The sequence below is a fragment of the Coregonus clupeaformis genome, unplaced genomic scaffold (genome assembly GCF_020615455.1).
Source record: "Coregonus clupeaformis isolate EN_2021a unplaced genomic scaffold, ASM2061545v1 scaf2633, whole genome shotgun sequence".
Classification (NCBI taxonomy): domain Eukaryota; kingdom Metazoa; phylum Chordata; class Actinopteri; order Salmoniformes; family Salmonidae; genus Coregonus; species Coregonus clupeaformis.
Genome location: NW_025536087.1, coordinates 1 through 69,570, shown reverse-complemented (window position 1 = coordinate 69,570; position 69,570 = coordinate 1). Strand labels below are relative to the sequence as shown.

The 69,570-nt window shown below is 44.8% G+C and overlaps 3 protein-coding genes and 5 pseudogenes across 3 annotated transcripts; 2 read left to right on the top strand and 6 right to left on the bottom strand.

The window, feature by feature from the left end:
• Window positions 1–10,028: 10,028 nt before the first annotated feature.
• Window positions 10,029–16,645, top strand: LOC123480967 (annotated as a pseudogene).
• A 3-nt stretch (window positions 16,646–16,648) lies between these two features.
• On the bottom strand, window positions 16,649–20,912 carry LOC123488973 (annotated as a pseudogene).
• A 38-nt stretch (window positions 20,913–20,950) lies between these two features.
• Window positions 20,951–29,163, bottom strand: LOC123488972 (annotated as a pseudogene).
• A 282-nt stretch (window positions 29,164–29,445) lies between these two features.
• On the bottom strand, window positions 29,446–32,612 carry LOC123488971 (annotated as a pseudogene).
• A 3,953-nt stretch (window positions 32,613–36,565) lies between these two features.
• Window positions 36,566–43,924, top strand: LOC123488970 (PCI domain-containing protein 2-like). Its single transcript, XM_045219699.1, has 9 exons — window positions 36,566–36,670; window positions 36,769–36,823; window positions 38,755–38,858; window positions 42,149–42,224; window positions 42,310–42,552; window positions 42,683–42,756; window positions 42,875–43,000; window positions 43,486–43,609; window positions 43,742–43,924. Exons 2-9 carry the CDS (start codon window positions 36,782–36,784, stop codon window positions 43,829–43,831), a joined length of 879 nt encoding a protein of 292 aa, XP_045075634.1. The 5' UTR covers window positions 36,566–36,670; window positions 36,769–36,781; the 3' UTR covers window positions 43,832–43,924.
• Window positions 43,925–43,954: 30 nt separating this feature from the next.
• LOC123488969 lies at window positions 43,955–48,057 on the bottom strand (annotated as a pseudogene).
• Window positions 48,058–48,154: 97 nt separating this feature from the next.
• On the bottom strand, window positions 48,155–55,815 carry LOC123488968 (coagulation factor X-like). The gene is made up of 10 exons (XM_045219698.1): window positions 55,721–55,815; window positions 55,405–55,556; window positions 54,678–54,838; window positions 54,411–54,435; window positions 52,560–52,673; window positions 52,246–52,377; window positions 51,069–51,340; window positions 50,610–50,727; window positions 48,805–48,992; window positions 48,155–48,638 (listed from the first exon to the last, which is right to left on the bottom strand). Exons 2-10 carry the CDS (start codon window positions 55,463–55,465, stop codon window positions 48,228–48,230), a joined length of 1,482 nt encoding a protein of 493 aa, XP_045075633.1. The 5' UTR covers window positions 55,466–55,556; window positions 55,721–55,815; the 3' UTR covers window positions 48,155–48,227.
• A 306-nt stretch (window positions 55,816–56,121) lies between these two features.
• On the bottom strand, window positions 56,122–65,463 carry LOC121547790 (coagulation factor IX). The gene is given in 8 exon segments (XM_045219697.1): window positions 56,122–57,277; window positions 57,280–57,486; window positions 57,489–57,671; window positions 57,674–57,715; window positions 63,213–63,333; window positions 63,751–63,789; window positions 65,153–65,262; window positions 65,396–65,463. Coding segments are annotated over 8 exon segments (930 nt in total). The 5' UTR covers window positions 65,454–65,463; the 3' UTR covers window positions 56,122–57,107.
• Between the last annotated feature and the right edge of the window lie 4,107 nt (window positions 65,464–69,570).

Genomic DNA, 69,570 nt, shown 5'->3' with positions numbered 1-69,570 from the left:
ATCGTGAAAAGGGCCTATTGGAATGAATGGCAGTAGAGGCATAGGTGATGCATTTCCTGCTTTTACTTATGCAGGAAAATAAAAGTAAGGCATGTGATATATCAGAAATTGTGTAATAGAATTATAGTCAACCTAAAATATAGTCATATAATTATAAATGTAGTTTATATGGGTTTTATTTATTTTTTAAATCGGTATAAATAGCCTCTAAAATATATGTAAACAGACCATAATTGTATCAGATGTAATGTTCTTGGAAAGCTGTGAGTGCTATTATAATTATATTAATAATAATTAGGTGGGTGCTTACATTTGTCATATTTCACACATGTACAAGTGTGTATTGTACACATGTGAATTGGAAATTAGGTTTTTGCATATCCCACTCCCCCTGAGACACCATCGGAGAGCATAGAGACATTATCTCACATTTCTTTTAAACTAACATTTCGTTTTCAACAGCGGAGATTTGTATAAACCTTGCTGTTTGTCTCTCCGACATTTTCAACATTGTTTTAATATTCAAATTCGATCTCCAGCTGTCCCATAGTAATGAACGTGTCGGGAGTCGGGACGAGACAGACAGGCAGGCGTTTCTCTGCCAGCTGAAATCAGCTGGCATCATTTTTATGGATATATACAAAGAAATGTAAATTTAAAAAAGGTCAAACGTGCAGCTAGTTTGCAGTCTTTACAGCTTCAGTTTGAAGTGATTATGTTAGCTGTGTTGTTGGCTAGCTCCTCTGAACAACAGTGTCCTGACGAGTGAGCACATTTTCTATGCCAGCGAAATCCGCCTCACTAGCTCATTGTTATGGATGTATCCAAATAAATGTCACTAGAAAACAGCTTAAACAAATGTAAATGCAGCTACTTTGCTGTTATTCTGGCTGCACTTTTTGACGTGACTGTAAGTTAGCCTTAGTTGGCTAGCTAGCAAGCAAGGGATAAGAACGTTGCCAGCCAGTATGGCAATGGAACATTTAGAACAAAACGACTGGGTCGCGTCCATAGATACAGAACAAAAAGACTGAACGACTGGGTCGCGTCTCTCAGCAATCAAAACCAATAGAACGAACGAGCAGCCGGCGGTAGCAACCCTAGATTTGTGTCGGGACTATATCTTGTGGAAGGATTAAATAGTATGAATACATTCATTAAAATAACGTATTTAATGAAAATATGTCAATCATTATTTGAATATATTGATAACCCGTTGTATAAAAGTGATAATTGTCACGACTTCCTCGAAGCTGCCTCTCTCCTTGTTTTGGCAGGCTTCGGCGTTAGTCGTCACCGGCCTTCTAGCCACTGCCGCTCCTCATCTCATCATTCCATTTGTTTTGTCTTGTTTATTACACACACCTGGTTCATATCCCCTCATCAGTACCTGTATAAGTGTTCCCTCTGCCCCCCTTGTCTTTGTGTGTGATTGTTTATTGTGGAGGTTATTATAGCTCGGTGGAGCTATTATATTTGTATCACCGGGGATATTCACCCGTGTGCCTTGTTTTTCTCCAGTGCTATTTACCGCAATGGAGTTTTTTCCGATCCAAATCACCCCCGCCACAATAATGCCCTCGAGTTGGTGTTTGGAGGATATGTTGCTATCGTTTGCTGGCCCTCAACCCCCGTCTCAGGCCTAACAACACCTGTGCTAATATATCCCTCAAACACCGGCTTCTCGGGCATTACCACTAATTAATTAGAAAATGTATGGAATCACTCTTCTAAAATTGGCTGGCTAGCTAGCTAACAAACATACAGTGCAGATAAATTCTTCACATTCATTGTTTTACACAATATCTTATCACAGCACTGGCAAATCGTGGTTGACCAACTCCCCTGACCAAAATGGCTGACCTTTAATGTCCCATTCTAGTATTCTAATTTGTAATTCTATGATATTTCTTACTGGCTGCCACTTTTTCGGGTGGCTTTGTTAACCCAATAACCACAGAATGTGCAATGCAAAGCAGCATTGTCCCCTGTGAGAGCAAATTTCTTTAATACCTGTTCTCATATATTCTATGACATTTATCTGACTATTTTTTGCTTATTGGCATCCTGGGATTTTTTTATTCTAATTTACCTCATTAAAAGAGGTAGGAAAAGTAGGAATAGCAAAACTAACTAGTCGCTAAAGCTGGCGTTACAGGGCAATAACTAAGGTCAACGCTAATTTGACTCGAAGGAGGTTTTCTGATTAGTGTAGCCCAGGCTGCAGCATTACGGTGCATCTGTCAGAAGGATGCCAGCAGAAAAAGCGTTGATTTATGTCAATTCACAAAAATAAGTATTTCATCTACTTGTCTATCGATTTAATTCACAAGTCATGTGACAGGAAGGTCAGACCGAGGTCAACATAAGGTTCCTCTGCCCTTATCGGCTGGACTGAAGAGCCAGGCCTGGGCCTATTATAAATATATGTGTCATCATCACACAAACTAATCTGACAGCCGACCTCATAAGTGTAGTTTATAACGCAGTTTCGGAGGAGAGCTTTAAGCTTCAGACAACACAGCTAATCCACAGCAGGAACTTCCATATATGGGCATTGTCTTCCATTGAAATTCAGCCTTGGAGCTGGAACTCCATATATGGGCACAGACTGTCATATTGGAATGTGGCCCCGAGCAGGAAATCCATATATGGGCCCAGACACCCATATTGGAATGAGGCCTATCAAGAAACTCCGAATATGGACACAGAGCTGTGACCATGCCAATGCTCACCTGCATCCAGTCTTTATAAACACCCTGCTGGGAGGCCAGCTACCAACCTCGGTCCACGACCAGGGGCGGCCTCCCCATCAACCTCACCCCTCCAGGCGCCCTGTGCAATGGTGGCCAGCTCAACCCCCGGTCGTGACCAGAGGCTGGCCCCCTGTCATCAGGGGCTAGCACAACCTTGGCTACGGCCATGGATTGGCCCTGCCAGCAGGGGGCAGCTCAACATCGGGCCACGACCGGGGCTGGCCTCCCCAACCACAATCCATGCCAAAACCTTCATACAAAACTCTATGAACTACTACCCCTTCCGACATGTTTGTCAGATGGCGAGAAGACAAACTTGTGAAAGCAGACATGGTTTGAATCAGTATTACATCAGTATAGTACAGCTAACAGTAACAGGGCTTGGGGATTGGCTGTGCTATGCTTCACTACCATTCACACCACTGACTGATATGCTGCACACAATAGTGATGGGGCGCTGTCAAGACTTCTACTATCTATGCCGAAGCCAAGGACAAAGCTTCAACACTAAAGAAGGCACAGATAGTATAACCTTTGAGCAGGCAAAACTTCCCTTTATGAAGAGCACTCAGATTCTATTAAGCACCACTTAAAGAACGATTCCACCACTTTTCAACCTTATAATTATTAATTATCTCAGCACGTACCAGTGTATACATATTTGAAAACTAACCATTTATTTTTGTTTTGTAGAAATAAATAAAGTTAAAAAGTTCTACCCGATGACATCTTCATAAGTAAAAATATGTTGAAAACACTGATTTTCAAACACTGAGATTACGGTGACATGGGAGCAAGAAAATACCTTCCCTCTGGCTAGAAACTCACTGCAGGTTTTGAAAATCACTGTTTTCTTCATTTTAATCCAACCCTGTGATGTCACAGAGAAGCATTTTTTTTAGTACCTTTCTACTTATCTTTTTAACCAGTGGCGGCTGGTGAAAAATATTCTCGGTGGGGGCTGTGCCATACTTTTTTTTCCTGTAACCATCGCGATATATTTAACACAAACTGCAGGACAGCAGTGCTCAGTGAAACATTCAGTAATTATTTAATGCCAATATTAAAAAAGTTGAGGCATTCTTACACAAAAAACATATTACACAAACCCAAGCCTTTCATTTGCATTTAAGTGAACTTTTTACCATTGGTAGTAAACAGGCAACGCAACAGGCATGCTGTCAGAACAGAGTGGAAAGTGGACAATAACATGAAATTATTATAAAGTTTATAGGAAATCTTACACTGTATAAAAGGATGTATAATATAGAAATGGATATCAAGTGGATGAACTCAAACCTTTGACTGGAAGAATAGCATACAGTATTTTATGATCATACTAAATGTGACTAATTGTTAATGTGCTCCAGAACTGCAACAATTAATTGATACAAAAACAACATATATACAGTAATATTAGCAAAAGACACTATTAAGACTTTCTAGAGTACCATATATAACTGGATTTTTATGCTAAGGTCAACTATATACAAAGAAACATGCGGCCAGAGCTGCTCTGTGTGTGTGTGTCTGTCATCTTATTTGTACAGGAATTTTGCCCGTCTGTCCTTCTGAGTGGCAAACCTCTCAATGACCCTTTGATTAAAGTCAGGAATGTCCCCGACAAGTTTCTTCTCCATGGAGAGCATGGCCAGAGCGTTCAGGCGATCCTGTGTCATGCTGTTTCTCAGGAAGGTCTTGATCCTTTTCAGTGTAGAGAAGCACCTTTCTGACTCAGCAGTTGTCATGGGTGTGGTGATGAGGATCTTGAGGAGGCTGGCAGTCTCTGTGAAAGTGCTTTCCGAAGGTTGTTCTCCATGAAGAACTGGTACAGGGGCACTGCACCACTACAAGCCTTGAACTCACTGTTCTCATAGATGAGGGACAGTTCGGTTTTTGAGCTTGGCCTTGTTCAACATGGGGGTACGCCTCCACGGTTGTTTCCCAAGCGCTGTATCGGGAACTTCACACTGTGTTGTGGGAACAACTCTCCGTGCAATAGTGTTGCGCTGATGAGGTGCTGGGTGAAGGAGAACTCTCTTTGGCATGACTCAGGATGGTATCACATACCTGTAAAAGATACATCATCAGCTTTAATTTGCAATTAAGCTATTTTGATGCAAGTGATCCTGACTGACACATGCCTATGTCCAACTCAAGTATATGATTACCAAGGTGCTGATTGTTCAGGGTTTTGGCTACATACTACCAGGCCTGAAAAAAAAGTTCTATGGGGAAACACTGACAATTACATCACAACTTACCTCTATAGCCAACCTCTGTTGTTCTCCTGGTCCCAGCATCCTCCGTCGCTTGATGGGCTGTTGCTGCTCGTCAGATGCGCTGTCCCCACACAAAGAGGGAATTGAGGCCCTGGGTCCAAAAAATAAAGTTTAATTTGATAACTTGCAATCAGACTTCTTAGCTCACTGTAATTCCCCCTCAACACACAACCAGTGACTTATATATATATATATATATATATATATAGACAGACAGACAGACAGACAGACAGATAGTGTGTATATACACACAAACTATGTCTAGTAACTGCTTTTAACCTGTGATGTACATAATTAACTGATGTTATTACGTTTTAAAGCCTTTTTCTATTACATTTGTGAGAGGGATGCAACATAATTTTGTTCTGCTGTGCACTTAGCAATAAAGTTAATCTTCAATAACAACTCAGGCCTCTTCTAGAAATTGACCTGGTGGACACCTGAATAATTATTACAAACTGTGTAGTACTTTCCTGCATTATTATCAACGTCTGATTGTGTCTTTTTGGACAAACACTTGTTCTCGTGGTCGAGTAACAACAACTGCGCTCCTTGAGTGACGGGGTGGTACTTGGTGAGAGAGGGAGAGACGACCCAAATTGCGGAGTAAACTAGAAAAACGGACGTTACACATGGCGGAGTGGCATTACCACATTTAACAAACCAAACATTGAAATACCGTTATAGAAGGTAAAGTAAAAACCCAAACTGGTCTGTGCATCAATACCGGTATATAGTAATATATAGGCAACATACCGTAAATCTGTATCAATTATGTATCAGTTTTACATGTGACCCATATCAAATTTGCGCATTCACACTGAAGGAGCACACAAATGCAATGCTCATTTGGCGTGATTGTCGTGGTAACACAGGTGAAAAAAAATCCTGAATGGTATCCTAATGGCAGCCATTTTGGTTAGGGAGAAATACAAACAACTCTACTGCCATACATTCCAATTAGACTGAAGGCATACAGTTGTGTCCAAATATATTGGCACCCTTGGGCTTTTCTTAAATAATTCCCTATTTCTTCTAAAATCAGTTGAAATTTGAGAGGAAAAAAATGGGTCTCCACACCTTTAATTATATTTCTGTAAACTTAAGTTTACAATTGTAATTTAGAAAATATAGACAAATGTCATGGACTAAATTATTGGCACCCTGGAGCTAGTACTTGGTTGCACAGCTTTTGGCCAAGATAGCTGCCAACATATGCTTATTGTAGACATCAATGAGCTTGCTGCACCTTTTCTGCTGGCAATTTGGCCCATTCTTCAGCAGCAAACTGCTGTAATTCTTCAATGTTTGAGGGTTGCACTCCACCAACTTCTTTTTTCAGATCTTGCCAAAACTAATGTGGTCCCGTGTAGCTCAGTTGGTAGAGCATGGCGCTTGCAACGCCAGGGTTGTGGGTTCGTTTCCCACGGGGCCAGTATGAAAAAATGTATGCACTCTTAACTGTAAGTCGCTCTGGATAAGAGCGTCTGCTAAATGACTAAAATGTAATGTAAATGTCTTCTCTTTCCTTTTAAAATACTAAAACAAATATAATTGTGACGGCTCTATGATAATCACTCACTTTGATGACCAGACACATTTAGGGCTTTTAAACTGTTGTAAGTGAACTATTCATCTTTCTAACAGCATCTTTATCAGCCAATAGTAAATATAGTTATTTACCTGATTGTTAGCATGCTTTCTGTGAACCTCTGGACAAGTGCTTTAATGAAGACAGGGTCGATGTTCCTCTTCTGCAGCTGGCTGAAAAGCATGTCCACATTTGGCATGATCTTGTGGAACAGTGCCAGGAAAAACAGAAAGCCTCGTCTTCGAGCATCCTCACAAAGCCCCCGCCTCTCTGACAGTCGGGGCATCAAAGTTCCCAGAGTCTCTGATGGTCTGGAAACACGTTAGGAGGTCATCCCTGTACTCGTACACAGTGTTTACAGCGCGACTGTGGAAGTTCCACCGTGTTGTAGAGGCTCTGGGAGTCTCCTCGTGCCCACGCAAGGCCAACTCAAAAGCCCCACAGAACTTCACACAATCGATAATTTTGGATAGAATGTGCCTGTTTTTATCCACCTCCTCATTGTGTTTCCTCACCGCAATCCTGTGGCCGTCATCCAGCTGCGTAGCAATGTTCACCCTTCCTAATACAGCTAGCTTTACAGAGTTGTCCATGTGTGCCCTGGTGTTCTCATGTTTCTTACCTTCTCTGACAGGTGCTTCATATCCCCTCACTCCCGGTACCTGTCCATGCTGAATCTGACCCCGTTGGTTTTAAAAAAGCAAGCACGGAAAGCAAAATAAAGCATTAGCATCAGTGCACCCAGCTAGCCAAGCCTTCCTGGTGTACCAGCTACGGGAGAAGCCGCGATATACTGCTTCCTTTCTCGCTAGCCTGCTGTCTGATTGAGAGGTCAGGTTGATCTGGGCCCAGCTCTTTCACCCCGAACTTTCTCTGACAAAGTTCTCCTCTCAAACGGATCTTGGAGGAGAGATTTCACCGAAGTTAGGGTTGGGTCTTGGAGGAGTAACGTTGGCTGTCGCCATTGTCGTCTAGTAAAAATGGCGCCACTGGAGCCCGGTCCTTATTTTATCAGGGGCGAGCTTGGAGCGATAAAATAATCGCCCTCCTTGGATTCGAATTAAAATCGCTGATTAGCTACATTTTATGTCATACATTCATATCTTAAATTAGCAATTGGCTTAACTGCTACGTAGACCCGCCTCCTCGGGGCACTTTCTGTATCGCCCAGAGCTGACGAGGCGTTTGACAGGCAGAGGAAAGGTTGCGAATATGATTTTCTATCATATCTTACACATATTACTGTGTGCATTCCATATTTCAAACACACAAATATTGACATACTGATGTTTTTATAATTATTATTATTATTTTTATTTTTTTATTTTTTTTTTTAAAAATAATTTTATTTAAGGGGGCGGCGCCCTAGCGCCCTCTATCGGCCAGCCGCCACTGTTTTTAACCACAGATCATAGAAACGTGCCGTTTTCACATACAGTATGTAGACACTGGTATGATGCTGGAGATAATGGGGTTGAAAAGTGGCAGAATTGCCCTTTAAAAAGAGAAGGTAATTTTGGAAGGTTATTCAAACTGAGTGGATTAGAATTTCACACGAGGGTCAACTTTAGTGTCAGCTACTACATGAAAACGCCCATCAGCCGAGGTCTAGGCAATGACACTCATGCCAGCACAGCAAGATAAAATCAAATCAAGCTTTATTCATACAGCACATTGCAGACATGGAATGCAACGCAATGCTTTACAGGAAAAAAACTAGATGTAGAGAAAGATCAAATAGAGGTATTATTTACAGCTACACAGACTGTATGCCTCCCCTGTAAATACAAAGCTATATTAAGAGTTTTTCGGGCTCCTTATATGTTGCTATGCCAAACAGGTTTACAGTACAGAGTACAGTGTCCTAACGTTTGGCTCTGTGTAGCAGCGTTCACTGTGACACTTTACCCTGTCTTTCCCATCAGAGGTATGCAAAAAAAAGATGCTCTCGAGGTATTGTGGGGACAAAAAGAGAGTTTCTCATACAGCTCCCCGGAACATGGATTGAGACAGTAATTTGAGTCCTAGTAAGGAGAGTCATTTGCAGTCAGTGTACGTACATTGGTGGCATTTATGTTGCGTCTGCACAAAGACACAGACTGGGGACGGTTGAAGGAGTGGTGAAGAGCTGTGGTGTGCGAAATTGAAGATCTTCAAACACCATGTCACAATTCTGCCCAGCAGCTACCCCCAAATAGACGCCTGGCTATTACTGATGTGACTCGGGAGTTTGCCATCATAAAAACAGGGGGCAGCCAGGTTGCTAGGCAACAGAGGGGACAGCTGTGAAATCTACAGTAAGCAGATGTTCGATGTAATGGCAGATCGGTTGTTTTATGAGGGCAAAGAGATTTAAAATGGATGATTTTGACAGGTCTTTCAGAGAACTGAAGTTACTGCAGTGTAACCTATAGTGTCGGCAGGTAGCTTAGTGGGTAAGAGTGTTGTGCCAGTAACCATAAGGTCGCTGGTTCTAATCCCAGCCGACTAGGTGAAAAATCTGTTGATGTGCCCACCTTAAGCAAGGCACTTAACCCTAATTGCTCATGTAAGTCGCTCTGGATAAGAGCGTCTGCTAAATGACTAAAATGTAAATGTAGTGTCCTTGCTGTGCTGTGTCGGCATCTCTGGATGTTGCAAGGCTCCCTCTCTGACACACACACAGGGTTTCATGGCCTATACCAAAGTCACTTTAGAGGGCATGCCGGCAATCCATTCCCCGGCTGGGATCCAATATGTTGCTGTGATACCTAGCAACCTGAGAAGAGGAGCTGTTAGAGGGAGTGGAGCGGGACTGGGCCACGTGCTGAGCTGAGGAAGGTAGAATCACTGTGATAACATTGTGAACCGGTTTGCAGGACACACAGACTAGCGCGAGGCTATTGGCACTCTGCACAATCTATTTTAAGAGCCCATTCTCACTCCCTCCATTAATCACACAGTGCAGCGTGAAACACTCCCTCCCACAGGCGCACATCCAGACACATCATAGATCACGGAGGCGCAGTGTGTGTTTGTGTGTGTGTGCTTGAGAGAGCTTGATTGCGAGAGCAAAGATTTCATTGTGCATAGCTTCTAATAACCACAGGGAGGCGACAAAGTTATATCTAGACTATTGTAGTACATGGGGGACTTTTATTTTGAAGGCTGAAGGAATAAATTGACCCGGAAGTGATTCGTGAAGCTACAGTTCAACAACATGAATACATTTTAAATAGAGCACTTCGAGATAAAGAAGTTTAACTACAACAGGTAGCTATAGACGGATACATTGGAATTATGCCATTAGCTTAGTACAGTGGTTCCCAACCAGGGGTACTAGGAGCCCTGGCTACTTTGCCTATCCACAGGGGGTACTTGAGTAGACTCATGAGACCATAGGCTTTTACTGGTAAAATGCACATATGGGTGGGGGTAACATATGGGGGTACTTCAGGAGTACACTACTCTGGGCAGAGCAACATTTTGTTGGTGGTACAATAACCGAAAAAGGTTGGGAACCACTGGTTTAGTAAACTTGCTAGCTAGTTACACGTTGATGTATCTTATCAGCCACAATCTAGCAAGCTAGCAGTCCTTGACAGTCAATGAATTAATGCATGATAGCTTAGCAATGCTAGGTTAATCTGCTATTAAACAATTTTAGCTATCTAGCTAGCGTTAGTTAAAGTGATATAAAACGTTATGTTATATTATCCACAATTTAATCATCACACTCGTGATGCTGAATTGGATTCTTAGCTAATCTACTAGTAGCTAGCTAAATGAATTGCCAATAGCAATAAACAGCTCTTGCTGCTTAGCGGGTTTGCTTGAATATCTGTTTTATTATTTAAACTTTTTCGAAGGTTCACATCCCGGGCCGCAATGGCGCACATAACAATCAACCAGTATCTCCAACAGGTAGTCATTTTTCTATTTTATCTTACTGGTTATCAAGTGAACCCTTCAGTCTGCTTCCTTCGCATAAACTTTCATTTAGCTATTCTTTGTGTTCACAATGTTCAGCACTAGTCGCGCATGCTCAGTTCACACCATGTTACCCTACCTCTTCCCAGGTGTGTGAGGCCATTGATAATCATGAGGGGAGCTTTTGTGCAGAACTGCTGTCATTCAAACACCCACATGTGGCTAACCCACGTCTCCAGGTAAGGCTATACAGGCTGCCAGAACCTTCCATGCCTTCAAGTCCTGCTGACCTGTTACACTTGTATCTCTTCAGATTACACCCTCTGTGTTTTGCTCTAACAACATGACTGTATGTACGTGCCTGCAGCTCGCCAGTCCAGAGGAGAAGTGCCAACAGGTGCTGGAGGTCCCATACGATGAGATGGTTGCAGCACACTTGAGGTGCACCTATGCAGTGTCCAACCACGACTTTGTTGAGGCGTACAAATGTCAGACATTGGTGGTTCAATATCCTTTTGGCATTTCTGGAGATTACTTTGGATACATTTTCTCATCACTCCCCGTCCCTGCCTGACAAATATATACAGTGAGGGAAAAAATAATTTGATCCCCTGCTGATTTTGTATGTTTGCCCACTGACAAAGACATGACCAGTCTATAATTTTAATGGTAGGTTTATTTGAACAGTGAGAGACAGAATAACAACAACAAAATCCAGAAAAACGCATGTCAAAAATTTGACTTAGTACTTGGTGGCAAAACCCTTGTTGGCAATCACAGAGGTCAGACGTTTCTTGTAGTTGGCCACCAGGTTTGCACACATCTCAGGGGAGATTCTGTCCCACTCCTCTTTTGCAGATCTTCTCCAAGTCATTAAGGTTTCGAGGCTGACGTTTGGCAACTCGAACCTTCAGCTCCCTCCACAGACTTTCTATGGGATTAAGGTCTGGAGACTGGCTAGGCCACTCCAGGACCTTAATGTGCTTCTTCTTGAGCCACTCCTTTGTTGCCTTGGTCGTGTGTTTTGGGTCATTGTCATGCTGGAATACCCATCCATGACCCATTTTCAATGCCCTGGCTGAGGGAAGGAGGTTCTCACCCAAGATTTGACGGTACAAATAAAGCCCGCAAAGCATAATGTTTCCACCTCCATGTTTGACGGTGGGGATGGTGTTCTTGGGGTCATAGGTAGCATTCCTCCTCCTCCAAACACGACGGGTTGAGTTGATGCCAAAGAGCTCGATTTTGGTCTTATCTGACCACAACACTTTCACCCAGTTCTCCTCTGAATCATTCAGATGTTCATTGGCAAACTTCAGACCTGCCTGTATATGTGCTTTCTTGAGCAGGGGACCTTGCGGGCGCTGCAGGATTTCAGTCTTTCACGGCGTGGTGTGTTACCAATTGTTTTCTTGGTGACTATGGTCCCAGCTGCCTTGAGATCATTGACAAGATCCTCCCCGTGTAGTTCTGGGCTGATTCCTCACCGTTCTCATGATCATTGCAACTCCACGAGGTGAGATTGACAGTTATTTTGTGTTTCTTCCATTTGCGAATAATCGCACCAACTCTTGTCACCTTCTCACCAAGCTGCTTGGCGATGGTCTTGTAGCCCATTCCAGCCTTGTGTAGGTCTACAATCTTGTCCCTGACATCCTTAGAGAGCTCTTTGGTCTTGGCCATGGTGGAGAGTTTGGAATCTGATTGATTGCTTCTGTGGACAGGTGTCTTTTATACAGGTAACAAGCTGAATTAGGAGCGCTCCCTTTAAGAGTGTGCTCCTAATCTCAGCTCGATACCTATATAAAAGACACCTGGGAGCCAGGAATCTTTCTGATTGAGAGGGGGTCAAATACCTATTTCCCTCATTAAAATGCAAATCAATTTATATCATTTTGACATGCGTTTTTCTGGATTTCTTTGTTGTTATTCTGTCTCTCACTGTTCAAATAAACCTACCATTAAAATTATAGACTGATCATTTCTTTGTCAGTGGGCAAACGTACAAAATCAGCAGGGGATCAAATACTTTTTCCTCACTGTACATGTACATGGGCTTATTAGGGTTGCAAAAATTCCAGAAATTTTCAATAAATTTCCTGGTTTTCCAGAAATCCTGGTTGGAGGATACCGGATTTCATACTTATTCCCTCCTGATTCCAGGGAACCTCCAACCGGGATTTTGGCAAAACCAGGGAATTTATTTAAAGTTCGCAGAATTGTACAACCCTACATAGGCTACGTACTCAAGCACATACTGTAGACTAGTACATTTCCAAACTGTTCTGTCATGGTTTCTCTGCGGTTCCTCCTTGACTTTCTACGTCATTCTTGAGGGCCTTCCAATCTCACAAAGAGGAGAACTGGTAAGGATAAGCATGCCAAAAATATCAATTTGGCCTTAATGTTTTTCTATTCTACATATACACGTCTGTGGGATAACTGCTCTATATGTGCTGTTTAGGGCCTTGCCAGTGATGTTCGCTGTTACGCTGGACTTACGGATATTTGCCAATAATGTAAGTGAACATAAACAGTTGTGCTCTAGAATGCCTCTGATCCAGTGATGGATAAGTCATGTCCTATAGGAGGGGTTTGATGATTGTAGTGTTATTGTCCAGGCGGAGCAGCAGCTCCTGAGGAAGGGAAAAGGCAAGCTGGGAGACATGCTGGAGAAAGCTGCTGAACAACTGATGGGCTGTTTCAGAGTGTGTGCCAGCGACAAGTGAGTCTCACAGGACATGGACACTATTGACAGCATATTAAACTATATATCTCACAGCATTGGACACTATTGACAGCATATTAAACTATATATCTCACAGCATTGGACACTATTGACAGCATGTTAAACTACATATCTTATAGCATTGGACACTATTGACAGCATGTTAAACTATATATCTTACAGCATTGGACACTATTGACAGCATGTTAAACTATATATCTCACAGCATTGGACACTATTGACAGCATATTAAACTATATATCTCACAGCATTGGACACTATTGACAGCATATTAAACTATATATCTTACAGCATTGAACACTATTGACAGCATATTAAACTATATATCTCACAGCATTGGACACTATTGACAGCATATTGAACTATATATCTCACAGCATTGAACACTATTGACAGCATATTAAACTATATATCTCACAGCATTGGACACTATTGACAGCATATTAAACTATATATCTCACAGCATTGGACACTATTGACAGCATATTAAACTATATATCTTATAGCATTGGACACTATTGACAGCATATTAAACTATATATCTCACAGCATTGGACACTATTGACAGCATATTAAACTATATATCTCACAGCATTGGACACTATTGACAGCATATTAAACTATATATCTCACAGCATTGGACACTATTGACAGCATATTGAACTATATATCTCACAGCATTGGACAATATTGACAGCATATTAAACTATATATCTCACAGCATTGAACACTATTGACAGCATATTAAACTATATATCTCACAGCATTGGACACTATTGACAGCATATTAAACTATATATCTCACAGCATTGGACACTATTGACAGCATATTAAACTATATATCTTATAGCATTGGACACTATTGACAGCATATTAAACTATATATCTCACAGCATTGGACACTATTGACAGCATATTAAACTATATATCTCACAGCATTGGACACTATTGACAGCATATTAAACTATATATCTCACAGCATTGGACACTATTGACAGCATATTAAACTATATATCTCACAGCATTGAACACTATTGACAGCATATTAAACTATATATCTCACAGCATTGGACACTATTGACAGCATATTAAACTATATATCTCACAGCATTGGACACTATTGACAGCATATTAAACTATATATCTCACAGCATTGGGCACTATTGACAGCATATTAAACTATATATCTCACAGCATTGGACACTATTGACAGCATATTAAACTATACATCTTATAGCATTGGACACTATTGACAGCATATTAAACTATATATCTCACAGCATTGGACACCATTGACAGCATATTAAACTATATATCTCACAGCATTGGACACTATTGACAGCATATTAAACTATATATCTCACAGCATTGGACACCATTGACAGCATATTAAACTATATATCTCACAGCCTTGGACACTATTGACAGCATATTCTATCCATCTTATAGCATTGGAGCACTATTGACAGCATATTAAACTATATATCTCACAGCATTGACACCATTGACAGCATATTAAACTATATATCTCACAGCATTGACACTATTACTCTATTAAACTATATATCTCTCAGCATTGACACCAAATACAGCATATTAAACTATATATCTCACGCGCTTTACTGTAGCAACCATAGCCCCTTACCCATGATGTCTTGACTGTTATCGTTTACAGTCGGGCTGGTATTGACGACTCCAAGAAGTGGGGGATGTTGTTTCTCATCAATCAGCTCTTCAAGATATACTTCAAGGTAAGGCAGTAGTGTGAATAGGGCCTACTTCGTGTGTGTGTATGTGTGTACATCTCTGTGTGTCTAAATGGTTCTGTGTGTCCAGATCAATAAGCTACACCTGTGTAAGCCACTGATCCGGGCCATCGACAGCTCCAACCTGAAGGATGATTACAGTATGGCCCAGAGAGTCACCTACAAATACTACGTAGGCCGTAAGGCCATGTTCGACAGCGACTACAAACCAGCCGAGGAGTACCTGTCCTTCTCCTTCCAGCACTGCCACCGCTCCAGCCAGAGGAACAAACGCATGATCCTCCATCTACCTACTGCCTGTCAAGATGTTGCTGGTGAGACAGAGCTTTACTGAGAGAGCCTTAACATGTGCTCATCTAGCCACACACGTCTCAATTCAAATCAAATTCAAAAAGCTTGATTGTCAATCAGAGACTGAGACTGGTGTTGCTCATGTTGTTTCAGGGTCACATGCCTAATCACCAGCTGCTCAGGGAAGTATGACCTCATGCAGTTTGCCGACGTCACGAAAGCTGTGAGGTGAGTCACCACCCTCCCGCTCCTCGCCATCTCTCTAACTACTTCCTCCTCTCTTTTTCTATCATTCATCTCTCTCTCTGTCTGTCTGTCTCTCTGTCTGTCTGTCTGTGTAACAGTGAGGGCAACCTGCTGCTGCTGAACGAGGCCTTGGCCAAGCACGAGACCTTCTTCATCCGCTGTGGCATCTTCCTCATCCTCGAGAAGCTCAAGATCATCACCTACCGGAACCTCTTCAAGAAAGTGTGAGTCTTATACAATTTTCACACTACTGAGCCAAGTCCAGCTGTACTGGGCTGGCCTGGTTACACATCCATCATAGTTGCTGGAACCGCACTGAAAGGTCAGTGTGAAAATAAATGATCTGAGCCAGCACAGTACGATTCAGGTTCAGCCCTATAGTGTGAATCTGCATTGGTGGAGTAGGAATTGGTGTGTGTGTGTTAACCTAAGAGCGATATTGACTCTTTGTTAACATGTTTGTGGTATGAACTTCATGTGTGTTAACCTAAGAGCGATATTGATTCTTTCTTAACATGTTTGTGGTATGAACTTCATGTGTGTTAACCTAAGAGCGATATTGACTCTTTGTTAACATGTTTGTGTAAGGTACCAGCTGCTGAAGACTCACCAGTTACCCCTAGATGCCTTCCTGGTAGCTCTAAAAATGATGCAGGTGGAAGAGGTGGACATTGACGAGGTGCAGTGTATCCTGGCCAACCTAATCTGTGAGGTGAGATACCACCACTAACACACACACACACACTGACCTTTTCCTCTGACCATACTAAGCGCTACACCTGATATTTCAGAAAGTCGTAAGACATGAAGCAGCAGATTACCTCTCTTCTTGTTCCTCTTCTAGGGTCACATCAAGGGCTACATCTCTCACCAGCACCAGAAACTGGTCGTCAGCAAGGCCAATCCATTCCCCCTGCTGTCATCATCTTCCTAATCTACGTATCCCAGAATCCCCTTCACCCAGAAAATGTTCCCAGAAATATATTTCCTTATTATTTAGGTTGCATTTTATTTTGTCATATTTTGTGATTTTGGAATAAAAGTGATTGTTTGTACTCTCCTTGTACAACATTTTTGTTTATTAAGGAAGTGTGGGAGATTAATAATTGTATATAATTATAGTACACGTTACAATATAACTACACTCATTTACATTGTTAACCTTGCAGAAACAACTTCAATCTTGAACGCAGCCCTGTTGGCTTTAAGTCCAGTGCAGGTAGGGATCAGGCTAACCCTAGGTTGGGGTTACCCCACAAGGTCCAGGTGGATCTTGGGTAATTTGTGGTGTCATCCTCACCTCTGTCATGTCCAGGTGCTGCTGGATCCAGTGCAAGTAGCGAGACAGCTTTGTGAACACCAGGGTTTGTCCACAGTCATGTGATGTGGGTGGTGAAAGGAGCAGGCCTGTGAGGAACGCTGTATGCCTCTCCACAGTCACAACGGGGGTCCCGGACAAGAGGCTGCGGTTCCTCGTTAGTCCTGGTTTGAGGTCTGTCTCATTAAACCTAGTCAACTCAGTCCGACAGAAGCCCTTTTGGCGACCCATACAGAACATCTTGTTACTGAGCAGCTGGGAGAAGTTCACCTGGTTTCGACAGCCCTCCACATGCAGGTAGGAGAGAACAGGGTGGCCGTGGGATTCCCCCGGAGTTTGTCCGGGACCCCTGGCCACCCCCCTCCCTTCCTGGACTCAACACATTCTCACAGAAATCCTTAGTGGGCAGGCACAGGTGGGAGACAGAGGGGCCGAAGGGGAGGGGCTCATTTAGTCTCACCAAGGCCAGGTCGTCCCTCCAGACTGCCCCTCTTGTGGCGGTTGTGAATGTACAGTTGGGTCGATAGAGGGATCCTCACATATTATTTGAGGCACCTTAGGGGATGAAGGAAACTGTTAGATTTCAGAAAGATTTGAATCTGCCTGAGCTGGAGGTTTATACACTAACCATATCAAACCTCAGTGTTTTGATCGCTGTGGGACTCACCTGTCTGCATGCTGTGGAGTTTCTTTCCCATGTACAGGCAGCTAGCTGATGTCAGGACTGCGTGAGGCCCTAGGATCACCCCGCTACACAGCTCCGCACCAGCCTCATCCACAAACACCACCTGCCAATCACAAAGCCACAGGTTAAAAGGGGAAGTTCAATATTTCACAACTTAATGTTCCTCACCTTGAAAGTAGTCTATAGGCCAGGATAAACTGTAATCCATGGTCCCAAACTTCCCCTTTAACTCACCTTGCTCTACGTTGTGCTGGTAGGGGAGGGACTTACTTGCCATGGACAGCGGTTGTGTGGACAGACGTGATAGGCTATGTTTATTTGGTTTGTTGGCTGGAGTCTTCCACAGGGGTGCTTAACTAAGGAAACAGAGAGGTCTCTATATACAGTGTGTGTGAATGCGGGAGTGTTGCAGATGTCTAATTCAAAAGAATAGGTAGACGTTAACCTGCAGGTATGCAGCTCCTCTTATCACTGTGAATCTTGTACCCCGTGGTGCAGGAGCACTGGTATGCTCCAAACTTGGGACTGCAGAAGTGGTCACAGGAAAAGGGCCCCCTTGGTGGGGCACTGAGAGTTATCTGTTGTGACACACAAACATATCTCTTAGCCTACTCACACAACTATGAACACACGCATGCACGCACACACACTCATAAAGAGTTCTAAGGTAGGTGGTCTGTTGACCTATTTCACAGTTCTTGCCGTGGTACAGCTCTGTGCAGCTACAGGTGTAACCTCCAACGCCCGTCCTTGCAGCTGCCGCCATGGAGACAGGGATTGGGTTTGCACTGGTCCCCATCTGGGGAGGAGGAGGAGGAGGAAGAAGAAGAGGGGGAGGAAAGGATTCAATATCTGGACTCGGGAGAAAACCCAACACCCCTCTGCTGCGATTCAAAAGAACGAGACTTACCGACATAGACATTCCAGAAAGTGTCCTATTGAGGTATAACAGAGAGAGAGACAACAGACACAGGGTTTAAATCAGAAAACTACTGCATTAGTTATGGATAAGGGGATAGCCTATGTTGTCAGATCAGTGCAGTTGAAGGAAAGGAATACATTTTAGACTATTGAGATGCACCCTATAGGCCTAAACTGCTCACAGTTTTGGGTGTGTCTTCAAAGTACTCCCTGGCCTCCTCGTAGTTGCAGGACTCCTCATAACACTCCCTCTCCAGGTTCCCTGAAGCATCTCCTCCAAGAAGAACGCGTTCGCTCGCCGACCGTAGGAAGACCGTGCTGGCGTGCGCAGGGGGTCTGAACACTGAGGGTCAGGGAAGAGGAGGAGGATGGAGAGGAGGAGAGGAGGAGAGGGGAAGGAGGGGGGTAGGAGGGAGGAGGTGGATGAAGAGGAGGTAATGAGAGGAGGAGGAGGAGGTGGATGAAGAGGAGGAGGAGGTGAATGAAGAGGAGAGGAGGGAGGGGGAAGGAGGAGGGTAGGAGGAGGAGGTGGATGAAGAGGAGGAGGAGGAGGAGGAGGTGAATGAAGGGGAAGGAGGTGGATGAAGGAGGTGGAGGAGGTGGATGGAGAGGAGGAGGAGGTGGATGAAGAGGAGGAGGAGGAGGAGGTGGATGAAGAGGGAGGAGGAGGTGGATGAAGAGGAGAGGAGGAGCAGAAGGAGGAGGAGGTGGGAGGAGAGGAGGAGCATGAGGAGGAGGGGAAGGAGGCGGGGTAGAGGAAGAGGGGGAGGTGGATGAAGAGGAGGAGAGGAGGAGCATGATGGAGGAGGGGAAGGAGGCGGGGTAGGAGGAGGAGGGGGAGGTGGATGAAGAGGAGGAGCATGAGGAGGAGGGGAAGGAGGAGGAGGGGGAGGTGGATGAAGGAGAGGAGAGGAGGGGAAGGAGGGGGAGGAGGAGGAGGTGGATGGGGAGGGAGGAGGTGGATGAAGAGGAGGAGAGGAGGAGCATGCAGAGGAGGGAAGGAGAAGGAGGAGGAGGAGGAAGACATAGGGAACAACAACAACAACTGAAAGTGAGACAAACCAGAAGTGACTCAGTATTATTTTTTTAACTTCCAGGTTAAGGGGAATATTGCAAATGGTGGAAAATAATACATAGAGCAATGGGATTATGGTGAAGATGATTCACTTTAAGTGGTCCCATCACTGAGTTTCATGCCACTGAATTAAATACAGAACAGTTTGTTTACTGTATACCAGTGGAGGCTGCTGAGGGACAACGGCTCATAATAATGGCTGGAATGGAGTCAATGGAATTGTATCAAAAACATGGTTTTCATGGGTTTGATACCATTTCATTCACTCCCATTCCATCCATTACGCTCCATTCCAGCCATTATTATGAGCCATTCTCCCCTCAGCAGCCTCCACTGCTGTATACCCAACACCATGCTAACCATAGCGGTAGACTGGAAAACCATGCTAGCAAAGTCATTGTCAGCCTGAACGTATGATTAACTAAATGTTGGTCCTGTAGCTTTCACAGTGCAGCGGCTTACCTCTCCCATAGCTGTGGACCAGGAGGACACTGCTCAGAAGAGAGAGAGACAGAAACCACCATCGCCTCCACGAGCCCATTATAATACACATCCACACAGTGCCCACAAGCCTCTCTGCCTGTGCCAAGGTCCTGTCTGCAGCCCTGTCTATCTCTCTCTCTCTTGCGCTCTCTCACTCCCTTTCTGTCTGACACACACATCCACGCTGCCAGGTTAACATTGCCAGGTAAACCCCCACCCGCTTGCCAGCCGAAATGTCCGTTTTTAGTCATTGCTGTATACGCCAACAAAGTTGTGCTCATGTCGTGAATTTCTCCAGGATAGTGTCATTTATGTGGACCTCCCTGTCACCTGACGTAGTTAATGTAGCTGGTGCCAGCTCTAGACGTTTTAAAGATGGTACCTCATTAGTAATTGTAATAGTAATTGTAATAGCAAAAGCTACCAAATATGCTACTAATATGCTAATATGTTATGAAGATAAATTGAGATGAAACGTTCTGAATACTCAGTAAAACTCATTGTATCACATTAGGGCTTCACAAACACAAAGTCCCACAGATGGACTCTAGTCTGTACACACAATAGAGCAAACAGAGAACCCACCTATCCGTGTGTGCTCGGTACTTACACCAGCAGTGATTCAAGTCACTGGTGACCTTTGAACCCTGCCGTTTTTCTGATGCGATCGATTCAGTTTGTACTTTAAAAAAACTGGAACAGTAGGAAAATGTCTGCCTAATGGCAGTCCTGACTCAACTTTATAGTGTGTGATGTAGTTTCATGTTGGTATGTGATGAATGGACATTCAAACAAAACATGTTTGTTTTTTTAGCATAAGTTACTTGGTCTCTGAGACATTTTGTGAAAAACAATGAAAAAACAACAAAACACACAAGTTTCTTGCCCATAATTCCTCAAGCCTCTTTATTGATTGGTTCTCCTCTCTCCTCTGTCTCCATCAAACCCACATCATTGAGTGCATTTGACCCGCCCCCCCTCGTCTTCCTCCTCCCCCCTCCTTGGGGAGAAACGTCCCCATGACTGCCCGGATCCAGTCGATGTACTTGGACACCTGCGTGTAGATGCCGTACTTGCCCTCACGGGCGCACCCCTCGCCCCAGCTCACCACGCCCGTGACGAACCAGGTGTCCCCATAACGGGTGACGTGGGGTCCGCCTCTGTCCCCTGGCACGCGTCCTTCTTCTCCTTATCGTAGCCGGCGCAGAACATGTGGTTGGAGATACGTAGGGCACGGTCAGACGCAGTAGGATGGTGGACGGCTGTTTGGCCTCCCCCACACGACCGAACCCACTCACCAGGCCGTATGACTGTTTCATCAACACCTTGTATTGATAAGTAGACAGGACACCATTATGTTAGGTTCAGGAACATCTTTACTAAAATATGAAACATAGACAGATTAATTATATACTGTATGTTTATATGCATCATTGGATAAAACTGGATATGTTACACAGAGCATTATTGGTAGTACATCATGCTACAGACCTTCTCGGCAAAGTCGCGTTCAGGCAGGCAGGCGGGAGGATGAACTCGGTGAACTTGATAGGGTCCTTCAGCATGATGAGGGAGATGTCGTTGTGATAGGTGGTGGAGATGTAGGCCTTGTGGATGAACACCTGTTCCACCTGGTGTATGGCCTCCCGTCCATCCTTCACCTCCGTATCAAACTCTCCTGCAGACGGACGGACCGATGGGGAGGTTTGATTTCAATCAATTGAATTCAATTAACTTGATAGGCTGCTACAACTTAGGCTATGTGTGTGTGGTATGGTTATTGACTGTTCTTATTTCACCCCATAAACAACTATGCTGTACACAGCAATTTACAATGCATTCAGACCCCTTCACTTTTTCTACATTTTGTTTTGTTACAGCCTTATTCTAAAATTGATTAAATAAAATTCTTTTTTTTCAGCAAACTACACACAATACCCAGTTTTTAGACATTTTTGCAAATGTTTTTAGACATTTTTGCAAATGTATTAAAAATAAAAAACACAAATACCTTATTTACATACAGTCAAAAGACACACCTAGTCATTCCAGGGTTTTTCTTTAGTTGTACTATTTTCTACATTGTAGAATAATAGTGAAGACATCAAAACTATGAAATAACACATATGGAATCATGTAGTAACCAAAAAAGTGTTCAACAAATCAAAATATATTTTATATTTGAGATTCTTCAAAGTAGACACCCTTTGCCTTTATGAACGCCCAGCCAAACTGAGCAATCGGGGAGAAGGGCCTTGGTCAGGAGGTGACCAAGAACCCGATGGTCACTCTGACAGAGCTCCAGAGTTCCTCTGTGGAGATAGGAGAAACTTCCAGAAGGACAACCATCTCTGCAGCACTCCACCAATCAGGCCTTTATGGTAGAGTGACCAGATGGAAGCCACTCCTCAGTAAAAGACACATGACAGCCTGCTTGGAGTTTGCCAAAAGCCACCTAAAGACTCTTAAACCATGAGAAACAAGATTCTGTGGTTTGATGAAACCAAGATTGAACTCTTCGGCCTGAATGCCAAGTGTCACGTCTGGAGGAAACCTGGCACCATCCCTACGGTGAAGCATTGTGGTGACAGCATCATGCTGTGGGGATGTTTTTCAGCGGCAGACACTGGGAGACTAGTCAGGATCGAGGGAAAGATGAACGGAGCGAATTACAGAGAGATCCTTGATGAAAACCTGCTCCAGAGCACTCAGGACCTCAGACTGGGGTGAAGGTTCACCTTCTAACAGGACAACGACCCTAAGCACACAGCCAAGACAATGCAGGAGTGGCTTTGGGACAAGTCTCTGAATGTCCTTGAGTGGCCCAGCTAGAGGCCGGACTTGAACCTGATCTAACATCTCTGGAGTGACCTGAAAATAGCTGTGCAGTGACGCTCCCCATCCAACCTGACAGAGCTTGAGAGGATCTGCAGAGAAGAATGGGAGAAACTCCCCAAATACAGGGGTGCCAAGCTTGTGGCGTCATACCCAAGAAAAATCGAGGCTGTAATCGCTGCCAAAGGTGCTTCAACAAAGGACTGAGTAAATGGTCTGAATACTTATGTAAATGTGATATTTCATTTTTGTTTAATTTTTTTTTTTTGGGGGGGTGGGGGAATCTAAAAACCTGTTTTCTGCTTTGTCATGATGGGGTATTGTGTGTAGATTGATGAGGGGGAAAAACAACGTAATCAATTTTAGAATAATGCTGTAACGTAACAAAATGTGGAAAAGGTCAAGGGGGTCTGAATACTTTCCGAATGCATTCCTAGATGTAGAGACCACAGTTAAAGGTGTTTGGTTAACGGTACCTACCGAGGACAACGTAAAGGACCGTGTCTGGTTCATGCAATGTGCTGCAGTTAAGATGAAGTACTTATTCAGGATTGTTCCTCCACAGAAGCCCCTGTCCTCGTGGTTTACCAGGAAAGCCTGTTGAGAGAGAGAGAGGGAGAGAATAGAGAGAAAGAATGAAAGAGAGAGAGATATATATAGAGAGAGAAAGATAGAGGGAGCGAGAGAAAGAAAGAAAGAAAGAAAGAAAGAAAGAAAGAAAGAAAGAAAGAAAGAAAGAAAGAAAGAAAGAAAGAAAGAAAGAAAGAAAGAAAGAATGAAAGAGAGAGAAAGAGAGAGAGAGAGGGAGAGAGAAAGAAAGAGAGAGTTGCAGAAACGAACAACCCTGAATGCTATTTAGAGGGAACCCCACTAGAGGTGTATCTACTCTACTATACCTGCCAGGGACATTCTCCTGGGGGACACTGCTCCCCATTGACAATACGGGTTTCGCCTCTCGCCTCGGCAAAGATTGGCTTCTCCTTCACCATAACTTCATCCTCATATACAAATTGGATTTCACTCTGTTGGGTTACATTCAAGGCCGTTTCCCTGATAGGGTCCTCCATCATGTTGGTCTTTTCAGTGGTGTTGGTGGCAGTGGTGTTAGGCTGGTAGATGAAGATGGTGCGGGTCTTCTTGGATACCACGAAGCCACACTTAAAGGCCTCTTCAATGACAAAAGGACAACAATGTTATTAGGTACTAACTAAGCCCAACCTACAACCTACTAATGGAGATCAACGATGCTGCAGCTTCTCTACCCCCATAGATAATTTGTATATGTCCCTCTCTCTGTTGTTCTGTCTGTCTCTCTCCCTCTCTCTGTCTCTCTGTCGTTATGTCTGTCTGTTTCTCTCTGTTTCTGTCTCTCGCTGTCTCTATCTCTCTCTGTCTCTGTCTCTGTCATTCTGTCTGTCTGTTTCTCTGTTGTTCTGTCTGTCTCTCTCCCTCTCTCTGTCTCTCTGTCGTTATGTCTGTCTGTTTCTCTCTGTCTCTCTCTGTGTCATTCTGTCTGTCTGTCTGTTGTTCTGTCTGTCTCTCTCCCTCTCTCTGTCTCTCTGTCGTTATGTCTGTCTGTTTCTCTCTGTCTCTCTCTGTCTATCTCTCTCTGTCTCTGTCTCTGTCATTCTGTCTGTCTGTCTGTCTGTCTTTTGTTCTGTCTCTCTCTCTCTCTATTTCTCTCCATCTCTCCCTCCTCTCACCGTTGGAAAGGCAGGACTTGTCGTCTGTGTCCAGATAGTAGCCATCGGCACAGGAGCATTGCACACTGTCCTTCTTCACGTGGCAGAAGTGATCACAGTCTCCATTGTTATTCTCACACATCTCAGGAAGGTCTGCAGAACAGCATCACATCAAGGATACAGATTAGACAAACTAGAGTCATGATTAGGGCCAGGTGTTGTTCCTGACTACGGAGTGACCTGGAGTCGGGATATTTCTAGCGTCTGTGTTGGAGTCGGGAATGAGATTGTTCATCAAAGTTGAAGAGGAAAGGGAGAAGAAGACAGAGACGTACCAATCTCACAGCTGTACCCCCTGGAATCCAGCGAGACAGAAGCAGGTGTACGTCCCAATCCCATCCTTGCAGACCCCGTTGTGGACACATGGCTTAGACTCACAGGCATCTCCATCTACAGTGAGGGAGAAAAGTATTTGATCCCCTGCTGATTTTGTATGTTTGCCCACTGACAAAGACATGATCAGTCTATAATTTTAATGGTAGGTTTATTTGAACAGTGAGAGACAATATATACAAAATAAGTATTTGACCCCTCTGCAAAACATGACTTAGTACTTGGTGGCAAAACCCTTGTTGGCAATCACAGAGGTCAGAGGTTTCTTGTAGTTGGCCACCAGGTTTGCACACATCTCAGGAGGGATTTTGTCCCACTCCTCTTTGCAGATCTTCTCCAAGTCATTAAGGTTTTGAGGCTGACGTTTGGCAACTTGAACCTTCAGCTCCCTCCACAGATTTTCTATGGGATTAAGGTCTGGAGACTGGCTAGGCCACTCCAGGACCTTAATGTGCTTCTTCTTGAGCCGCTCCTTTGTTGCCTTGGCTGTGTATTTTGGGTCAATTGTCATGCTGGAATATCCATCCACGACCCATTTTCAATGCCCTGGCTGAGGGAAGGAGGTTCTCACCGAAGATTTGATGGTACATGGCCCCTCTCCATCGTCCCTTTGATGCGGTGAAGTTGTCCTGTCCCCTTAGCAGAAAAACACCCCCAAAGCATAATGTTTCCACCTCCATGTTTGACGGTGGGGATGGTGTTCTTGGGGTCATAGGCAGCATTCCTCCTCCTCCAAACACGGCGAGTTGAGTTGATGCCAAAGAGCTCCATTTTGGTCTCATCTGACCACAACACTTTCACCCAGTTCTCCTCTGAATCATTCAGATGTTCATTGGCAAACTTCAGACGGGCCTGTATATGTGCTTTCTTGAGCAGGGGGACCTTGCGGGCGCTGCAGGATTTCAGTCCTTCACGGCGTAGTGTGTTACCAATTGTTTTCTTGGTGACTATGGTCCCAGCTGCCTTGAGATCATTGACAAGATCCTCCCGTGTAGTTCTGGGCTGATTCCTCACCGTTCTCATGATCATTGCAACTCCACGAGGTGAGATCTTGCATGGAGTCCCAGGCCGAGGGAGATTGACAGTTCTTTTGTGTTTCTTCCATTTGCAAATAATCGCACCAACTGTTGTCACCTTCTCACCAAGCTGCTTAGCGATGGTCTTGTAGCCCATTCCAGCCTTGTGTAGGTCTACAATCTTGTCCCTGACATCCTTGGAGAGCTCTTTGGTCTTGGCCATTTTTGGAGTTTTGGAGTTTGGAATCTGATTGATTGATTGCTTCTGTGGACAGGTGTCTTTTATACAGGTAACAAGCTGAGATTAGGAGCACTCCCTTTAAGAGTGTGCTCCTAATCTCAGCTCGTTACCTGTATAAAAGACACCTGGGAGCCAGAAATATTTCTGATAGAGAGGGGGGTCAAATACTTATTTCCCTCATTAAAATGCAAATAAATGTATAACATTTTTGACATGCGTTTTTCTGGATTTTTTGTTTTGTTATTCTGTCTCTCATTGTTCAAATAAACCTACCATTAAAATGATAGACAGATCATTTCTTTGTCAGTGGGCAAACGTACAAAATCAGCAGGGGATCAAATACTTTTTTCCCTCACTGTATGAAACACAGTTTATTTCTTGCCATGGACCTACCAGCACAGCAACACCAAACACACTGCAAACAATCAATTCATGAATTGAAAATGGCCCATTATTTTGGTGTGTGGTCGTGAGTCCTTCACTTCCTGAACTGACTAGATTGACGTCAATCTGACCCCAACCTGACTCCAACCCAGCGCTAATCAGCAAACCCCATGTGATCCCAACCCCAGCCTCTTGCGCCAACCCTTAGCCTCAACAGACTCCTGGGCCTTACCGTAATATTTGTTCCAGAATTCAGTCTGAGGGAAAGAGGTAAAAAGAAACACAACCGTCACAAATTCAAACCAGAAAGGTCATGATTCCAAACACACAGGAATTTCGGGTTGGAATCATGAGCGTGTAAAGGTGGTGTGAATGAGTGCAAAGTGAGTGAGTGACTAAACAGGAATGTGATTTATGTGAATGTGACGCGAACAGACATGTAAGTGTTTCTGGTTTAAAGAGAGATAGATAGAGAGAAACCAAGATGGAGAAAGGGAATTTACAGTCAGTTTGTCATCCTCAAAGATCTCCCTAGCCTCCTCTCTGTCACAGGGTTCCTCGTTACACTCTCTCTCCATGTCTCCCTGCCGCCACTCCTCAAATGGGCTGTTGGCCCGCCGCCGCCGGTTCAGAATCTGGCTAGCATCGTCACTGTTCAGGAAGACTGGGGACACAGGGAAAAATCATCATCAGTGGCAGCAGGACGTTGTTGTGATCATCATCATCATCATCATCATCATCATCATCATCATCATCATCATCATCATCACCATCATCATCACCATCATCATCACCACCATCACATCATCATCACCATCATCACCATTATCATCATCATCAGCACCATCATCATCACCATTATCATTATCACCATCATCATCATCATCATCACTATCATCATCACCACTGCCATCATCATCACCATCATCATCATCATCATCACCATCACTATCATCATTATCATCATCACTATCATCATCATCATCACTATCATCATCACCATCATCATTATCATCATCACCATCATCATCTTTCTCACCTTGATCATCAATTAGGCTGTTGTCATCTTAACATGCTTGTCTTGCACACAGTCATCACAATCATCAAAGCAAGCAGAGATACAGACACCATAACATCCCAGTCACTTGCCCTCACCCGTACTCACACACTGACCCCAATCACTGACACTGACTAAACCCCAGAGTTTCCCTCACTTTCTCTCTACATAACCATTTGTCAACCGTTTGATATGGTGGGGTGTTTGAACGTACCCTCGGAGGCCACGCCGTGAGCAGCAGGAGAAAGAAACAGGTCTGGGAGAGCCAAAACATGGCCGAATCTCTGGGTGAGGCGCCTTTCTACTCCTGGCTGCTCTGTGGAGCACAACTCTGGAGAGAGCAGGCGGAGAGGGAGGGCAATGACCTGAGAAACAGGGGAGAGAACATGCTGAAGGGAGAGGGAGAGGGGGAATGTGTGTGTGTGGGGGAAGAGGGAGAGAAAGCGGGAGGACATTGGAGAGGGTAAAAAATAGGGATGTTTGAGAGAGAAAGGGTGGAGAGAGAAGGGGAGAGAGAGAGAAAGAGAAAGGGAGAACTCACTTCAAATCCAGTCTTCGCCACTCAGAGACGCAAGGCCGTGTCTACTCCACCATTTTGCTCTGCACTCTTCAGCATGACAAACAGCCCTTATTTGAGCCAATCAGAACAGCTCTCAGGAAGGGGCAGAAAGTCCCCAGTGATCATGTGATCAGTGTTCTGAGGTCCAAATCACTGAGCAAATATTGACACTAAAGGATCTGTGACATCTATTCCAATGGTCAACACTGCTGTGTTGTGGTGAGAGCCTTAAATGGCAAATCTAAAGAAATGCGTATGATTCAGTTAATATGCATTTCAGAGAAAAAACAACCATGTAGATAAGCTATTGCTGAAGTGTGGCTATGGATACATTTGGACTTTTCATTCATTCACACACACAAGCAACACAAATGAGCCAATTATTTAGTTTGTCAGCAAGTAATATTTATTCTTCAGATATCAGAGAGGAATCTTTGGAAGTAAATGTACGTCTTGGGAAGCAAACATTCTGTATGGCATCAGGTCAAACATACTGTATGGCATCAGGTCAAACATTCTGTATGGCATCAGGTCAAACATACTGTATGGCATCATGTCAAACATTCTGTATGGCATCAGGTCAAACATTCTGTATGGCATCAGGTCAAACATACTGTATGGCATCAGGTCAAATATACTGTATGGCATCAGGTCAAACATACTGTATGGCATCAGGTCAAACATACTGTATGGCATCAGGTCAAACATACTATATGGCATCAGGTCAAACATTCTGTATGGCATCAGGTCAAACATTCTGTATGGTATCAGGTCAAACATTCTGTATGGCATCAGGTCAAACATACCGTATGGCATCAGGTCAAACATTCTGTATGGCATCAGGTCAAACATTCTGTATGGCATCAGGTCAAACATTCTGTATGGCATCAGGTCAAACATTCTGTATGGCATCAGGTCAAACATTCTGTATGGCATCAGGTCATCTGAATCACCACTTGAGTCATGAAACTTACACTTTACATTAAGAGTCAAATGAAAAGAATAGCAGAGTGAAAAGATGTCTGTTTACAAAGCGATGAAACAGGGACGATATGCTACACCAGTAGCATGATATACTGTAGCTTCCATCTAATATTAAAATCTTTATTGATGTGATGTGACAACACCTAGCATTAGAATCACTGTAGTGACGTTTGGTGTTGTGTGGTGACTGGTGACAAATCTAATGGGAGTTAGCCATATTCGCTACTCATATTCAATGGGAGGTGGTGGCACTAACTTCTCCGTAGCCTGCTGAATCTGAACCTCATCTAATGCCATCTCTAGCAGGAATGGCATCACCGGGGCACTGACGCCCGGGGCACTGACTGGAGGAGCATTCATCACCTCCTCAGCCCAGTCCAGGTAGTTGGCTACGTTAGTGTAGACGCCATAGTAACCCCTGTTTGGGGCAGCCCTTCCCCCAGGCCACCACGCCCATCAGGAAGTGGGTGGCCCCATAGTTAGTGACCAGGGGCTCCCATCGTACCCCCTACAGGCCTCCTGGTTCCCCACCAAGTAGCCGGCACACAGCATGTTCTGGGTGAAGTTGAAGCCGCTCTTGAGGGTGCACTCGGAGTTGGGCAGGATGGGTGTGGCTAGCCTGCGGAGGAAGGGCGAGGAGGGGCTGGCTTGGTGCCGGGTTGGGGATCGTTGCCCCCGTTTGTGTGCCTCCCCAGCCGCTGAGGGTGTGGGAAGCGGACGGCCGCAAGCTCACTCTTGGCGAAGTGTTGCTGAGGCAGGCAGACGGGTACAGCGTTAGGGGCCCAGAGTTACAGGCTCGCTCAGACGCAGCAGGGCGATGTCACTGTCACCTGTTGCCGGGTCGTACAGGTTGTAGGGTATGGCTCTGGCAACGGGGATCCTCTGCTCGGTGCCCTCGTCTAACTCAATGTTGTGTTCCCCTGGAAACAGTGTTGTTCATTAGGGCAATGTTTTCTTATGTGACATAGGGACACAAACAATGCACAATGTCCTCACTATATGTTTCTACAAACTCTATGAAAGGCACACACCCACACCCACACCCACACCGTAACCTATCTGCGACCACCATTAGGTCCTTGTTGTCTCTATCCAGGACACAGTGGGCAGCAGTGATGACCCAGTCAGGATGAACTATGACCCCACCACACAGACTAGAGCCTTTATGCTTCAACAGGACCTGCAACCACCAGTCCCATCACAAAGACAAATTGGCCACTCTTATCCATCACATCTCATTGCACATAAACCAAAATAATACTGTGGAATTATATAATGCCTTATGGATGAGGTGGTAATAGATACTAACCAAGTTAATATTACACCCTTTGACTTGCATTCAAGGACAGTGGTTGTATGGGAATGACTGTAGTTAAGTTACTGTATCATAATGCCCTGTGTGGCTCAGTTGGTAGAGCAAGGCGCCAGGGTTGTGGGATCGATTTCCATGGGGGACAAGCACAAGCAATGCACTCACTACTCTAAGTCACTCTGGATAAGAGTGTCTGCTAAATGACTAGAAGGGTAGTATTGGCTAATCAAATGTGAATGAGGTGGATGGAGCCGTTGTGCTCCACAGCCAGGTGTTGATGCGTTACCTGCCATGGACAGGCTCCTTTCGGACAGTGGTTCCCACCGAATATCATGGCTTGTGCCTGGCCCATCTGAGCGTCCGAGCTTGGGATTTTACCACACGGATACTGAACTGATAATGGACAGACAGACATGTGAGCTGCTGTTTCTAAGTCTATTCATACATTAACATCATACACATGTTGGCTCCTTTTGGTATTGTAAATATTACAGTGTGTTTGTAAGAAACAGGGATTTCCAGTCTTTAACAAAACACCTGGGCTCATCTACGGTCAGTTACAGTTAGTACCTTGGGCGACACAATTTGTTCCATTCTCTCCCAGGGCGTAACCAGGAGCACAGGAACACTTGCGTCTTGGCCCAGAATCGTCACAGAAGTGCTCGCACTCCCCGTTAAGGTAGAGGCATTTCAGGGTGGCCTCAAATACTATGTTGGGAGATAGGGGAAAGGCAAGTAGGATAAGCAGAATGGGGTCAACGTATAATATCAGCTCACTAGCAAATGTGGGCAACACTTCACATTACAGTGCTCTTATTGCTGTGTAATTACAATCATCTATTGGTATAAAACTATTGTGAAAACCAGTGTTTTTTTATCCTGGTCCTGGGAACCCAAAGGGGTACACATTTTGGTCTTACCTAGCACTGCACACCTGATTCCACTAATCAACTCATCATCTAACATTTGATTAGTGGAATCAGGTGTGCAGTGCTAGGGGCACGAAATGTGCACCCCTTTGGGTCCCCAGGACCTAGATTAAAAAACACTGGCGTAACTATTAGTATAAAAATGGCAGCTAGAATTCTCTTCCTACCTGTCTGACAGTATTTTCCTTCATAGCCTTCAGGACACTGACATGAGTAAGAGTTGTCCATGTTAACACAAGTTCCGTTGTTTTTGCATGGGTTGACCAGGCAGGGGTCACGACCTTAGAGCGATCGATAGGGTAAAGGTTATGACATTTGCTATTTGACATGCTGGACATATCTTGTGCAAATAAATTAGGAATGTGATAACAGACATGGTAGCACCATATTGGATTTTAAACAACAATAACATTAGCATTTTATGAAAATGACTGAAAGCCCATTTGAAAGCAATACTCTATCATATCTTGTAGGCTGGTTGGAACTATTTGTGTACAGTCCACATGCAAAAATCCGACTTACCAGTGTATGTCAACCAAAAACTTTTCTATGGAAACAAACATACAAACATACATTGTCAGTTTTAAGAGTTATCTCTGGAATTCTCACATGTTCCTATGTATTGCTAAAGATTTCATTAAGTGTAATTAAAATAGTCCTTCAATCAGAGTAATTGCAAATATTTTCCCAACTGAAATTACTACAAAATTGCACCGTTCGGCCGTCGTCCTCGAAAACTTCCCGAGCCTCTTCATAGTCACAAATTTCCTCGACACACTCACGCTCGAGGTTGCCCTGTTTCATCTCCTCGAAGTAGCCGCTGTTGGCGCGCCTGGATCTGTCAAGCACCACGTGCGCATCATCCCTCTCCAAGAAGACTTCAGCATTAAATTGACAAGCCATAAAAGAAAGAAAACTGAAATTTGGCATCTCTTCATCTTAAAAAAAATGACTTTCTAATTTAACTAACTGTAATGCTAGATTCAAAAGATATGTTTGTGAAACAAACTTACCAGCGGCAGAAATGACAGTTGAAATGGACCAAAGTCCGCAAAATGTTTTCAGCAGCATCGTGTCGGACATGAATCACCCAAAACTGAAGAGATTTGAGGTACATTGCCAGCTTTTAAACGTTGCCTGCTCATATGACTCCCATTCACTCCAACATCTCACTACCACTGCTCTAGAAACAGTTGCCACAGCTGGGTGATGGTGACCGGAGCTGAACCAGAGGATTAGGCCTATGTCTTATACTACATGGCCAAAAGGATGTGGACGCACCTTCAAATTAGTGGATTCGGCTATTTCAGCCACACCAGTTGCTGACAGGTGTATAAAATCGAGCACACAGCCATGCAATCTCCATAGACAAAAACATTGGCAGTAGAATGGCCCATTCTGAAGAGCTCAGTGATTTATAAGGTGGCACCATCATAGGATGCCACCTTTCCAACAAGTCAGTTCTTCAAATTTCTGCTCTGCTAGAGCTGACCTGGTCAACTGTAAGTGCTGTTATTGTGTAGTGGAAACTTCTAGGAGCAAAAACGGCTCAGCCGGCAGGTGGTAGGCCACACAAGCTCACAGAACATAACCACGAGTGCTGAAGCGCATAGCACTTAAACATTTTCTGTCCTCGGCTGCAACACTCGCTACCGAGTTCCAAACGGACTCTGGAAGCAACATCAGCACAATAACTGTTAGTCGGGAGCTTCATGAAATGGGCGAGCAGACGCACAAAAGCCTAAGATCACCATGCACAATGCCAACCGTCGGCTGGAGTGATGTAAAGCTTGCCGCCATTGAACTCTGGAGCAGTGGAAATGCGTTCTCTGGAGTGATGAATCACGCTTCACCATCTGGCAGTCCGATGGACGAATCTGGGTTTGGCAGATGCCAGGAGAACGCTACCTGCCCCAATGCATAGTGCCACCTGTAAAGTTAGGTGCCAACTGTAAAGTTTGGTGGAGGAGGAATAATGGTATGGGGCTGTTTTTCATGGTTCGGAATAGGCCCCTTAGTTCCAGTGAAGGGAAATCTTAACGCTACAACATACATTGACATTCTAGACAATTCTGTGCTTCCAACTTTGTGGCAATAGTTTTTGAATGAGATGTTTGACGAGCAGCTGTCCAAATACTTTTGGCCATGCAGTTTATCTGTTTGAACCCTATATTTACCTGTTATAATGCATTTCACTATACTTTGCAATATCATAATCGTTCACATTTTAAGTGGAACTCTGAACGTCTCAGTCTCATTCATTAGAACTGAACAAACAGTGTATGTGATTTCATGATATGCATCATTGAATGATGTAGCTATGGCCTATCGCTTGTTTGGAGGGTCCAAAAGTACCTCCAGTGTAAATAGACCAACTGATGCACAACAGGAGAAAGTAGCTAGGCTACAAAGGATTCAACCAACTTTATAGAATTGCTTGCTTGCTTCAATGCCTGTCCTAGTCCATGGGCCAGCGGGAAAAAAAAATCCACTTTGGGGTGGCAAAGGTTTGATAGTATTAAATTGTTCCCCACAAGCCCCTGATCAAATTAATATATGATAGCCTCTCTCCCAAAAAAGTAGCTTTCTATGTTTTCCACACCTTTAGATATCTTGTTGTATGGGAGTTTAAGCAATAGAATGTTCGCAGGCTGATAAAGGAATGTTGAGACAAGTTGGAATGTTCACATGGTCATTGAAAATGACTATATGAAACAATAATGGAACATTCTATTGAGTGGATCTCATCTTAAAAACCACGGGATTTGGTTAATGTTTGCCATTTGATCTAATAATTTACCTAGACTGGCTCATCATTGAAACAACAATGTTACAAATAGCAGATCTACATATTTGTTTTAGGGAAATTGGTCAAACTGGGAGTCCAAGAGATCTATGTCCAAGAGATCTAAATCTGGTAGCATATTGGTTTTATTGTTGCCACCTGTAATAGTCTGTTGTATAGCAATACTCAGCATGCTAAAATTAAAGGTGTGATCTGCCATTTGTTGAGTTGTTCCAGCAAGTTAACATGAAGATTTATGTAAACACAAATTATCTCAAAAAATTAACACCGGTGATTATAATCTCTTCTGTCACTGACCATCATGATTTTGAAATTATGCTCTCTAACCTTACAAGTTATTTCATGAAATATGTTACCTAATCATTTTGTAGCCATTAGTTCAGTTGCTAGCTGAAAAATGTAATAGAAATGATGCAATTGGTGATTAGAAAAAATCCAGCCTTTAAGCAATTGGTTTGCTGATGCCCTCAACAACCCTCAGTAGCCATTAACCAATACATATTTCAGATGGCCTTATACTACAATATCATTTTTCACCATAAATAGTGTAACTAGACACCATCTATAAAGGCTTTAATACTTAACCAGCCTCATCATCAGGCAGTTTGTTAGAATGTTATGTTGGAATGTCAGGATTCAAGACTTAGATTTGACATTTAACAGTATGGCATAATATTGTAAATCATTATAATCACTACAAACCAGTGAAAGAACCCTTTAGGAATTGTATAAATCCATTTTTAATTGTTTGAAAATAAAATACAGAAATTAGGGATGCAAATGATAACCAGAACCAATTATATGAATAGTGTTTTTTGCACATTTTTGGAACAATTTTGCTAATATTTTACAAAGATTATTCATTTTGCAACCCTGCCTAATTTGGTTGTGTTATCAGCATAACTATAATATATTTTTTATTATGATTAGGCATATTACACCTGTCAATGACAGACCAATCCAATTAAAACCAATTGGAGCTGATTGGCAGCCATTTGGGTAAATGTGTACACTATGCTAAATCACTAATAGCTAGGCATCATTGTTTAGAATTTTACTAGCTTTATGTAAAGTTCGGTGGTGCACTTGTAAAGGACGTCACGCTGCTTGCTTAGTGAGTACCACATCCTCCCGATTCGGCCCACACCTGGTGTGAACTTTGGACCTCTGCCCAGCACACTCGACCGCCCTCCTAAAGCGTCTTACCAGTCAGCCCCACCTGAAAAGCTAGCTATTTGATGGCTCTTGTGAGGACACTTCAGGCTGAGGACTATGTTTCACACATCCCTATGTGCTACACACTCATTATGAAGGCATTTTGCCAAAAAGGGTTGCCAGTACCTCTTTGCTGGACGTAATACATTTGTATGGGATATCCTTTAGGGTTCAATATACAGGGAAGGTTTCACATCACATTTCTTCATTTTAACAGAATTTACATAATCGTATTGCATTTCATATCAACATTTTCTAAGTGTTTTAACGTAATATATTTGAAACGCCTACAACACTCAGCCGTTCCGACAGCTTTTTTATCATATTTTTACCACTATTCTGGTCATATTTACCTAAATACATATAACTGACATACTTGGGCCATCATTTTGAGGTGTCCTCATTGTAACACACATTTTAAGACATTATTGCAATTATTTATTCAGTTATGTCCATGCAAAATCAATGCAGTTCCTCCCCATTGAAATTGATGGCTGCCATTTTGAAAATAGGTTGCTGGGACTGATTATAGACCAAATCTATGATGACTCTATATAGCTAAACAACTGCCCCAATTGGTCTCCTTGTTCTGTGTGAATTTAGTTATAATCTAGGGTATCATCTATGGTACCATGTGATAACAGATCACATCCCAGTACTGTCCATTCTGGCTTGATATACCCCAAAATGCATACATGTAGGACCTTTGACCCCCAAGGTGGGCCCCCCAAAAAACGTCATTACCATTCTTATTGTTTCAACCCTTAATGTGTTGTATCATGAAGTTAATAACTTATCAAATTGCCTTAGTTTGAGGAGATTGTTCCCTGATAATACAAAATTACATTTCATACCCTCAATCCTGTTGGCCCAACTAACCACATAGGGGTCATACCATATAATGCAGTGATAGCCACATTTAGCTACCTCCGATATGTGGCTATCATACCAAAATGTAACCCAAAGATATGGACCTTAATGAAAATCATCATTTCATTTTGCCACCCCAAAGCGGACAAATATGTACATTTTGGCCTGCTAGCCAATGGACTATCCCTTTCTTATAACACACAAAAATGTAGACTAGTACATTTCCAAACTGTTCTGTCATGGTTTCTCTGCGGTTCCTCCTTGACTTTCTACGTCATTCTTGAGGGCCTTCCAATCTCACAAAGAGGAGAACTGGTAAGGATAAGCATGCCAAAAATATCAATTTGGCCTTAATGTTTTTCTATTCTACATATACACGTCTGTGGGATAACTGCTCTATATGTGCTGTTTAGGGCCTTGCCAGTGATGTTCGCTGTTACGCTGGACTTACGGATATTTGCCAATAATGTAAGTGAACATAAACAGTTGTGCTCTAGAATGCTTCTGATCCAGTGATGGATAAGTCATGTCCTATATGTCACACCCTGGCTCGGGGACTCATTATGTTGAGCCAGGGTGTGTTCATTCTATGTTTTCTGTTTCGTTGGTGGGTGTTCTAGGTTGTCTATTTTCTATGTGTGCCGGTGTGACTCCCAATCAGAGGCAACGAGTGTCAGCTGTCGGCTGGTTGTCTCTGATTGGGAGCCATATTTAATCTGTCTGTTTTTCTTTCGGGTTGTGGGATTTTGTTCGTGTGTGTTCGTGTTGTACCATAGACGTCACGCATTCGTTGTTTATTGTTTTGTTCATGTGAGCATTTAATAAATAGAATATGTTCACTCGCAACGCTGCGCCTTGGTCTCCCTCATTAGACGATCGTGACAGAAAATCCCACCAGTACCAGACCAAGCAGCATGAGGAGGAGAGAGGAAGGACCTGGGATCAGTGGAGTAGGAGTTTCGGCTGGGCCTCGCTAAGTGAAGAGAAGAGAGGCTGGTCTATGGAGCAATGGATCAAGAGCTTCGACTGGGTCAAGCCCATTGAGGAGCTGAGTGACGAGGGTTGGAGACAGAGGAGCGAGAGGTGGGCGAGAACGATGGAGGCCTGGCCCATGGGGAGGAGAGACCCCCAGAAATTTTTTTAGGGGGGCTCACGACGTGGACGACGGGGCAGCAGGAGGCCGCGAGGAGCGGTCCAGCGGGTGTGAAGAGGAGGCCGCCAGGTTAAGGGGGCCACTGGTCACAGAGGAGAGGGAAAGTGTGGAGGCACGGCGAGAGGTACTGGGGTGTGTTACCAGTCCGGTCCGGCCCGTTCCTGATCCCTGCGTAGGGCCAGTGGTGTGTGTCCCCAGTACGGTGCGGCCTGTTCCTGTTCCTCGCATCGAGCCTGTGGTGCGTGTCGTCAGCCCGGCCCGGCATGTTCCTGCTTCCCGCACCGAGCCTATGGTGCGCGTCGCCAGCCCGGCCCGGCCTGTTCCTGCTCTCTGCACCAAACCTGTGGTGCGCGTCGCCAGCCCGGTCCGGCCCGTTCCTGCTCTCCGCACCAAGTCTGTGGTGCGCGTCGCCAGCCCGGCCCGGCCTGTTCCTGCTCCCCGCACCAAACCTGTGGTGCGCGTCGCCAGCCCGGCCCGGCCTGTTCCTGCTCCCCCGCACCAAGTCTGTGGTGCGTTTCGTCAGCCCTGTCCGGCTCGTTCCTGCTCTCCGCACCAAGTCTGTGGTGCGCGTCACCAGCCCATTCCGGTCCATTCCTGCTCCACGCACCAAGCCAGGGGTGTGTATCGTCAGCCCGGTCCGGTCCGTTCCTGTTCCACGCACCAAGCCAGGGGCGCATGTCGTCAGTCCGGCTCCGGCCAGCGGGGCTAGACAGGACCAGGGGTACTTTGGGGGGTTGGAGAGGAAGTGGGGATCAAGCCCGGAGCCGGAGCCGCCGCCGAGGAGGAATGACCACCCAGCCCTCCCCTGTTTTTGCTCGTATTTAGGCGCGGTCGCAGTCTGCGCCTTTAGGGGGGGGTACTGTCACACCCTGGCTCGGGGACTCATTATGTTGAGCCAGGGTGTGTTCATTCTATGTTTTCTGTTTTGTTGGTGGGTGTTCTAGATTGTCTATTTTCTATGTTTGCCGGTGTGACTCCCAATCAGAGGCAACGAGTGTCAGCTGTCGGCTGGTTGTCTCTGATTGGGAGCCATATTTAATCTGTCTGTTTTTCTTTCGGGTTGTGGGATTTTGTTTGTGTGTGTTCGTGTTGTACCATAGACGTCACGCATTCGTTGTTTATTGTTTTGTTCATGTGAGCATTTAATAAATAGAATATGTTCACTGCAACGCTGCGCCTTGGTCTCCCTCATTAGACGATCGTGACACTATAGGAGGGGTTTGATGATTGTAGTGATATTGTCCAGGCGGAGCAGCAGCTCCTGAGGAAGGGAAAAGGCAAGCTGGGAGACATGCTGGAGAAAGCTGCTGAACAACTGATGGGCTGTTTCAGAGTGTGTGCCAGCGACAAGTGAGTCTCACAGGACATGGACACTATTGACAGCATATTAAACTATATATCTCACAGCATTGGACACTATTGACAGCATATTAAACTATATATCTCACAGCATTGGACACTATTGACAGCATATTAAACTATATATCTCACAGCATTGGACACTATTGACAGCATATTAAACTATATATCTCACAGCATTGAACACTATTGACAGCATATTAAACTATATATCTCACAGCATTGGACACTATTGACAGCATATTAGACTATATATCTTACAGCATTGAACACTATTGACAGCATATTAAACTATATATCTCACAGCATTGGACACTATTGACAGCATATTAAACTATATATCTCACGGCATTGGACACTATTGACAGCATATTAAACTATATATCTTACAGCATTGGACACCATTGACAGCATATTAAACTATATATCTCACAGCATTGGACACTATTGACAGCATATTAAACTATATATCTCACGGCATTGAACACTATTGACAGCATATTAAACTATTTATCTCACAGCATTGGACACTATTGACAGCATATTAAACTATATATCTCACAGCATTGGACACTATTGACAGCATATTAAACTATATATCTCACATCATTGGACACTATTGACAGCATATTAAACTATATATCTCACAGCATTGGTCACTATTGACAGCATATTAAACTATATATCTTACGGCATTGAACACTATTGACAGCATATTAAACTATATATCTTACGGCATTGGACACTATTGACAGCATATTAAACTATATATCTCACAGCATTGGACACTATTGACAGCATATTAAACTATATATCTTACAGCATTGGACACTATTGACAGCATATTAAACTATATATCTCACAGCATTGGACACCATTGACAGCATATTAAACTATATATCTCACAGCATTGGACACTATTGACAGCATATTAAACTATATATCTCACAGCATTGGACACCATTGACAGCATATTAAACTATATATCTTACAGCATTGGACACCATTGACAGCATATTAAACTATATATCTTACGGCATTGGACACTATTGACAGCATATTAAACTATATATCTCACAGCATTGAACACTATTGACAGCATATTAAACTATATATCTCACAGCATTGAACACTATTGACAGCATATTGAACTATATATCTCACAGCATTGGACACCATTGACAGCATATTAAACTATATATCTTACAGCATTGGACACTATTGACAGCATATTAAACTATATATCTTATAGCATTGGACACTATTGACAGCATATTAAACTATATATCTCACAGCATTGGACACTATTGACAGCATAATAAACTATATATCTTACGGCATTGAACACTATTGACAGCATATTAAACTATATATCTTACGGCAATGGACACCATTGACAGCATATTAAACTATATATCTTATAGCATTGGACACTATTGACAGCATATTAAACTATATATCTCACAGCATTGGACACTATTGACAGCATATTAAACTATATATCTTACGGCATTGGACACTATTGACAGCATATTAAACTATATATCTTACAGCATTGGACACCATTGACAGCATATTAAACTATATATCTCACAGCATTGGACACTCTTGACAGCATATTAAACTATATATCTTACAGCATTGGACACTATTGACAGCATATTAAACTATATATCTTACAGCATTGGACACCATTGACAGCATATTAAACTATATATCTCACAGCATTGGACACTATTGACAGCATATTAAACTATATATCTCACAGCATTGGACACCATTGACAGCATATTAAACTATATATCTTATAGCATTGGACACCATTGACAGCATATTAAACTATATATCTTACGAGCATTGGACACTATTGACAGCATATTAAACTATATATCTCACAGCATTGAACACTATTGACAGCATATTAAACTATATATCTCACAGCATTGAACACTATTGACAGCATATTAAACTATATATCTCACAGCATTGGACACTATTGACAGCATATTAAACTATATATCTTACAGCATTGGACACTATTGACAGCATATTAAACTATATATCTCACAGCATTGGACACTATTGACAGCATATTAAACTATATATCTCACAGCATTGGACACTATTGACAGCATATTAAACTATATATCTTACGGCATTGAACACTATTGACAGCATATTAAACTATATATCTTACGGCATTGGACACCATTGACAGCATATTAAACTATATATCTTATAGCATTGGACACTATTGACAGCATATTAAACTATATATCTCACAGCATTGGACACTATTGACAGCATATTAAACTATATATCTCACAGCATCGGACACCATTGACAGCATGTTAAACTATATATCTTACAGCATTGGACAATATTGACAGCATATTTTCTTACAGCATTGGACACTATTGACAGCATATTAAACTATATATCTCACAGCATTGGACACTATTGACAGCATATTAAACTATATATCTCACAGCATTGGACACTATTGACAGCATATTAAACTATATATCTCACAGCATTGGACACTATTGACAGCATATTAAACTATATATCTTACAGCATTGGACACTATTGACAGCATATTCAACTATATATCTCACAGCATTGGACACTATTGACAGCATATTAAACTATATATCTCACAGCATTGGACACTATTGACACCATATTAAACTATATATCTTATAGCATTGGACACTATTGACAGCATATTAAACTATATATCTTATAGCATTGGACACTATTGACAGCATATTAAACTATATATCTCACAGCATTGGACACTATTGACAGCATATTAAACTATATATCTCACAGCATTGGACACTATTGACAGCATATTAAACTATATATCTCACAGCATTGGACACTATTGACAGCATATTAAACTATACATCTTATAGCATTGGACACTATTGACAGCATATTCAACTATATATCTTACAGCATTGGACACTATTGACAGCATATTAAACTATATATCTCACAGCATTGGACACTATTGACAGCATATTAAACTATATATCATATAGCATTGGACACTATTGACAGCATATTAAACTATATGTCTTACAGCATTGGACACTATTGACAGCATATTAAACTATATATCTCACAGCATTGGACACCATTGACAGCATATTAAACTATATATCTCACAGCATTGGACACTATTGACAGCATATTAAACTATATATCTCACAGCCTTTACTGTAGCAACCATAGCCCCTTACCCATTATGTCTTGACTGTTATCGTTTACAGTCGGGCTGGTATTGACGACTCCAAGAAGTGGGGGATGTTGTTTCTCATCAATCAGCTCTTCAAGATATACTTCAAGGTAAGGCAGTAGTGTGAATAGGGCCTACTTCGTGTGTGTGTATGTGTGTACATCTCTGTGTGTCTAAATGGCTCTGTGTGTCCAGATCAACAAGCTACACCTGTGTAAGCCACTGATCCGGGCCATCGACAGCTCCAACCTGAAGGATGATTACAGTATGGCCCAGAGAGTCACCTACAAATACTACGTAGGCCGTAAGGCCATGTTCGACAGCGACTACAAACCAGCCGAGGAGTACCTGTCCTTCTCCTTCCAGCACTGCCACCGCTCCAGCCAGAGGAACAAACGCATGATCCTCATCTACCTACTGCCTGTCAAGATGTTGCTGGTGAGACAGAGCTTTACTTAGAGAGCCTTAACATGTGCTCATCTAGCCACACACGTCTCAATCCAAATCAAATTCAAAAAGCTTGATTGTAAATCAGAGACTGAGACTGGTGTTGCTCATGTTGTTTCAGGGTCACATGCCTAATCACCAGCTGCTCAGGAAGTATGACCTCATGCAGTTTGCCGACGTCACGAAAGCTGTGAGGTGAGTCACCACCCTCCCGCTCCTCGCCATCTCCCTCTCTACTTCCTCCTCTCTCTTTCTATCATTCATCTCTCTCTCTGTCTGTCTGTCTGTCTCTGTCTGTCTGTCTGTGTAATAGTGAGGGCAACCTGCTGCTGCTGAACGAGGCCTTGGCCAAGCACGAGACCTTCTTCATCCGCTGTGGCATCTTCCTCATCCTCGAGAAGCTCAAGATCATCACCTACCGGAACCTCTTCAAGAAAGTGTGAGTCTTGTACAATTTTCACACTACTGAGCCAAGTCCAGCTGTACTGGGCTGGCCTGGTTACACATCCATCATAGTTGCTGGAACCGCACTGAAAGGTCAGTGTGAAAATAAATGATCTGAGCCAGCACAGTACGATTCAGGTTCAGCCCTATAGTGTGAATCTGCATTGGTGGAGTAGGAATTGGTGTGTGTGTGTTAACCTAAGAGCGATTTTGACTCTTTGTTAACATATTTGTGGTATGAACTTCATGTGTGTTAACCTAAGAGCGATTTTGACTCTTTGTTAACATGTTTGTGTTTATGAACTTCATGTGTGTTAACCTAAGAGCGATATTGACTCTTTGTTAACATGTTTGTGGTATGAACTTCATGTGTGTTAACCTAAGAGCGATATTGACTCTTTGTTAACGTGTTTGTGGTATGAACTTCATGTGTGTTAACCTAAGAGCGATATTGACTCTTTGTTAACATGTTTGTGTAAGGTACCAGCTGCTGAAGACTCACCAGTTACCCCTAGATGCCTTCCTGGTAGCTCTAAAAATGATGCAGGTGGAAGAGGTGGACATTGACGAGGTGCAGTGTATCCTGGCCAACCTAATCTGTGAGGTGAGATACCACCACTAACACACACACACACACTGACCTTTTTCTCTGACCATACTAAGCACTACACCTGATATTTCAGAAAGTCGTAAGACATGAAGCAGCAGATTACCTCTCTTCTTGTTCCTCTTCTAGGGTCACATCAAGGGCTACATCTCTCACCAGCACCAGAAACTGGTCATCAGCAAGGCCAATCCATTCCCCCTGCTGTCATCATCTTCCTAATCTACGTATCCCAGAATCCCCTTCACCCAGAAAATGTTCCCAGAAATATATTTCCTTATTATTTAGGTTGCATTTTATTTTGTCATATTTTGTGATTTTTGGAATAAAAGTGATTGTTTGTACTCCTTGTACAACATTTTTGTTTATTAAGGAAGTGTGGGAGATTAATAATTGTATATAATTATAGTACACGTTACAATATAACTACACTCATTTACATTGTTAACCTTGCAGAAACAACTTCAATCTTGAACGCAGCCCTGTTGGCTTTAAGTCCAGTGCAGGTAGGGGATCAGGCTAACCCTAGGTTGGGGTTACCCCATAAGGTCCAGGTGGATCTTGGGTAATTTGTGGTGTCATCCTCACCTCTGTCATGTCCAGGTGCTGCTGGATCCAGTGCAAGTAGCGAGACAGCTTTGTGAACACCAGGGTTTGTCCACAGTCATGTGATGTGGGTGGTGAAAGGAGCAGGCCTGTGAGGAACGCTGTATGCCTCTCCACAGTCACAACGGGGTCCCGGACAAGAGGCTGCGGTTCCTCGTTAGTCCTGGTTTGAGGTCTGTCTCATTAAACCTAGTCAACTCAGTCCGACAGAAGCCCTTCTGGCGACCCATACAGAACATCTTGTTACTGAGCAGCTGGGAGAAGTTCACCTGGTTTCGACAGCCCTCCACATGCAGGTAGGAGAGAACAGGGTGGCCGTGGGATTCCCCCGGAGTTTGTCCGGGACCCCTGGCCACCCCCTCCCTTCCTGGACTCATCAACACATTCTCACAGAAATCCTTAGTGGGCAGGCACAGGTGGGAGACAGAGGGGCCGAAGGGAGGGGGGCTCATTTAGTCTCACCAAGGCCAGGTCGTCCTCCAGACTGCCCCTCTTGTGGCGGTTGTGAATGTACAGTTGGGTCGATAGAGGGATCCTCACACTATTATTTGAGGCACCTTAGGGGATGAAGGAAACTGTTAGTTTTCAGAAAGATTTGAATCTGCCTGAGCTGGAGGTTTATACACTAACCATATCAAACCTCAGTGTTTTGATCGCTGTGGGACTCACCTGTCTGCATGCTGTGGAGTTTCTTTCCCATGTACAGGCAGCTAGCTGATGTCAGGACTACGTGAGGCCCTAGGATCACCCCGCTACACAGCTCCGCACCAGCCTCATCCACAAACACCACCTGCCAATCACAAAGCCACAGGTTAAAAGGGGAAGTTCAATATTTCACAACTTAATGTTCCTCACCTTGAAAGTAGTCTATAGGCCAGGAGAAACTTAATCCATGGTCCCAAACTTCCCCTTTAACTCACCTTGCTCTACGTTGTGCTGGTAGGGAGGGACTTACTTGCCACGGACAGCGGTTGTGTGGACAGACGTGATAGGCTATGTTTATTTGGTTTGTTGGCTGGAGTCTTCCACAGGGGTGCTTAACTAAGGAAACAGAGACGTCTCTATATAAAGTGTGTGTGAGAGCGGGGAGTGTTGCAGATGTCTAATTCAAAAGAATAGGTAGACGTTAACCTGCAGGTATGCAGCTCCTCTTATCACTGTGAATCTTGTACCCTGTGGTGCAGGAGCACTGGTATGCTTCAAACTTGGGACTGCAGAAGTGGTCACAGGAAAAGGGCCCCTTTGGTGGGGCACTGAGATTTATCTGTTGTGACACACAAACATATCTCTTAGCCTACTCACACAACTATGAACACACGCATGCACGCACACACACTCATAAAGAGTTCTAAGGTAGGTGTTCTGTTGACCTATTTCACAGTTCTTCCCATGGTACAGCTCTGTGCAGCTACAGGTGTAACCTCCAACGCCATCCTTGCAGCTGCCGCCATGGAGACAGGGATTGGGTTTGCACTGGTCCCCATCTGGGGAGGAGGAGGAAGAAGAAGAGGGGGAGGAAAGGATTCAATATCTGGACTCGGGGAGAAAACCCAACACCCCTCTGCTGCGATTCAAAAGAACGAGACTTACCGACATAGACATTCCAGAAAGTGTCCTATTGAGGTATAACAGAGAGAGAGACAACGGACACAGGGTTTAAATCAGAAAACTACTGCATTAGTTATGGATAAGGGGATAGCCTATGTTGTCAGATCAGTGCAGTTGAAGGAAAGGAATACATTTTAGACTATTGAGATGCACCCTATAGGCCTAAACTGCTCACAGTTTTGGGTGTGTCTTCAAAGTACTCCCTGGCCTCCTCGTAGTTGCAGGACTCCTCATAACACTCCCTCTCCAGGTTCCCCTGAAGCATCTCCTCCAAGAAGAACGCGTTCGCTCGCTTCGACCGTAGGAAGACCGTGCTGGCGTGCGCAGGGGGTCTGAACACTGAGGGTCAGGGAAGAGGAGGAGGATGGAGAGGAGGAGGGGAAGGAGGAGGGGTAGGAGGAGGAGGGTGGATGAAGAGGAGGAGGAGGTGAATGAAGAGGAGGAGGAGGAGTGGATGAAGAGGAGGAGGAGGTGAATGAAGAGGAGAGGGAGGGGGAGGGGGTAGAGGGGAGGGGAGGGGATGGAGGAGGTAGGAGGAGAGGAGGTATGGAGAGAGGTGGATGAAGAGGAGGGGGGGAGGTGAATGAAGGGGAGGAGGGGAGGGGAGGTGGATGAAAGGAGGAGGGTAGGAGGAGGAGGAGGTGGATGAAGAGGAGGAGAGGAGGAGCAGAAGGAGGAGGAGGTGGGAGGAGAGGAGGAGCATGAGGAGGAGGGGAAGGAGGCGGGGTAGGAGGAAGAGGGGGAGGTGGATGAAGAGGAGGAGAGGAGGAGCATGATGGAGGAGGGGAAGGAGGCGGGGGAGGAGGAGGAGGGGGGAGGTGGATGAAGGAGAGGAGGGGAAGGAGGGGGAGGAGGAGGAGGTGGATGGGGAGGAGGAGGTGGATGAAGAGGAGGAGAGGAGGAGCATGCAGAGGAGGGGAAGGAGAAGGAGGAGGAGGAAGACATAGGGAACAACAACAACAACTGAAAGTGAGACAAACCAGAAGTGACTCAGTATAATTTTTTTAACTTCCAGGTTGAGAGAATATTGCAAATGGTGGAAAATAATACATAGAGCAATGGGATTATGGTGAAGATGATTCACTTTAAGTGGTCCCATCACTGATTTCTCACTTAAACACAGTTTGTTTCCTGTATACCAGTGGAGGCTGGTGAGGGGACAACGGCTCATAATAATGGCTGGAATGGAGTCAATGGAATTGTATCAAAAACATGGTTTTCATGGGTTTGATAACATTTCATTCACTCCATTCCATCCATTACGCTCCATTCCAGCCATTATTATGAGCCATTCTCCCCTCAGCAGCCTCCACTGCTGTATACCCAACACCATGCTATCCATAGCGGTAGACTGGAAAACCATGCTAGCGAAGTCATTGTCAGCCTGAACGTATGATTAACTAAATGTTGGTCCTGTAGCTTTCACAGTGCAGCGGCTTACCTCTCCCATAGCTGTGGACCAGGAGGACACTGCTCAGAAGAGAGAGAGACAGAAACCACCATCGCCTCCACGAGCCCATTATAATACACATCCACACAGTGCCCACAAGCCTCTCTGCCTGTGCCAAGATCCTGTCTGCAGCCCTGTCTATCTCTCTCTCTCTTGCGCTCTCTCACTCCCTTTCTGTCTGACACACACATCCACGCTGCCAGGTTAACATTGCCAGGTAAACCCCCACCCGCTTGCCAGCCGAAATGTCCGTTTTTAGTCATTGCTATATACGCCAACAAAGTTGTGCTTATGTCGTGAATTTCTCCAGGATAGTGTCATTTATGTGGACCTCCCTGTCACCTGACGTAGTTAATGTAGCTGGTGCCAGCTCTGGACATTTTAAAGATGGTACCTCATTAGTAATTGTATGTAATGTAATAGCTACCAAATATGCTACTAATATGCTAATATGTTATGAAGATAAATTGAGATGAAACGTTCTGAATACTCAGTAAAACTCATTGTATCACATTAGGGCTTCACAAACACAACGTCCCACAGATGGACTCTAGTCTGTACACACAATAGAGCAAACAGAGAACCCACCTATCCGTGTGTGCTCGGTACTTACACCAGCAGTGATTCAAGTCACTGGTGACCTTTGAACCCTGCTGTTTTTCTGATGCGATCGATTCAGTTTGTACTTTTAAAAAACTGGAACAGTAGGGAAATGTCTGCCTAATGGCAGTCCTGACTCAACTTTATAGTGTGTGATGTAGTTTCATGTTGGTATGTGATGAATGGACATTCAAACAAAACATGTTTGTTTTTTTAGCATAAGTTACTTGGTCTCAGAGACATTTTGTGAAAAACAATGAAAAAACAACAAAACACACAAGTTTCTTGCCCATAATTCCTCAAGCCTCTTTATTGATTGGTTCTCCTCTCTCCTCTGTCTCCCTCAAACCCACATCATTGAGTGCATATGACCCGCCCCCCTCGTCTTCCTCCTCCCCCCCTCCTTGGGGAGAAACTTCCCATGACTGCCCGGATCCAGTCGATGTACTTGGACACCTGCGTGTAGATGCCGTACTTGCCCTCGCGGGCGCACCCTTCGCCCCAGCTCACCACGCCCGTGACGAACCAGGTGTCCCCATAACGGGTGACGTGGGGTCCACCGCTGTCCCCCTGGCACGCGTCCTTCTTCTCCTTATCGTAGCCGGCGCAGAACATGCGGTTGGAGATCTTGTGCTGGCTGGACTGAAGGCAGGTGGCCCGGGGTACGTAGGGCACGGTCAGACGCTGTAGGATAGTGGACGGCTGTTTGGCCTCCCCCACACGACCGAACCCACTCACCAGGCCGTATGACTGTTTCATCAACACCTTGTATTGATAAGTAGACAGGACACCATTATGTTAGGTTCAGGAACATCTTTACTAAGATATGAAACATAGACAGATTAATTATATACTGTATGTTTATATGCATCATTGGATAAAACTGGATATGTTACACAGAGCATTATGGGTAGTACATCATGCTACAGACCTTCTCGGCAAAGTCGCGTTCGGGCAGGCAAGCGGGGAGGATGAACTCGGTGAACTTGATAGGGTCCTTCAGCATGATGAGGGAGATGTCGTTGTGATAGGTGGTGGAGATGTAGGCCTTGTGGATGAACACCTGTTCCACCTGGTGTATGGCCTCCCGTCCATCCTTCACCTCCGTATCAAACTCTCCTGCAGACGGACGAACCAATGGGGAGGTTTGATTTCAATCAATTGAATTCAATTAACTTGATAGGCTGCTACAACTTAGGCTATGTGTGTGTGGTATGGTTATTGACTGTTCTTATTTCACCCCATAAACAACTATGCTGTACACAGCAATTTACAATGCATTCAGACCCCTTCACTTTTTCTACATTTTGTTTTGTTCCAGCCTTATTCTAAAATTGATTAAATAAAATTATTTACTCAGCAAACTACACACAATACCCAATAAAGACAAAGAAAAAAACAAGTTTTTAGACATTTTTGCAAATGTATTAAAAATAAAAAACAGAAATACCTTATTTACATACAGTCAAAAGACACACCTAGTCATTCCAGGGTTTTTCTTTAGTTGTACTATTTTCTATATTGTAGAATAATAGTGAAGACATCAAAACTATGAAATAACACATATGGAATCATGTAGTAACCAAAAAAGTGTTCAACAAATTTTATATTTGAGATTCTTCAAAGTAGACACCCTTTGCCTTTATGAACGCCCAGCCAAACTGAGCAATCGGGGGAGAAGGGCCTTGGTCAGGGAGGTGACCAAGAACCCGATGGTCACTCTGACAGAGCTCCAGAGTTCCTCTGTGGAGATAGGAGAAACTTCCAGAAGGACAACCATCTCTGCAGCACTCCACCAATCAGGCCTTTATGGTAGAGTGACCAGATGGAAGCCACTCCTCAGTAAAAGGCACATGACAGCCTGCTTGGAGTTTGCCAAAAGCCACCTAAAGACTCTTAAACCATGAGAAACAAGATTCTGTGGTTTGATGAAACCAAGATTGAACTCTTCGGCCTGAATGCCAAGTGTCACGTTTGGAGGAAACCTGGCACCATCCCTACGGTGAAGCATTGTGGTGACAGCATCATGCTGTGGGGATGTTTTTCAGCGGCAGACACTGGGAGACTAGTCAGGATTGAGGGAAAGATGAACGGAGCAAATTACAGAGAGATCCTTGATGAAAACCTGTTCCAGAGCACTCAGGACCTCAGACTGGGGCGAAGGTTCACCTTCTAACAGGACAACGACCCTAAGCACACAGCCAAGACAATGCAGGAGTGGCTTCGGGACAAGTCTCTGAATGTCCTTGAGTGGCCCAGCTAGAGGCCGGACTTGAACCTGATCTAACATCTCTGGAGTGACCTGAAAATAGCTGTGCAGTGACGCTCCCCATCCAACCTGACAGAGCTTGAGAGGATCTGCAGAGAAGAATGGGAGAAACTCCCCAAATACAGGGGTGCCAAGCTTGTAGCGTCATACCCAAGAAAAATTGAGGCTGTAATCGCTGCCAAAGGTGCTTCAACAAAGGACTGAGTAAATGGTCTGAATACTTATGTAAATGTGTTATTTCATTTTTGTTAAAAAATTTTTTTGGGGGGATCTAAAAACCTGTTTTCTGCTTTGTCATTATGGGGTATTGTGTGTAGATTGATGAGGGGGGGAAAACAACGTAATCCATTTTAGAATAATGCTGTAACGTAACAAAATGTGGAAAAAGTCAAGGGGTCTGAATACTTTCCGAATGCATTCCTAGATGTAGAGACCACAGTTAAAGGTGTTTGGTTAACGGTACCTACCGAGGACAACGTAAAAGGAGCGTGTCTGGTTCATGCAATGTGCTGCAGTTAAGATGAAGTACTTATTCAGGATTGTTCCTCCACAGAAGCCCCTGTCCTCATGGTTTACCAGGAAAGCCTGTTGAGAGAGAGAGAGGGAGAAAATAGAGAGAAAGAATGAAAGAGAGAGAGATATATATAGAGAGAGAAAGATAGAGGGAGCGAGAGAAAGAGAGAAAGAGATAGAGAGATAGATAGACAGAGAAAGAGAGAGGGCGAGAGAAAGAAAGAAAGAAAGAAAGAAAGAAAGAAAGAAAGAAAGAAAGAAAGAAAGAAAGAAAGAAAGAAAGAAAGAAAGAAAGAAAGAAAGAGAAAGAGAGAGAGAGAGGGAGAGAGAAAGAAAGAGAGAGTTGCAGAAACGAACAACCCTGAATGCTATTTAGAGGGAACCCCACTAGAGGTGTATCTACTCTACTATACCTGCCAGGGACAATCTCCTGGGGGACACGCCTCCCCATCGACAATACGGGTCTGGCCACTCGCCTCGGCAAAGATTGGCTTCTCCTTCACCATAACTTCATCCTCATATACAAATTGGATTTCTCTCTGTTGGGTTACATTCAAGGCCGTTTCCCTGATAGGGTCCTCCATCATGTTGGTCTTTTCAGTGGTGTTGGTGGCAGTGGTGTTAGGCTGGTAGATGAAGATGGTGCGGGTCTTCTTGGATACCACGAAGCCACACTTAAAGGCCTCTTCAATGACAAAAGGACAACAATGTTATTAGGTACTAACTAAGCCCAACCTACAACCTACTAATGGAGATCAACGATGCTGCAGCTTCTCTACCCCCATAGATAATTTGTATATGTCCCTCTCTCTGTTGTTATGTCTGTCTCTCTCCCTCTCTCCCTCTATATATATATATATATATATATATGCCATTTAGCAGACGCTTTTATCCAAAGCGACTTACAGTCATGCGTGCATACATTTTTTGTGTATGGGTGGTCCCGGGGATCGAACCCACTACCTTGGCGTTACAAGCGCCGTGCTCTACCAGCTGAGCTACAGAGGACCACCCTCTCTCTGTCGTTATGTCTGTCTGTTTCTGTCTCTCGCTGTCTCTATCTCTCTCTGTCTCTGTCATTCTGTCTGTCTGTTTCTCTGTTGTTCTGTCTGTCTCTCTCCCTCTCTCTGTCTCTCTGTCGTTATGTCTGTCTGTGTCTCTCTGTCTCTCTCTGTCTGTTTCTCTGTTGTTCTGTCTGTCTCTCTCCCTCTCTCTGTCTCTCTGTCGTTATGTCTGTCTGTGTCTCTCTGTCTCTGTCATTCTGTCTGTTTCTCTGTCTGTCTCTCTCCCTCTCTCTGTCTCTCTGTCGTTATGTCTGTCTGTGTCTCTCTGTCTTTTTTTTTTTTTTTTTTTGTCATTTGCAGACGCTCTTATCCAGAGCGACTTCATGAGCAATTAGGTTAAGTGCCGCTTAAGGGCACATCGACAGTTACACGTCGGCTCAGAACCAGCGTGTACCACCGCTCTTACCACTAAGCTACCTGCCGCCCCATTCTGGGTCTCTGTCATTCTGTCTGTCTGTCTGTCTGTCTTTTGTTCTGTCTCTCTCTCTCTCTCTCTTCTTCTCTCTCCATCTCTCCCTCCTCTCACCGTTGGAAAGGCAGGACTTGTCGTCTGTGTCCAGATAGTAGCCATCGGCACAGGAGCATTGCACACTGTCCTGCTTCACGTGGCAGAAGTGATCACAGTCTCCATTGTTATTCTCACACAGCTCAGGAATGGCTGCAGAACAGCATCACATCAAGGATACAGATTAGACAAACTAGAGTCATGATTAGGGCCAGGTGTTGTTCCTGACTACGGAGTGACCTGGAGTCGGGATATTTCTAGCGTCTGTGTTGGAGTCGGGAATGAGATTGTTCATCAAAGTTGAAGAGGAAAGGGAGAAGAAGACAGAGACGTACCAATCTCACAGTTGTACCCCTGGAATCCAGCGAGACAGAAGCAGGTGTACGTCCCAATCCCATCCTTGCAGACCCCCTTGTGGACACATGGCTTAGACTCACAGGCATCTCCATCTACAGTGAGGGAGAAAAGTATTTGATCCCCTGCTGATTTTGTATGTTTGCCCACTGACAAAGACATGATCAGTCTATAATTTTAATGGTAGGTTTATTTGAACAGTGAGAGACAATATATACAAAATAAGTATTTGACCCCTCTGCAAAACATGACTTAGTACTTGGTGGCAAAACCCTTGTTGGCAATCACAGAGGTCAGACGTTTCTTGTAGTTGGCCACCAGGTTTGCACACATCTCAGGAGGGATTTTGTCCCACTCCTCTTTGCAGATCTTCTCCAAGTCATTAAGGTTTTGAGGCTGACGTTTGGCAACTTGAACCTTCAGCTCCTTCCACAGATTTTCTATGGGATTAAGGTCTGGAGAATGGCTAGGCCACTCCAGGACCTTAATGTGCTTCTTCTTGAGCCACTCCTTTGTTGCCTTGGCTGTGTGTTTTGGGTCATTGTCATGCTGGAATACCCATCCACGACCCATTTTCAATGCCCTGGCTGAGGGAAGGAGGTTCTCACCGAAGATTTGATGGTACATGGCCCCTCTCCATCGTCCCTTTGATGCGGTGAAGTTGTCCTGTCCCCTTAGCAGAAAAACACCCCCAAAGCATAATGTTTCCACCTCCAAGAGCTCCATTTTGGTCTCATCTGACCACAACACTTTCACCCAGTTCTCCTCTGAATCATTCAGATGTTCATTGGCAAACTTCAGACGGGCCTGTATATGTGCTTTCTTGAGCAGGGGGACCTTGCGGGCGCTGCAGGATTTCAGTCCTTCACGGCGTAGTGTGTTACCAATTGTTTTCTTGGTGACTATGGTCCCAGCTGCCTTGAGATCATTGACAAGATCCTCCCGTGTAGTTCTGGGCTGATTCCTCACCGTTCTCACGATCATTGCAACTCCACGAGGTGAGATCTTGCATGGAGTCCCAGGCCGAGGGAGATTGACAGTTCTTTTGTGTTTCTTCCATTTGCAAATAATCGCACCAACTGTTGTCACCTTCTTACCAAGCTGCTTAAGCGATGGTCTTGTAGCCCATTCCAGCCTTGTGTAGGTCTACAATCTTGTCCCTGACATCCTTGGAGAGCTCTTTGGTCTTGGCCATTTTTGGAGTTTTGGAGTTTGGAATCTGATTGATTGATTGCTTCTGTGGACAGGTGTCTTTTATACAGGTAACAAGCTGAGATTAGGAGCACTCCCTTTAAGAGTGTGCTCTAATCTCAGCTCGTTACCTGTATAAAAGACACCTGGGAGCCAGAAATATTTCTGATAGAGAGGGGGTCAAATACTTATTTCCCTCATTAAAATGCAAATAAATGTATAACATTTTTGACATGCGTTTTTCTGGATTTTTTGTTTTGTTATTCTGTCTCTCATTGTTCAAATAAACCTACCATTAAAATTATAGACAGATCATTTCTTTGTCAGTGGGCAAACGTACAAAATCAGCAGGGGATCAAATACTTTTTTCCCTCACTGTATGAAACACAGTTTATTTCTCACCATGGACCTACCAGCACAGCAACACCAAACACACTGCAAACAATCAATTCATGAATTGAAAATGGCCCATTATTTTGGTGTGTGGTCGTGAGTCCTTCACTTCACTTCCTGAACTGACTAGGTTGACCCCAATCTGACCCCAACCTGACTCCAACCCAGCGCTAATCAGCAAACCCCATGTGATCCCAACCCCAGCCTCTTGCGCCAACCCTTAGCCTCAACAGACTCCTGGGCCTTACCGTAATATTTGTTCCAGAATTCAGTCTGAGGGAAAGAGGTAAAAAGAAACACAACCGTCACAAATTCAAACCAGAAAGGTCATGATTCCAAACACACAGGAATTTCGGGTTGGAATCATGAGCGTGTAAAGGTGGTGTGAATGAGTGCAAAGTGAGTGAGTGACTAAACAGGAATGTGATTTATGTGAATGTGACGCGAACAGACATGTAAGTGTTTCTGGTTTAAAGAGAGATAGAGAGAAACCAAGATGGAGAAAGGGAATTTACAGTCAGTTTGTCATCCTCAAAGATCTCCCTAGCCTCCTCTCTGTCACAGCGTTCCTCGATACACTCTCTCTCCATGTCTCCCTGCCGCCACTCCTCAAATGGGCTGTTGGCCCGCCGCCGCCGGTTCAGAATCTGGCTAGCATCGTCACTGTTCAGGAAGACTGGGGACACAGGGAAAAATCATCATCAGTGGCAGCAGGACGTTGTTGTGATCATCATCATCATCATCATCATCATCACCATCATCATCACCATCATCATCACCATCATCACCATCACATCATCATCACCATCATCACCATTATCATCATCATCAGCACCATCATCATCACCATTATCATTATCACCATCATCATCATCTCACTATCATCATCACCACTGCCATCATCATCACCATCATCATCATCATCACCATCACTATCATCATTATCATCATCATCACTATCATCATCATCACTATCATCATCACCATCATCATTATCATCATCACCATCATCATCTTTCTCACCTTGATCATCAATTAGGCTGTTGTCATCTTAACACACAGTCATCACAATCATCAAAGCAAGTAGAGATACAGACACCATAACATCCCAGTCACTTGCCCTCACCCGTACTCACACACTGACCCCAATCACTGACACTGACTAAACCCCAGAGTTTCCCTCACTTTCTCTCTACATAACCATTTGTCAACCATTTGATATGGTGGGGTGTTTGAACGTACCCTCGGAGGCCACGCCGTGCAGCAGCAGGAGAAAGACACAGGTCTGGGAGAGCCAAAACATGGCCGAATCTCTGGGTGAGGCGCCTCTCTACTCCTGGCTGCTCTGTGGAGCACAACTCTGGAGAGAGCAGGCGGAGAGGGAGGGCAATGACCTGAGAAACAGGGAGAGAACATGCTGAAGGGAGAGGGAGAGGGGGAATGTGTGTGTGTGGGGGGGAAGAGGGAGAGAAAGGGGGAGGACAATGGAGAGGGTAAAAAAAGAGGGATGTTTGAGAGAGAAAGGGTGGAGAGAGAGAAAGAGAAAGGGAGGACTCACTTCAAATCCAGTCTTCGCCACTCAGAGACGCAAGGCCGTGTCTACTCCACCATTTTGCTCTGTACTCTTCAGCATGACAAACAGCCCTTATTTGAGCCAATCAGAACAGCTCTCAGGAAGGGGCAGAAAGTCCCCAGTGATCATGTGATCAGTGTTCTGAGGTCCAAATCACTGAGCTAATATTGACACTAAAGGATCTGTGACATCTATTCCAATGGTCAACACTGCTGTGTTGTGGTGAGAGCCTTAAATGGCAAATCTAAAGAAATGCGTTTGATTCAGATAATATGCATTTCAGAGAAAAAACAACCATGTAGATAAGCTATTGCTGAAGTGTGGCTATGGATACATTTGGACTTTTCATTCATTCACACACAAAAGCAACACAAATGAGCCAATTATTTAGTTTGTCAGCAAGTAATATTTATTCTTCAGATATCAGAGAGGAATCTTTGGAAGTAAATGTACGTCTTGGGAAGCAAACATTCTGTATGGCATCAGGTCAAACATACTGTATGGAATCAGGTCAAACATTCTGTATGGCATCAGGTCAAACATTCTGTATGGCATCAGGTCAAACATTCTGTATGGCATCAGGTCAAACATTCTGTATGGCATCATGTCAAACATTCTGTATGGCATCAGGTCAAACATTCTGTATGGCATCAGGTCAAACATACTGTATGGCATCAGGTCAAATATACTATATGGCATCAGGTCAAACATACTGTATGGCATCAGGTCAAACATTCTGTATGGCATCAGGTCAAACATTCTGTATGGCATCAGGTCAAACATTCTGTATGGCATCAGGTCAAACATACTGTATGGCATCAGGTCAAATATACTGTATGGCATCAGGTCAAACATACTGTATGGCATCAGGTCAAACATACTGTATGGTATCAGGTCAAACATACCGTATGGCATCAGGTCAAACATTCTGTATGGCATCAGGTCAAACATTCTGTATGGCATCAGGTCAAACATTCTGTATGGCATCAGGTCAAACATTCTGTATGGCATCAGGTCATCTGAATCACCACTTGAGTCATGAAACTTACACTTTACATTAAGAGTCAAATGAAAAGAATAGCAGAGTGAAAAGATGTCTGTTTACAAAGCGATGAAACAGGACGATATGCTACACCAGTAGCATGATATACTGTAGCTTCCATCTAATATGAAAATCTTTATTGATGTGATGTGACAACACCTAGCATTAGAATCACTGTAGTGACGTTTGGTGTTGTGTGGTGACTGGTGACAAATCTAATGGGAGTTAGCCATATTCGCTACTCATATTCAATGGGAGGTGGTGGCACTAACTTCTCCGTAGCCTGCTGAATCTGAACCTCATCTAATGCCATCTCTAGCAGGAATGGCATCACCGGGCACTGACTGAAGGCACCGGGGCACTGACTGGAGGAGAATTCATCACCTCCTCAGCCCAGTCCAGGTAGTTGGCTACGTTAGTGTAGACGCCATAGTAACCCTGTTTGGGGCAGCCCTTCCCCCAGGCCACCACGCCCATCAGGAAGTGGGTGGCCCCATAGTAGTGACCAGGGGGCTCCCATCGTCCCCCCTACAGGCCTCCTGGTTCCCCACGAAGTAGCCGGCACACAGCATGTTCTGGGTGAAATTGAAGCCGCTCTTGAGGGTGCACTCAGAGTTGGGCAGGATGGGTGTGGCTAGCCTGCGGAGGAAGGGGCGAGAGGGGGCTGGCTTGGTGCCGGGTTGGGGATCGTTGCCCCCGTTGGTGTGCCTCCCCAGCCGCTGAGGGTGTGGAAGCGGACGGCCGCAAGCTCACTCTTGGCGAAGTGTTGCTGAGGCAGGCAGACGGGTACAGCGTTAGGGCCCAGAGTTACAGGCTCGCTCAGACGCAGCAGGGCGATGTCACTGTCACCTGTTGCCGGGTCGTACAGGTTGTAGGGTATGGCTCTGGCAACGGGATCCTCTGCTCGGTGCCCTCGTCTAACTCAATGTTGTGTTCCCCTGGAAACAGTGTTGTTCATTAGGGCAATGTTTTCTTATGTGACATAGGGACACTGTCACAGTTCCCTCAGCCAGAACCCAAAAGCAGACCAGGACAAGGAGAGTTGAACGAAGGTGAGGGTTTATTAGATACGACAAAAGGTGCAGTATAATCCAGGGACAGAGCGGGCGGCGTGGTTGAGTAGTTGGGGGTGCAGTCTGGGTCCAGTGATGGCTCGGCAGCCGCCGACCATCAGGCAGAGGTGGGGGTGAAGGTTCCGACGTGTGACTGCAGGTGGAACAAAAACGGAGGTAAGGACACAAAAACTCAACAAAGTACAAAATAACAAAACTCACGCTAGAACGCTCAACTGATACACAGAACACCTACTGTTCATGGCTAACGATCCGGCAGGAACTGGATGTTGGGCCAGAGCCTAAGAAAGGTGCTGATTAGGCCCAGGTGTGCAGATTGCTAATAGGAAGCAGGTGCGGAAACCAGCGCTCCCCCGGAGCGTTCCCGAACCTCGGGAAACTGGAGATTACGACCAGACCCCGACTCAGACAGCCGGGATCGTTACAGCACCCCCTCCGACAACGCCACCGGGCGGACTCCCCGGGAGCGCCAGGATGGAGGCGGTAAAAGTCCCTGATGAGATCCGCATCTAGGACCTGTCGCCGCGGAATCCAACTCCTCTCTTCAGGACCATACCCCTCCCAGTCCACGAGATACTGAAACCCCGGCCCCGCCGTCTGGAATCCATAATGCGACGCACCGTGTAGGCAGGACCACCTCCGATCATCCGAGGAGGAGGAGGAGGAGGCGGAGGAGGCAACAGAGGACTGAGGAAGACAGGCTTGAGGCAGGAGAACATGAAAGGTGGGATGGACTCTGAGCGTCCTCGGTAGTTTGAGTCGCACTGCCACTGGATTGATCACCTTCTCCACCACAAACGGACCAATAAACTTCGGTAACAACTTCCTAGACTCAGTCCGTAACGGAAGATCCCGTGGGCCAACCAAACCCTATCTCCGATGGTATAGGTGGGAGCGGGGATCCGGCGACGATTCGCCTGGAGCTGATACCGGTCCGAACCTCTAAGGAGTGCCTTTCTGGCCCGATGCCAGGTCCGGTGGCAACGCCGAATATGGGCCTGAACAGAAGGCACTGAGAGCTCCTTCTCCTGAGAAGGGAACAGGGGAGGTTGGTAGGCCATACAGGCACTGGAAGGGAGACATCCCAGTGGCAGATGTAGGGAGAGTATTGTGGGCATACTCAACCCAAGGCAACTGAGAGGCCCAGGAGGTGGGGTTGGAAGAGACCAGACAGCGTAGCGTGGATTCCATCTTCTGGTTGGCTCTCCGCCTGACCATTGGATTGGGGGTGAAAACCAGATGTGAGACTGACTGTAGCTCCAATGGCCAAACAGAAGGACTTCCAGACAGCAGAGGTAAACTGAGGGCCACGGTCGGAAACGATATCACTGGGCAAACCGTGACCCTGAAAACCTCCCTAACCAGGATCTCGGACGTCTCCGAGGCAGAGGGAAGCTTGGCAAAGGCACAAAGTGGGGAGAACTTGCTGAATCTGTCCACGATAGTCAGAACGACCGTGTTCCCCTCAGAAGCGGGCAACCCCGTGACGAAGTCCAGGGCCAGATGCGACCATGGACGCCGGGGAATAGGAAGGGGATGAAGTAGTCCAGAGCTGGGCCGATTGGTACTTCTTATTCTGCACACACTGGACAGGCAGCAACAAAACCCCGAGTATCCTCGGCCATGGCAGGCCACCAAAACGCTCGAAGAAAACGCCATAGTCCGAGCCACGCCGGGTGACAAGCCATCTTGCTGGCGTGGGGACCATTTGAGGACAGCAGGACGAACCGACTCAGAACAAACAACCCGACCGGGTGGACCGTTACCGAACCGGGCTGAGTCCGAAGGGCCGCCAGCACCTCTCCTCAATCTTCCACATCACTGCTCCCACGACGCAGTTCCGGGGAGAATAGTCCCGGTCTTGGACCCACTCTCCTCCGTCTTGGAGAACATCCGGGACAAGGCGTCCGCCTTGCCGTCTTAGATCCAGGTCGGAACGTCAGGGCAAACTTGAATCGTCCGAAAAACAACGCCCACCTGGCCTGACGGAGTTGAGCGGCTTAGCCGATTGCACGTAAAGCAAGATTCTTGTGGTCAGTCCAGACAATCAACGGTTGCTCCGCCTCCAACCAGTGGCGCCACTCCTCCAAGGCAAGTTTCACCGCGAGAAGCTCCCGGTTACCCACACCGTAATTCCTCTCTGCAGGCGAAAGGCGTTGAGAGTAGTAGGCGCAGGGATGGAGTTTACTGTCCGTGGAGCATCGCTGCGACAGGATGGCGCACAACTCCCACATCCGAGCCGGCTCCACTTCAACGGAACTGACGGGCGTGTCCGGTTGAGAGAGAATCGGTGCGTTAGTGAATCGCCTCTTCAAATCCAGAAACGCCCGATCCGCCTCCGGATTCCACTTGAAGGTCCTGATACTGGAAAGTCAAGGCAGTTAATGGAGCGCCACACGGCTGTAATCCCCGATGAATCTCGGTAGAAATTCGCAAACCCCAAAAAATCTCTGGAGTTGCAATCTTGTGACCGGGCTGGACCCATTCCAGAACCGCTCCTAACTTCTCCTGATCCATCCTAATCTCACCCTGGAGATGATGTACCCGAAAGGATGTAGTGTGGGCGTGAAACTCGCACTTCTCGGCCTTCACGAACAGACGATTCTCCAACAATCGCTGCAGAACCTGCCGGACATGCTGGACGTGGTCGGAAGGTTCCTCGAGAAGATCAGAATGTCATCCAGGTAAACAAACACGAAGAGACCGATCATATCTCTCAGGCCGTCGTTCACCATACCTCTGGAATACCGCTGAGCATTGGTCAGTCCAAACGGGCATCACCTGATACTCAAGTGACCCATCGGTGTATTGAAACCCGGTCAACCACTCGTCCCCTCTCTGATCCGGACCAGGTGATACGCATTGCGTAGGTCTAGCTTGGTGAACACCGTAGCACCCTGTAAGGAGTCGAAGGCAGAACTCATCAAGGGCAGGGGATACTTGTTCTTGACCGTGATGTCATTCAACCCCGATAATCAATACACGGTCGAAGAGAGCCACCTTCTTTCCCACAAAGAAGAATCCTGATCCCCAGGGGTGATGACGAGGGACCGAACGAGACCAGCAGCTAGGACTCTTGATGTAGGTCTCCAACGCCTCAACGTTCAGGTCGGGAGATACTGTTATAAACCTTCCCTTGGGGTAGACAGCTCCAGGAACCAGGTTGATGGCACAATCATATGGTCGGTGGGGAGAAGTGACAGAGCCTTCTGCTTACTGAAAACTTCCCCCCAAATCGTGATATGTCTCGGGAACCAGGGACAAATCTGGGGTTTAGCCTCAATCACCTGACTGGGAACCGCATGGGGGCAGGCAGTCTTGAGACAGTTAGCATGACAATCAAGGCTCCAACTCGTTACCCTGCCCGTCGCTCCAATCGAACGGGGATTGTGTTCCCTTCAGCCAGGGGTATCCAAGAACCAGAGGAACATGGGAAGACCGGCAGAATGAAAAATGAAATCATCTCCGAATGATTCCCCGACAACCGCATCTTAACCGGGTTCAGTCCTCATCGTGAACGTGCCAGACTACTGCCGCTCAGAGTGGTCGCTTAATGGCTTCCGGCAATTGCTCCTTGAAAGCCCCAGCTGTTCCACCAACTCGGCATCAAGAAAGCTTCCATCGGCACCTGAATCGATAAAAGCGTGCGCTCTAAGCTCTGATTCCTGTTCACAAGGGTAGCCGGGAAGCGGGGTCTGACAGAGGTACTGAGAGGTTGAAACTGGCTCGCTAAAAGTCCTCCCAACTTTAGCGAGCCGGGCAGTTGACGACCGCGGGAACAAGTGGAGATGTCATGTCCCGAGCGACCACAGTAGAGGCAGCAGTTGGTCTTACGTCTATGTTGACGCTCCTCCTTGGTTAACCCGTGCCGCCCCACTTGCATGGGTTCAGAATCGGGAGAGAGGTCCTCTCTACTAATCCTTAGTGGTGGAGAATGATCGACGTGTTCTGGTCCACCACCCGATCCGACTGGGAACTGAGAAGCTGATCGATTGGACGGACCCCATTGCTTCTCCCTCCTTCGGCTCTCGGACTCGATTATCCACCCGAATAGACAAGGCTACCAAGCTGTCCAGGTCACTAGGCTCCGGATAGGAGATCAACTCATCCTTGAGCTGCTCCGACAGGCCCTGGTAAAAGGCCGCTTGCAAAGACTCCTCGCTCCACCCACTCTCACAGCCAACGCCTTGAACTCGATCACGAAGTCGGCCCACGCTGCGAGTTCCTTGGTGAAGAGAAAACAGACGCCTAGCTGCGTCGCCTCCCTCGGACGGAATGGTCGAAGAGCTTCCTCATCTCGGCCGTGGGGAACCCCTGGTATGAAGCCATGCAGGGATCCTGTCGTTCCCAAACGGCTGAAGCCCACTCCAGCGCTCGACCACGCAGCAACTCAATCAAAAGCTATCCTAGCCTTGTCAGTGGCATAAGAGTAGAGCTGTAGATCGAACACTAATCCACACTGCATAAGGAAGGAACGGCATCTTCCCCAGCTCCCCCTCATATTTATCCGGCGGCCGGGACCTTGGGCTCACGGAGGGACACAACTTCAGAAGCGGCAGGCGAGATGGGTGAAACCGGAGTGAGTCCTCCACCGGACACTGGCGTTGGTTCTGGGACCTCCGTCAGGCCGGTAGAAAGGTTCCGAACTGACAACGCGATCTCCTGTAGTACCATGCTATGGATGGCCCAACATCTTCTCCTGCTGGGTAATGGCATGGCGAACAGAGTCCAGGTCCGCTGGGTTCATAATTGGCCGGATCGCTTCTGTCACAGTTCCCTCAGCCAGAACCCAAAAGCAGACCAGGACAAGGAGAGTTGAACGAAGGTGAGGGTTTATTAGATAATCATAAAAGGTGCAGTATAATCCAGGGACAGAGCGGGCGCGTGGTTGAGTAGTTGGGGGTGCAGTCTGGGTCCAGTGATGGCTCGGCAGCCGCCGACCATCAGGCAGAGGTGGGGTGAAGGTTCCGGACGCTGTGACTGCAGGTGGAACAAAACGGAGGTAAGGACACAAAACTCAACAAAGTACAAAATAACAAAACTCACGCTAGAACGCTCAACTGATACACAGAACACCTACTGTTCATGGCTAACGATCCGGCAGGAACTGGATGTTGGGCCAGAGCCTAAGAAAGGTGCTGATTAGGCCCAGGTGTGCAGATTGCTAATAGGAAGCAGGTGCGAAACCAGCGCGCTCCCCGGAGCGTTCCCGAACCCTCGGGAAACTGGAGATTACGACCAGACCCCGACTCAGACAGCCGGGATCGTTACAGACACAAACAATGCACAATGTCCTCACTATATGTTTCTAGAAACTCTATGAAAGGCACACACCCACACCCACACCCACACCGTAACCTACCTGCGACCACCATTAGGTCCTTGTTGTCTCTATCCAGGACACAGTGGGCAGCAGTGATGACCCAGTCAGGATGAACTATGACCCCACCACACAGACTAGAGCCTTTATGCTTCAACAGGACCTGCAACCACCAGTCCCATCACAAAGACAAATTGGCCACTCTATCCATCACATCTCATTGCACATAAACCAAAATAATACTGTGGAATTATATAATGCCTTATGGAAGAGGTGGAAATAGATACTAACCAAGTTAATATTACACCCCTTGACTTGCATTCAAGGACAGTGGTTGGTATGGGAATGACTGTAGTAGCTACTGTATCATAATGCCCTGTGTGGCTCAAGTGGTAGTGCAAGGCGCCAGGGTTGTGGGATCGATTTCATGGGAGGGACAGGCACAAACAATGCACTCACTACTACTAAGTCACTCTGGATAAGAGTGTTGCAAATGACTAGAAGGGTAGTATTGGCTAATCAAATGTGAATGAGGTGGATGGAGCCGCTTGTGCTCCACAGCCAGGTGTTGATGCGCTACCTGCCATGGACAGGCTCCTTTCGACAGTGGTTCCCACCACTATCCTGGCTTGTGCCTGGCCCATCTGGAGCGTGCCCGAGCTTGGGATTTTACCACACGGATACTGAACTGATAATGGACAGACAGCACATGTGAGCTGCTGCTTCTAAGTCTATTCATACATTAACATCATTAACACATGTTGGCCTTTTGGTATTGTAAATATTACAGTCTGTTTGTGAGAAACAGGGATTTCCAGCCTTTAAAAAACATCTGGGCTCATCTACGGTCAGTTACAGTTAGTACCTTGGGCGACACAATTTGCTCCATTCTCTTCCAGGGCGTAACCAGGAGCACAGGAACACTATTGCGCCTTGGCCCAGAATCGCCACAGAAGTGCTCGCACTCCGCGAAGGCGAGAGGCACTTCAGGGTGGCCTCAAATACTATGGTTGGGAGATAGGGGAAAGGTAAGTAGGATAAGCAGAATGGGGTCAACCTATAATATCAGTTCACTAGCAAATGTGGGCAACACTTCACATTACAGTGCTCTTGTTTGCTGTGTAATTACAATCATCTATTTGTATAAAAACTATTGAGAAACTAGTGTTTTTTTATTTCTGGTCCGGAACCTAAAGCAGGGTACACATATTTGCTTTCGCCCTACTTATACTGCACACCCGATTCCACTAATCAACCTCACCATCTAACATTTGATTAGTGGAATCAGGTGTGCAGTGCTACGGAAAAAAACAAAAATGTGCACTCCCTAGGGTCCCCAGGACCTAGATTAAGAAACACTGGCGTAAACTATTGGTATAAAAATGGCAGCTAGGAATTCTCTTCTTACCTGTCTGACAGTATTTTCCTTCATAGCCTTCAGGACACTGACATGAGTAAGAGTTGTCCATGGTAACACAAGTTCCGTTGTTTTTGCGGATGGGTTGACCAGGCAGGTCTACGACCTTAGAGCTAACGAATAGGGTAAAGGTTATGACATTTGCATATTTGACATGCTGGACATAATCTTGTGCAAACAAGTTAGGAATGTGATAACAGACATGGTAGCACCATATTGGATTTTAAACAACAATATCATTAGCATTTTATGAAAATGACTGAAAGCCCATTTGAAAGCAGGCTGATTGGAACTATTTGTGTACAGTCCACAATACAAAAATCCGACTTACCAGTGTATGTCAACCAAAAACTTTTCTGTGGAAACAAACCATACATAGTCAGTTTTAATAGTTATCTCTGGAATTCTCACATGTTCCTATGTATTGCTAAAGATTTCATTACATTTAATTAAAATAGTCCTTCAATCAAAGTAATTGCAAATATTTTCCCAACTGAAATTACTACAGAATTGCACCGTTCGGCCGTCGTCCTCGAAAACTTCCCTGCAGCCCCTTCATAGTCACAATTTCCTCGACACCTCGCGCCCGAGTTCTGTTCATCTCCTCCAAGTAGCCGCTGCTGGCGCGCCTGGATCTGTCAAGCACCACGTGCGCATCATCCCTCTCCAAGAAGACTTCAGCATTAAATTGAGCCAAAAGAAAGAAAACTGAAATTTGGCAACTCTTTCATCTTAAAAAAAAAATACTTTCTAATTTAACTAACTGTAATGCTAGATTGAAAAGATATGTTTGAGAAACAAAACTTACCAGCGGCAGAAATGACAGTTGAAATGGACCAAAGTCCGCGAAATGTTGTCAGCAGCATCGTGTCGGACCTGGAATCACCCAAAACTGAAGAGATTTGAGGTACATTGCCAGCTTTTAAACGTTGCCTGCTCATATACTCCCACTCACCCAACAACAGCTCACTCCCACTGCTCTAGAAACAGTTGCTACAGCTGGGTGATGGTGACCGGAGCTGAACCAGGAGGATTAGGGCCTATGTCTTATACTACATGGCCAAAAGGATGTGGAACGCACCTTCAAATTAGTGGATTCGCTATTTCAGCCACACCAGTTGCCGACAGGTGTATAAAATCGAGCACACAGCCATGCAATCCCCATAGACAAAAACATTGGCAGTGAATGGGCCCATACTGAAGAGCTCAGTGATTTATAAGGTGGCACCATCATAGGATGCCACCTTTCCAACAAGTCAGTTCTTCAAATTTCTGCTCTGCTAGAGCTGGACCCGGTCAACTGTAAGTGCTGTTATTGGGTAGTGGAAACTTCTAGGGAGCAAAAACGCCTCAGCCGGGAAGTGGTAGGCCACACAAGCTCACAGAACATAACCACCGAAAGTGCTGAAGCGCATAGCGCCTAAAACATTTTCTGTCCTCAAGAAGTTGCAACACTCAGCTACGGAGTTCCAAACTGGACTCTGGAAGCAACATCAGCAACAATAACTGATGGTCGGGGAGCTTACATGAAATGGGCCTAGCAGACGCGCGAGACAAAAGCCTAAGATCACCATGCACAAATGCCAACCGGCGGGCTGAAGTGATGAAGCTTGCCGGCCATTGAACCCTGGAGCAGTGGAAATGCGCTTCTCGGAGTGATGAATCACGCTTCACCATCTGGCAGTCCGGGATGACGACTGGGTTTGGCAGATGCCAGGAGAACGCCACCCGCCCCAATGCATATGTGCCAACTGGTAAGTTAGGTGCCAAACTGTAAAGTTTGGTGGAGGAGGAATAATGGTATGGGGCTGTTTTTCATGGTTCGGGATAGGCCCCCTTAGTTCTAGTGAAGGGAAATCTAACGCTACAAACATGGCTTGACACTCTAGACAATTCTGTGCTACCAACTTTGTGGCAATAGTTTTTGGAAATGAGATAAGTTCGACGAGAGCTGTCCAAATACTTTTGGCCATGCAGCGTATCTTAAATATGATGTTTGAACCCTATATTTACCTGTTATAATGCATTTCACTATATACTTTGCAAATATCATAAACGCTCACATTTTAAAGTGGAACTCTGAACGTCTCAGTCTCATTCATTAGAACTGGAACAAACAGTGTATGTGATTTCTATGATATGCATCATTGAACGATGTAGCTAGGGGCCTATCGCTTGTTTGGAGGGTCCAAAAGTACCTCCAGTGTAAATAGACCAACTGATGCACAATAGGAGAAAGCAGCTGGGCTACAAAGGATTCAAACCAACTTTATAGAATTGCTGGTTTGCTTCAATGCCTGTCCTAGTCCATGGGCCAGCGGGGGAAAAAAATCCACTTTGGGGTGAGTAAAGGTATTGATAGTATTAAATTGTTCCCCACAAGCCCCTGATCAAATTAATATATGATAGCCTCTCTCCCAAAAAGTAGCTTTCAAAGTGTTTTCTACACCTTTAGATATCTTGTTGTATGGGAGTTTAAGCAATAGGGAATGTTGGCGAGGCTGATAAAGGAATGTTGAGACAAGTTGAAATGTTCACATGGTCATTAAAAACGACTATATGAAACAATAATGGAACATTTATTGAGTGGATCTCATCTAAAAAACCACGGGATTTGGTTAATGTTTGCCATTGGATCTAATGGATTTACTAGACTGGCTCATCATTGAAATACAATGTTACAAATAGCAGATCTACATATTTGTTTTAGGGAAATTGGTAAACTCAATAAATACAGTCCAAGAGATAAATCTGGAGCATATTGAGTTTTATTGTTGCCACCTGTAATAGTCTGTTGTATAGCAATACTCAGCATGCTAAAATTAAAGGTGTGATCTGCCATTTGTTGAGTTGTTCCAGCAAGTTAACATGAAGATTTAGGGTAAACACAAAATTATCTAAAAAATTATCATCGGTGCAATATAATCTCTTCTGTCACTGACCATCATGATTTTTAAATTATGCTCTCTAACCCATTTTCATGTAAATATGTTACCTAATCATTTTGTAGCCAATAGTTCAGCCTAGTTGAAAAATGTAATAGAAATGATGTAAATTGGTGATTAGAAAAAATCCAGCTTTAAGCAATTGGTTTGCTGATGCCCTCAACAACCCTCAGTAGCCACTAACCAATACATATTTCAGATGGCCTTATACTACAATATAATTTTTCTCTCATAAATAGTGTAACTAGACACCATCTGATAGCTTAAATAGCCTGTAAACCTGGGTTAATACTTAACCAGCTCATCATCAGGGGCAGTTTGATTAGAATGTTATGTTGGAATGTCAGGATTCAAGACTTAGATTTGACATTTAACAATATGGCATAATATTGTAAATCATTATAATCACTACAAACCAGTGAAAGAACCCTTTAGGAATTGTATAAATCCATTTTTAATTGTTTGAAAATAAAATACAGAAATTAGGGGATGCCAATGATAACCAGAACCAATTATAAGAAGTGTTTTTTGCACCTTTTTTGGAACAATTTTTGCTAATATTTTCCAAAGATTATTCATTTTGCAAACCTCAGCTTAATTTGGTTGTGTTATCAGCATAACTATAATATATTTGTTATTATGATAAGGCATATTACACCTGTCAATGACAGACCAATCCAATTAAAAACCAATTGGAGCTGGTTGGCAGCCATTTGGGTAAATGTGTACACTATGCTAAATCACTAATAGCTAGGCATCATTGTTTAGAATTTTACAAGCTTTATGTAAAGTTCAAGGTGGTGCACTCTAAAGTGACGTCACGCTGTTGCTTAGTGAGTACCACATCCTCCTGATTCGGCCCACACCTGGTGTGAACTTTGGACCTCTGCCCAGCACACTTCACCGCCCTCCCAAAGCGTCCCACCAGTCACCCCCACCTGAAAAGCTAGCTTATTTGATGGCTCTTGGGAGGACACTTCAGGCTGAGTGACTAGTGTTTCACACATCCCTATGTGCTACACACTCATTATGGAAGGCATTTTGCCAAAACGGGTTGCTGTACCTCTTGCTGGACGTAATACATTTGAATGGGATATCATTTAGGGTTCAATATACAGGGAAGGTTTCACATCACATTTCTTCATTTTAACACAAATTACATAATCGTATTGGGCATTTCATATCAACATTTTCTAAGTGTTTTAAACGCAATATATTTGAAACGCCTACAACACTCAGCAAATTCCGGACAGCTTTTTGTCATATTTTTACCACTATTCTGGTCATATTTACCTAAATACATAAACTGACAGTACTTGGCTCATCATTTTGAGGTGTCTTTATTGTAAGCCCACATTTTAAAAAATGCCATTATTGCAATTATTTACTCAGTTATGTCCATGCAAAATCAATGCTGTTCTCCTTGAAATTAATGGCTGCCAAGTATTTTGAAAATAGGTTGCTGGGACATGACTATAGACCAAATCTATGATGTACTCTATATAGCTAAACAACTGCCCCAATTGGTCTCCTTGTTCTGTGTGAATTTAGTTATAATCAAGGGTATTCATTTCTATGGAACCATGTGATAAACAGATCACATCCCAGTACTGTCCATTCTGGCTTGATATAACCCAAAAATGCATACATGTAGGGACCTTTGACCCCCAAGGTGGGCCCCCCCAAAAAAATGTTCATTACTATTCTTATTGTTTCAACCCTTAATGTGTTGTATCATGAAGTTAATAACTTATAAAATTGCCTTAGTTTGAGGGAGATTGTTCCCTGATAATACAAAAATTATCTCTCACCCTCAATCCTTGGCCCAACTAACCGGCAGAGGGGTCATGGAACATATGATGCAGTGATAGCCACATTTAGCTACCTCCGCTATGTGGCTACCATACCAAAATGTTACCCAAAGATATGGAACCTTAATGAAAATCATCATTTAATTTTGCCACCCCAAAGCGTGGGACAAATATGTACATTTTGGCCTGCTACCCAATGGACTATCCTTTCTTATAACACACAAAAA

Excerpts from the sequence above, each read along its gene's own strand:
- LOC123488970 (XM_045219699.1), top strand. The coding sequence starts at position 36,782 with ATGTTCGCTGTTACGCTGGACTTACGGATATTTGCCAATAAT. Across the intron at positions 42,757-42,874 it reads GACGTCACGAAAGCTGTGAG|TGAGGGCAACCTGCTGCTGC; the intron begins GTGAGTCACCAC and ends TCTGTGTAATAG. Across the intron at positions 43,610-43,741 it reads TGGCCAACCTAATCTGTGAG|GGTCACATCAAGGGCTACAT; the intron begins GTGAGATACCAC and ends TTCCTCTTCTAG.
- LOC123488968 (XM_045219698.1), bottom strand. The coding sequence starts at position 55,465 with ATGTTTTGGCTCTCCCAGACCTGTGTCTTTCTCCTGCTGCTGCACGGC. Across the intron at positions 54,839-55,404 it reads GCACGGCGTGGCCTCCGAGG|TCTTCCTGAACAGTGACGAT; the intron begins GTACGTTCAAAC and ends CTGTGTCCCCAG. Across the intron at positions 52,378-52,559 it reads GGGGTACAACTGTGAGATTG|CCATTCCTGAGCTGTGTGAG; the intron begins GTACGTCTCTGT and ends GCTGTTCTGCAG.